Source organism: Nannobrachium achirus, assembly GCF_963921795.1.
Source record: "Nannobrachium achirus genome assembly, chromosome: 9".
In the NCBI taxonomy this organism is placed as follows: Eukaryota; Metazoa; Chordata; class Actinopteri; order Myctophiformes; family Myctophidae; genus Nannobrachium; species Nannobrachium achirus.
The window spans coordinates 10,356,470-10,423,831 of record NC_137818.1 but is presented as its reverse complement, the minus strand read 5'-3'; the positions used below and the strand labels follow the sequence as shown (position 1 = coordinate 10,423,831).

At 42.9% G+C, this 67,362-nt stretch overlaps 2 protein-coding genes across 2 annotated transcripts in view; one reads left to right on the top strand and one right to left on the bottom strand.

Moving 5' to 3' along the window:
• Positions 1-6,675: 6,675 nt before the first annotated feature.
• Positions 6,676-19,407, bottom strand: ren (renin; the record flags this gene model as incomplete). Its single annotated transcript, XM_080733862.1, has 9 exons — positions 6,676-6,837; positions 8,246-8,344; positions 8,956-9,097; positions 9,965-10,087; positions 13,036-13,232; positions 14,227-14,345; positions 14,917-15,040; positions 15,908-16,046; positions 19,328-19,407. 9 exons carry the CDS (start codon positions 19,405-19,407, stop codon positions 6,676-6,678), a joined length of 1,185 nt encoding a protein of 394 aa, XP_080589988.1.
• A 38,669-nt stretch (positions 19,408-58,076) lies between these two features.
• The window catches only part of LOC308291914 (membrane-associated guanylate kinase, WW and PDZ domain-containing protein 1-like), a gene marked incomplete at its 3' end in the record, with an annotated part of 183,682 nt that continues 174,396 nt past the window's right edge, over positions 58,077-67,362 (top strand). Inside the window, exons 1-2 of the mRNA XM_080734060.1 lie at positions 58,077-58,788; positions 65,973-66,147. Coding sequence (XP_080590186.1) covers positions 58,651-58,788; positions 65,973-66,147 — 313 coding nt within the window. The 5' untranslated portion in view covers positions 58,077-58,650. The remainder of the gene's footprint in view (positions 58,789-65,972; positions 66,148-67,362) is intronic.

Below are 67,362 nucleotides of genomic sequence, written 5' to 3'. Positions count from 1 at the left end.
CCATGGTAGTGAATGACTTAATTCACTTGCTGTTGGTAGTCATGGCTGCCAGTTCCCACCTGATGTTGTGTGGGAGTCCAGACAGCTCCAGACCGTACTGAATAAATGCTAGCTTACATAACGTCTTCAGACTAGGACTCAAGTCTAAGACATACATCAGGTTATCAGTTGTGCTGTCTGCTCCAAAGAGGATGATACGATCTCCCACCGTGCAACAGCACGTCCTAGTCATCGCACGTGGGCCTTTCCCCTTGGGCTCAAGCTTCTTCCAGCAGAAGGTCTCTGGACTGAATTTCCACAGAGCAACTGAGTACCATTGACAGACATGTAATATGTAGAGCTCTCCATTGTAGACAAAAGCTGAATGATTGCCGAGCCATCTTGGGCAAAGCTGGTTAGGTGTGTTCAGCCAGCAGTTGGTCTCTGTGTCAAACAATCTGAAGGCGTTGCTGTGGTATGCATGCCCACATACAAATATCTTTGTCCCGATGATGGTGGCAGAGTGATGTGATGTATCGTGTTTAGTACCTCTGGTGTTAATTAAAGACCAGACCATTGTGGTGGTTTCCAACTTGTAGATGTCAAGGTTGTAGGTGTTTGTAGACTGGGTACATCCTCCATCTATACTATAATTTTGCGAATGTCTGAGTGAGTGAGTGAGTGAGTGAGTGAGTGAGTGTCTGTCTGTCACAGCGTTTCTCCTCAGTGGCTGGAGCAATTGATCTGAAATCGCATCACCATAAGCATATGAACACACCTGACATAACTGTGAAGCCCGTTTGTCACTTTCACAAATCGTATGCTGTATATTAGCATTTTTATGGTGTATCTACTATCTATTCTGCATCTAGCATGAGGCACATCTATTCTGCATCTAGCTTGAGGCAAAATGTTTAACCAGCTCTGTGTGTGTGTGTGTGTGTGTGTGTGTGTGTGTGTGTGTGTGTGTGTGTGTGTGTGTGTGTGTGTGTGTGTGTGTGTGTGTGTGTGTGTGTGTGTGTGTGTGTGTGTGCAGGCAGGCAGGCAGGCAGGCAGGCAGGCAGGCGGGTGTGTGTGCAGGCGGGTGGGCGGGCGGGCTGGGGGGGGGGGGGGGGACAGTATCTCTGTAGCCATTAAACGAAACAGGTTTCTTACATTGATGCTCCTACATCATGCAAGCACCAGTTAAAGTTACTTTCCATCCCTCATATACTGTGTGCACAGTGCACATCCCATAACCCACACACTGCACATCATTTTGGAGCTCATATCTTTGAACGGGTAAGGGCTAGTAAATATAAATGACCTTCTCCAAGACACAGGCTGAGTGGTTGTACCTCCCCTCTGGAACAGTCCCAGAAACCATGGGTTTAAACCATCTGTGGGTGTCGACACCAAACGCATAAATAACGTTGCACCAAGGACGCCCTCCCCAGACATAAACGGTATCTTCTATTAGCACGGCCGTGTGGCCCCTACGCCTGGAGGGAACCTCAAGGTGACGTTCTCCTCTATTAGAGGTCACTGGGGTCAACTTCCTCCAGAGCAAAGACACTGTGTTGAAGACGCGCACATCAATCTGATCCTCATTGCCAGAACAGTCACCTCCAAAGGAGTACAAGTAGTGTCTCACTGTCACAGCAGTTTGATTGGCTGTCTCTGATCTTCTCAGATGCACCACCCAGCTTAACATTACTGGAGGGCAGCAAGGCAGCACCTTACAGCCCAAAGCAACAGTTATGGACAAAAAGACCGACTTATATGAGGTTTCCCAGAGACCATAGTATACGGTGTGGAGTCTCCAGCTTTCCCAAAGCACAGTCGTACCGCGGGAAACCGATTCGCCGTCGTACCGGAGCCCTTCGTAGTGTCCTACGAAGGGCTCCGGTACGACAACGAAACCGACTCTCCTTGAATGGCTCTGGGTCCCCCCAACTCATATGTCTGGGTCCCGGTCTATGGATTGATTGATTCCCACAACCAGCTGAGCTCGCAGATGAATTTCAGCTGTTGATGTGTGATTGTACTCGGCCCATCAAAAATGAAGAAGAAAACAATGCTGAAAATTAATTAACTTTAAGCACTGTTGGTAGGCTAACTGACTAATTTTAGGCCTATAACTCTACTTGCAAGCTTTAAGGGCTGCACAAAATACTTGTTTTAATTTTAAAAGGATTTGGCCCCAACTTTGGTTCTCAAAGTGGGTCCAGGGACCCCAAGAGGTCCTTAGTGTGTGGCGATGCGCTGAAACAGGAGTCGATCCCGAGGCTTTGACTTGTCAGTTCAACATACAGTCCGCCATGCCAACAGGGCTAAGCAATATGTGAGGCTGTTGTGTAGTGTGTCTTGGCTGTAATAACTATGGGGGCTACAATTATTTAATGGGTTAAAATGGCACAAAAACATAAAGGCCTGAACACATTATTACGGAATATTTTATGCTTTAAATATTAAAAAATAGCAGATATACAAGCTCACAGCACGGCACCGAGTGCCGCGCTGCGAGCTTGTAGATCTGCTATTTTTGAAAAATCATGAGAATTTGTGCAAATCTTTGAATATTTTGACGCGATTCTATAAGTGTCTTCTAAATCCTTATAAGGTTTTTTTTTAAACTATGTTTCTGTCAGTGGTTCTCAAAATGTTTCATGCCAAGGACCCCCAAAACTACATGTATTTGGCCACGGACCCCCCCCCCCCCCCCCCCCCCCCATCTCAAAATATTGTATCAGGGACCCCCCAGAAGCAAATATTTGAGTTACAAATGTTCACTTTCAAAAAGATATATTCAAAGACTTGCCAAAAGAAATTATATATATATATATATATATATATATATTATATATATATATATATATATATATATATATATATTATATATTATATATCACGGTTTTTCAAAAATAGCAGATCTACAAGCTCGCAGCGCGGCACCGTGAGCTTGTATATCTGCTATTTTTCAATAGCTAAACCATTCAATAATTCTAGGCCTAAATGGGTTTTAAAATGCCATTCATAAAATAGTAAAATGTCATTGTCCTCGCAAGTAGTCATTGTCCGTGCATGCGTGCGTGCGTGCGTGCCTGCGTGCCTGCGTGCCTGCGTGCGATGCGTGCGATAAGATGATGAATTGCATCCATGCTCTCCTGTGTGATGTGAGTGAATCGCTCTGAACCAGAGGTCGTATAACAACTGAAGCGTGACTCACTGCGTCACTTTGATGATGAAGACACGTCAAATGTGTTTTCACTTTTCACTGCAGTGTAGACGGGTCCCATCATGTTAGGAACAGTGCTGCACGGGGTTATGGGACACGGCTGTGTGTCGCCACGTCACCCTGGGAAGATTTCACTCGAAGGGGAAGAACTAAGAAGTCCTGGTGTTACTGTTAACCTTGACAGCAAAATTGGGAGTTAATTTTAGAATAAACGTAATTCATTTTCATTTAGTTTTTAGTCATATATTAGTCATCTGAAAGGTTTTAGGTTTGGTCTAGTTTTAGTCAACTAAATATATATATAATATGTTGGCGCACCTTGATGGCGTAATGGCGGATTTTATACCTAGTTGTAGCCTGAAAATTGCCGATCTACAAGCTCACGTGTTGTGAGCTTGTAAATCTGCTATTTTCAGCTTAAAACCAAACATAAAAGGACTTGTCTTTTTGTTCTATTTGATTGATTGATTGATTGATTGAAGACTTTATTAGAAGTTTGCATAGGCCTGCTGTAGGAAAAAGTACAGTTTCATGACGGTATAGTTCACTGGTACAAGGTCTACTAAAAGGAGATCCTAGAAAAGACTAAGCTTATTTCCATTGAAGTATCTCACATAACATTGAATGACAGACGAATAGAACACAGTACTATACAGTAGATATAGTCAGGAAAAAAGGGGGGAAAAGGATATCTACTGGATCCCTTTCCACCAGACTAGTCCCTCCCCAAAATTTTAGTCTGTTTTTTATTTGTTCATGAAATTGTCAACATAATAATTGTAATTGTCTCAAACTAGTGGTTTGCATAGGTTTCCCCTTAACATCATCAAAAAAAAAGGACAGGTGTTTTCAATGAGTCTAACTTAGGTTAAAATGGAGTTTGACTTTACAATGGCTTTGTACAGGATAAAATGTCTGATAAAATGAATATTTAACGTCTAAGTACTGAATCAAGCAACCTAAAAACTGTCTGGGTAGCTCACAAAAGCCTGAGTAGACAATACAATTACCCCAATCATGTTTGAAAGTGAAATATCTCTTCTAAGTACAACAATCGGATCATTTCTTTCATCTTTCATCATCTTTACATAAACACAACGTGTTGTTTTGAGCACCATGGAGGGAAATAACGTCACACACTGGGTCCAAAAGATGTTTAAACAAGTTTATTCTTGTCACGTCAGGATTGATAACACATTATATCACATGGCCTTACAGGCTGCTATAAGAAAATATTATATTCAATAATGTGCTGAAACAATGGCGGTGGGTTTTCAAACGATTTGTGAGCAAGGCACGGCGACGGGCGAGGGGAAATGCCAACTCTGCCAAGGGAAGGCAATGATGCACTGAGAGCTTGTAGATCAGATGTTTTAGCCCCTTTTAAAAAACAATCGGGGAAGAAGTGTTAAAAAAAAGGTTGTAGGTGAAGAAAAACATTTTCACCTATAACAACATATTGTGTAAAGAAAAGTGTGTAGAATTTGTTTCTGTATTGGGAAATGAGTGTGCACAAAGTGGGTGCATCTCTCCACTCCGACATGTCTCCTTTCCGACATGTCTCCATTCCGACACTAACCCTATCTCTACCCCTACCCTAAACCTTAGGCCCATGGGGAGTGTCGCCACTCCGACAATAAGAAGTCCATTTCGGAGTGGCGACATGTCGGAATGGAGAGAGCCTCCCGCACAAAGTATTGATATAGTAATCGGGGGTCTTCAACGTTTTCAGGCCAAGGACCCCTTAGCTGAGGGAGAGATGAAGCAGGGACCCCCTCCACATATTGTATGAATGTGTGATACAGATGTCCATTGACAGCACTGTCGTCAGTCTGTTAGATTTGTGTTGATGTGTTTTTTTTGGGGGGTTTTTTCAGACTTTTTAAAAAAATCTTAAATTGTCGTTACTTACTAAACTTTGCCTTTCACTCTGTAGGCTATTTGGTCTGCTCTTTTTTTTTACCTCTACACCAAACCTATTTGCCAAAAATAGCCGATCTACAAGCTCTCAACGCCTCGCGTTGAGAGGCGTGGAGAGCTTGTAGATCTGCTATTTTTGTCTAAAGTTCTCCTCAGAATTGGTATGCGAGGGTTCAAGTTGTCAATTTAAAAGAATTATCATATCACACAAAGATTTGGCGGACCCCCTGTAGTAACCCCCTGTTGAAGACCCCTGTAGTAAATAATACAGCTGTCACGTGGAAACCTTCAGTTGTGGTTATTATTTTAGTCACAAGTTCTTGTTAATACGATTCATTGGTTTGACATTTATAAAACCCACACACAGAAACACATAACCACTTTCTTTTTCAGAAGATTGTCAAAAAAACATGTGAAAACAGCTCAGAACCCGCTGTGAGCTGGCAGATTCTTTTTATTTCTTTGCTATTGCATCACTCTTGTGAAGTACGGGGCATTAATTGTATTTATCGAGAGAGAGAGAGAGAAAAAAACAGAATATTTATTCTGCCCATTAGTGACATTATCATGCTCACAGAATAAAGACTTGAAAGGCAACGCAGCAAAGAGAAAAGTGCAACTGTACTCTTAATAGGTAAGAGTGAAACAATACAACCAATATAATCAAACATAATCGTAGCAGAGTATTTATACATGTTGATATTGATACTTTTACTTAACGCTGCACTATGTAGCTTTCATTTAATTCATATAAAATGTAATGTTAATACAATTTTATTTTGTTTCCCTGCTCTTCTATTGAGACATTTAGGTCGTGTCAAAGGTCATGTCTCACCTAGACACAGGATCTGACATGAATTTTGACCTTTTGGTTGGAATTCAATTTATCCCCTGGCTGAGCCAGCAGGTTGGCTCCATTAATTAAACAAATCAGTACTTGCACATGAAAGCAGGTTCAAATCTGGGCTAGAAGAGGAAAGTTAAAATAGTGCTGCTTTAAGTAAAAAGTACTTCTTTATACAACTGAAGGGGAGAGAGAGAGAGAGACAGAGACAGAGACAGAGACAGAGACGGAGAGAGATAAAGAGAGAGAGAGAGACAGATCAGAAAGACAGAGACAAACAGATAGACAGAGAGATAGACAGGCCAAATGGGAACCATCATATCGTCACTGTCAGGCAGAAACCTTGTATCTCCAAGTTTCAAATTTGCGTAAAGTAAAGCCCTGCTTCATCACACAAGACTGTCGCACAAAACTAGTGAAAATAGCAGATCTTCAAGCAGTGTTTGTAGATCGGCAATTTTCACCTATCCTATTCAGGATTCAAATTCTAAAATAGTAAAAAGTAACCGATCTACGAGTTGAAAAAGCGTCACTTCACATTTCGAGCTTGTGGAACTGCTACTTTTGACGCTTTTGTGTGACGCTGTAGTATGATGAAGTACGGGCGTTTGATTTACGAACAAGTTAAAGTATGGAAATAAGAGGTTTTTGCGCCGACAACAACTATGTCAGCGTAACGCCGAGTAAAAAGTGGTTGCGTCATCAGCGTCTTTCCTCACACGGCCGCAGCGAAGCCGATGCGGTTGTTCTCCCGGTCGAACTCGGTGTAGTAGCGGGCGATGAAGTTGGCTCCCAGGATCCAGATGGGGCCAGTAGGGGGCGGTATATCCAAGCCCCGGAAGGTGACGGTGCAGATGTCGTCTCCGAACTGGGACTGCTGTATGGGAGGAAAACACGAAACGCACATGCACACTATTCAGTTCAGGGAAAAATGTTTTTACACATACTGTATGCTTTCTGAAGGAACGATTTCTCTAAGGCTGCAATCTTTCTCAAACTTGTTAGTGTCAAATTGATATTCATTTAGCCGCAAAATAGTTTGTGCCAGGAACCCCCCCAGAAGAGATTATAACAAAGTTTGTGTGTTGGCACAGCAAAAGTAGTTAACATAGCATCACAATCACCACTTTATCCATAACTAGCCCTTACCCGTTCAAAGATATGAGCTCCAAAATGATGTGCAGTGTGTGGGTTATGGGATGTGCACTGTGCATACAGTATATGAGGGATGGAAAGTAACTTTAACTGGTGCTTGCATGATAATATGTAGGAGCATCAATGTAAGAAATACCCGTTTCGTTTAATGGCTACAGAGATACTGTCCCCCCCCCCCCAGCCCGCCCGCCCACCCGCCTGCACACACACCCGCCTGCCTGCACACACACACACACACACACACACACACACACACACACACACACACACACACACACACAGAGCTGGTTAAACATTTTGCCTCAAGCTAGATGCAGAATAGATGTGCCTCATGCTAGATGCAGAATAGATAGTAGATACACCATAAAAATGCTAATATACAGCATACGATTTGTGAAAGTGACAAACGGGCTTCACAGTTATGTCAGGTGTGTTCATATGCTTATGGTGATGCGATTTCAGATCAATTGCTCCAGCCACTGAGGAGAAACGCTGTTTCAGACAGACAGACACTCACTCACTCACTCACTCAGACAGACATTCGCAAAATTATAGTATAGATATAGTCTGGGTATATTCATAAAATCTGGGATCAAATTCCATATCAAGAAATGTCTTGACCAATGTGTTTGTAAAGGTGTCTACTAGTAACACATCTAAGTAACAAAGATTTAAATTCAGTTTCCCTAGGAGAGTTTTTGACAGCTGCTGAAAGTTGGGGTCCCATTAACTTTGCTAAAAAAAGAAAAAAAGATTTATCGTCTGTTATTAGCCCAAGGAGTGTTTTTTTCATGCAAAACAAATACTTGCAATGGATTCAGAAAACCCCTAGTTTGGACCCCTTACATGCTGCTTAAAGCACATTAAAGTTGTGTATTTTTTTTCCTGTTTAGTAAAGTGAATGGGACCCCAACTTTCAGCAGCTATGTTGGATGTTTGAAAATGTTTGGAAAATGTTAAATCATTTTGACATAAATCTTCTCACCTGAGGGTCCCTGGCACAAAACCTTCTCAGTCGGCAGTCCGTGGCCAAAAACGCCAATCAATTTGGGGGGGGGGGGGTCCGTGGTGCGGAAAAAGTTTCAGAACCAATGATACAGGGTTCAAGTGTTTAAGAATGATTATGTTACCCTTAAGATGTAGTCCTCCTGGTCCAGTGCATACTCCTGACCTCCCAGGTGGAAGGCGACACTGGGGAGAGCCTTCACTGTGGCACAGTTTACTTTGTACTGCAGGAGAGAAACAGAGAAACTGTTTAATTGTACTGCAGTAGAGAAAACGAGAAACGGTTTACTTTGTACGGCAGGAGAGAAACAGAGATACTGTTAAATTGTACTGAGGAGAGAAACAAAGAAACTGTTTAATTGTACTGCAGGAGAGAAACAGAAACTGTTTAATTGTACTGCAGGAGAGAGACAGAGATACTGTTTACTTTGTACTGCAGGTCAGAAAAAGAGAATCTGTTTAATTGTCCTGCAGGAGAGTCCACATGTTGAAGTGTCCTTGGGCAAGACACTGAACCCCACATTGCCTCTAATGAGTCGGTCGGTGTTAGCTTGCCACCATTGGTATGAGAATGTGGGAAGTATAAGGACGCTGGCGTCGACTGTTCGCCGTTTCATCTCCCAATGTATGAATGAATTAACCAATGTAAAGCACTTTGAGTACTTAGAAAAGCACAATACAAATGCAATTCATTGTTATTATTATTAGAAGACCTTGTATCCGATCTGTACTGTCTTGTGCTTTTCCTATATGCGCACTGCTAATAAAGTATTCAATCAATCAATCAATCAATCAATCAATCAAACTACAGTATATAGTGTTGGTTGTTGCTTACGCCACTTTCGTCCGGCACGGCTCCGATGGCTTTCATCAGCTCCGTGACAGAGGAGGCGGGGCCAGTGATGTAGGAGGAGCCAGTGTCAATCACGGCGTTGCAGCCTTCCTCGCAGAACATCATCTGCTCCCCGACCGAAACCCTGCCAGGATGGAGGAAAAATATGTGTGTTCAAAAGAGACGTGGCCATCATGTAGCCTACAAGCATGTCTTTAGACCAGCTGGGGTGGGCAACTTTGATGATGGAGAGGGCCACTATATTTTCACACTCACTCCAGAGGGCCACAATGCATATACAGTCAAAAATAGACAATCTACCTACAAGCTCAAAACGTGTCACAGTGCGCCACGATAAAAGTGTTTCGAGCTTGCAGATCTGCTATTTTTTATGCTTTTGTGTGATGCTGTACTCTGATCAAGTGGGAGGTTAATTTAAGAAAAAAACACAAAAAGTTAAGATATGGCAGAGACAAGGGGTTACTTTCTGCTGCAATATGTACAATAGTAGCAGCCCCTGCTTTATCTATCAGCTAAGGGGGTTCCTAACTCATTCACTGCTTTTTCAAAATGGCCCCCGAGTTCCTCACTGCCACGTTCCTACATTTCTAGTGCACGGATCCATTTTTAGTGCACGGATCGTGCACGCCCATGCCTAGATCATGCACCATATGTGTAGTACTTTTTCACAGCTTTCAAACAAAGAAATCCGCTTGGAAATTCGTTCAGGCATTCATGAGATAGAAGCCTTCAAAGTCAAACAAAACAAACAAACATGGCTGCTATTTTTGAAAGATGTGTTTGTTATGGGGCTAAACATGCAATTTCGCGATTGCGATCATGCCCAATACATTTTAGACATTTTTGGATTTATTTAAAAAATAAATCTAAATGGCTGCCAACTCGGGGAAACGCGGGCTGTGGCAGTCTGGGGGTACTTGGCTATGTGGCCAGAGAAAGAAAAGAAGATCCCTGCGGTATAAGGTTAGAGGGGGTGGGTTGGACGTGGTACCCTTTCATGATGACCTCCCATTTGCCCATATCCTTGGTGTCCAGGTAGTTGAAGGCTCCAGTGTAGTAGTCGGGGTCCGTGCCCCCCAGCACCAGCTCTCCTCCCGGGGAGTGGTGGGGGTCCCTGTTCAAAAAAGAACGTCATTTAAAGGACAACTTTAGTTTTTTACAACAAGGGTTCAGATTTTAGATTGTAATTAAAGAATATAAAAGATGAGTGTTAAAATGATTTAATTTACTTCTTTCTATTGTTTTAGAGATTCTTATTTCAGTGGTTGGGGGCATGTGTACAAGTACTAAATATGTCATTTTACACAGAATAAGCCCATTCCCAAGATACAACACAACCTTTCATGGTTGGATGTGACTTATGGGGGCTAGAAGTGTTACTGTAAATAGCAATTAAGAAACTGCTGGCTTATTGTGTCTAAAAAGACATTTTTAGCCACTTGTACGCATGCCCCCATGCGTACGCATGCCCCACATTTTAGCACGCTAAACGCTATAAAACAATAGAACGAAGCAAATGAAAACATTTTAACACTCACTTTTTCTTTTCTCTAATTACAATCTAAAATATGAACCCTTGTTGTAAAAAAACAAAGTTGTCCTTTAAAACATGAAACTTCATCATGCTATGAGATACAAACTCACTGCGAGCTTGTAGATCTGCTATTTTTTTAAATCATCAACATTTGTGAAAAATATATATTTTTAAAGTGAACATTTGTAACTAAAATATTTGCTTCTTGGGGGTCCCTGTCTGATACATAATATTTTGAGATGGGGGTCGGCAGCCAAATACAAATAGGTCTATAATTCTAGGGGTCCTTGACATGACAAAAGTTTGAGAACCACTGACACAGGCCTACAAACATTCGTTTTTCAAAAACCATAGAATCGGGTCAAAAATATTCAAAGACTTGCACAAATGTGAGCTTGTATGTAACCCCGTTATTATTTTAGGGGCTTTTAAGCCGTGACATCATTTTGGAGGCAGAGGAGAACTCTGCCCCCAGAGCATTTTCTGTCCCTCGCTATTTCAACAGATCCGAGACAAAAATAACGACTAAAATATAATTCTAACACTTTCCTTTCAACAACAAAGAGAAGAAAAATGTGTAAATGGTAAAAATAGTAAAAAGATTCACGGAAACTGGGGGCAGAAATTCTCCTCTGCCTACAAAATGATGTCATACTTATTTGAAATGCTGCTATTTTGGCTTACTTCGATATAATGTGACATTGTTTACTGTTCAAAAGAAATGGGTATATTCACATTTATTAATACTTATCTTTACCTACCTTGAAACTATACCTCGGAGAGTGTTATATTATACCTGTAGGTTTATTTATACTTTTTATTTTCTCTGATATTTTTGTATTTTGTCCAAGTGTACTTGCGTAGCAGAGTGGCCGACCCAATCGGGAGTTTACTAGCAGGTCATGTGATGGTATGTGAAAGAGCGCGCGTTGTCTTCAGAGATGCCAGTGATAAACAGACGTTGTGAATGGAAAAGTAAAATAGAAACAAGAAACGTGACAAACGGTTTTATTTGTAAAGTCTTACAGTCGCCCGTGTAATGGCATGTTGAGAAGATTTTGAGTAGCCTACAGTGAATGTTGCTAAGCCAGGAACTTCAGCTTCTGTTTGAGAGGAGAGAGCTAGTATCTTGTACGCCTAAGTGGAGGAAGGACGTCTTCTTCAATCCTATTATAGACTGGAGCTAAGTGTGGAACACTAGACTTCGTCTGCGGAGCGTCACGTCGGTCTTTTGAAGATCTCTATCTGTGGAACGTGTAATAAAGTAACATCTGAACAGTGAGTAAACATTACTGAATGAGGACGCCATCTAAGGGCGGGAAACAGTCCTGCAACGTGGGTGGGGTTTTGTTTTATTTTCCTTGGATGCCTGCCACAGGGTAGGTATAATTACAGTGCGCTTTGGTATAACTGATTAATTATTTGGTATGTTGGTGAACTATTTGAAGTATTTGAAGTATTTGGCCAATTTAAAGTCTTTACATACTGGTTATTTGAGTAATTCAGCATTCTATTTTGCACTACACAGTGTGATTGTATTTTGTTGTTGCACCTTATTGTGAATTTGGATAGATGCCCATTTGTATTTTATTTTCTACTTCCCTATTTCCCTAAGCTTTTCCCTAACTACGTTTCCCAAACTAAAAACCCTTATAATTGATGTCCTGGTGTCTCAATTTACTCAAGGTATGTCTAAGGTTTCTTTCCATTTAAAGAGCTTATTGGGGATTTTGGCCTCAACACATTATTACGCAATATTTTATGCTTTAAATATAAAAAAAATTGCAGATATACAAGCTCACAGCACGGCACCGAGTGCCGCGCTGCGAGCTTGTAGATCTGCTATTTTTGAAAAATCTTGAAAATTCGTGCAAATCTTTGAATATTTTGACCCGATTCTATGTGTCTTCTAAATCCTTCTAAGGTTTTTTTTTTTTTTTTTTTAACTATGTTTCTGTCAGTGGTTCTCAAAATGTTTCATGCCAAGGACCCCCAAAACTACATGTATTTGGCCACGGACCCCCATCTCAAAATATGTTGTTCCAGGGACCCCCCCCCCATCTCAAAATATTGTATCAGGGACCCCCCCCCCCCCCAGAAGCAAATATTTGAATTACAAATGTTCGCTTTCAAAAAGATATATTCAAAGACTTGCCCAAAAAGAATACATGTATATATTCAATTCAATCTTTATTTCAGACCCAGGAAGATCCATATCAGTCACACAATAAAACAATACAAGAACAAGTAATAAAACGGTATATATCACGGTTTAAAAAAAAATCTGATCTACAAGCTCGCAGCGCGGCACTCGGTGCCGTGCTGTGAGCTTGTATATCTGCTATTTTTCAATAGCTAAAACATTCAATAATTCTAGGCCTAAATGGATTAAGTATCTTGAAAACTCAAACAATAGCACTAATATAACGTGGGAACCCTTCTCCATATATTCAGTGGAAATTAGATGGGCTACATATATCTGCTATATATCTGGATTAAACAAAACCAAAAGAATTGTCCGAGTATACCTGCTGTAGTAGACGGAGAAGACGTCCTCCTTGAGGACGTGTTGGTTCATGATGCGGTCGAACACGGGCGTGATGCCGTCGATGGCCACGCCGGGGTAGCCCATGCCCAGCACGCCGTCGAACTTGGCGAAGATGAAGGGCATGGCGGACAGGGAGGTGGCCTCCGCGAACACCTGGTTCACCTCGATGCCACCGATCTGTAGGGGGACAATGAGTATGACAGTCAGTGCTTTGAAGTTCAAAGGGAACAATTAACACATTTTGCCCCCCGGCAGGTAAATAAAACGTCAGGGCAGGTGAAGATTGCTTTCAGGTTGCCCGACCGGGCAAGTGCTCATTTGAGAGGGGACACAAACGTCTATAACACAACACAAGATATCTGTCTAAACACCTGAATGTGGCCAGTGCGATCTGTCTTCTGGTCTGCGGAATGTAAAATAAGAGCACTATTTACCTATAATGTGCTGTTTTTACTGTGGCTACTGTGTGAAACCACAGACATATTCAATCGTAGCTACAGTATGTAGGTATTTGGATTTGGAGGTATTGAAGTGTGGCATTTTTTATCACACAGGCCCAGAAAGTAAAGAAATAAGTTAAATTCAGCAGTAATTCAAATCTTTACCTATCATTTTATAATGGACAATTTACTTTTCGGGCAAGTGGGCATGACCTTCGGGCAAGTAGAACATGACCTGTACTTGCCCGATGGGCAAGTGCTTCTGAGACCTTAGTGTCAACCCCTGCGTGTACTTTTAGGCCAGTTATAACCTGGTTTTAGACAGACGTCCAATAGACCACACATTTTTAGGCTGTGACCCGGCCCCCCCGAAAAAATCTTATTTGAAGTAGGGACCACCCCCATACATGTAGTTTGACTCTGCTACACAGATAAGTTGCGAGGTGTTGTTGTAGCTTGTAGATGAGCTGTTTTCACAGTGTTTGCCTCTTTATCTTTTTTTATTTTTTAATGGTAGATCTGCTATTTTCAATTCTCTCATCTTTCTTTTTTTACATTTTTAAACTTTGGAAACATTTTCAAAGTTCTTTTGCAATATTTCCGACTATATTGTGGCTATAAAGTGGTTGATTTCCACTCGACAAAGATGTCCTCCTGGCTTAGTAGTAATTATCGCCCGTTATAAACAATCAATTCAATCGATTAGTTTGACCGCTCCAATAGAAACTCACCTCAACGACGTCCTGGCTCAGGAATCCCCTGACGTTCCCAGAGGCGTACTGGATGGAGAAGCCTGTTCCGTTGTCCACGTGCGTGTTGGACTTAGAGCCATCGTACCTGTTGTGGGTGTCTGGGAAAACAAAAACATGTTTCTAAAATGTATGAATACCCAACATATACATTTATAACGTGGTTAAAATGCTTGTGATGTTATGTTAAGCTATTGTTTGTAAAAGTAGTAATACCCTAATGTAGAAGTAAATGCAAGTAAATGTCCTGCATTTACAAAAGAATGAGCGGAGCAGGCTGCTAGACAGCACCACTCGGTGGCTGCAGCTGGTGTTACCTTATAGACAAATACTGTAACACTAAAGCATTAACAATTAACAAACAAATACCAAAAAAATGCAAAGTTTTATTCTGCTGGGAAAGAATGCTTGAATGAGATTTAACAGCACTTTGAGAGCGTGCGTGCCACAGCTGACGGCTGAGTGAGCAGTGATTGAGCAGCAGAATCAGCATGACCGTGACTATCGTGACAGTGACTATCGTGACAGTGACTAGTGTGAGGGACGGACAAGTGCTGGAGGTTCTCACACTAACTGCAACCTGACAGTCGCAACTAAAGTATATGTTTGCTGTGTGCATGCGTGTGTGGGCACGCATGTTTGTGCGTGCGTACAGTATGTGAGTGCACTCACAGCAGGCAGTGGAGAAGGGGGAGCAGCTCTGCGAGGGGACCCACAGGTTAGATGATCCCGTGTCAAACACCACGTTGAACATCTGAGGAGGAGAGCCGATGCTGATCTCCCCAAAGTACTGCGTCTGTTCACAAGCACAACAAACAACAAAGTACTGCGTCTGTTCACAAGCACAACAAACAACAAAGTACTGCGTCTGTTCACAAGCACAACAAACAACAAAGTACCGCGTCTGTTCACAAGCACAACAAACAACAAAGTACTGCGTCTGTTCATAAGCACAACAAACAACAAAGTACTGCGTCTGTTCACAAGCACAACAAAAAGTACTGTGTTTGTTCACAAGCACAACAAACAACAAAGTACTGTGTCTGTTCACAAGGACAAACAAACAACAAAGTACTGCGTCTACTCTGTTCACAAGCACAACACACAGCAAAGTACTGAGTCTGTTCACAAGCACAACACACAACAAAGTACTGAGTCTGTTCACAAGCACAACAAACATTTCACTGTCAGTAATCCAACAGAGAATGGCCAAATTATGCGTTTTGTAGGGCTGTCGCAATTATTACACAATCGTCTAATCGCAATTATTTTTCATAATCGTCATAATCGTTTCCATGTTGAAAAATTTCATTTATTTTTTAAAGTAAAAAATAGTGGAATTAGCAGATCTACATGCGACACGTGAGCTTGTAGATCGGCTATTTCCACTATCAATGTTTTTTTTAAGTATAAAGTTGTCAAATATGTCATGTTTATATTTAGGTTATGTCTTATCTACCATGTGCAACTTCAAAGCCTAAAAGCCAAACAGAAATGTAATAGTCAACGACAAAAACACAATTAAATCGTTAATCGCAATTATTTGAGTGACAATTAATCATGTAAAATGTCATAATCGTGACAGCCCTAGCGTTTTGTAATAATAACCCCCAGCAAACGAATCCAACCCAGTACTCCTGGCTAGGTACAGTAAGGGTCTCACATCCAGATAGTTGGTCAGGGGAGTGGTCCCATTGGCAGGCTCATCTGAACTCTTCTGGCTGAGCTCAGCGAAGGCCTCCACAGACACCCCCATCTCCTGCAGGGTCTCTCTGATGGACTGCATCTTGTGTAAGGCCACTCTGGAAGAAAGACACAACACACTTGTTCAATTCAGACCTGAGGCTATACTGTACTTCTAAATAAGTGGGTTCTCTGATTTTGTTGTGCCAAGGACCGCCCAAAATGATGTGTGTTTGCCCGAGGACCCCCCTTCTGGAATTATGTTGGGCCAACGACCCCAGAAGAGAAGATTAACGTTAAAATGTCAAAATGATTCTTCAAAATCTTTTCAAACACTTTAATGACTTTTTCGTGCAAGTGAAAAAAGTGGCATGAAATGAAAGGGATATTCCACTTTCAAAAAACCTTTGGTTATTTTATTGTCTAATCAGGCTTTTATGAACACCCTTAACAGTTTTAATTTGCTTGATTGAATATTTAGATATTTGATGTAAATGTTATCAGGCCCTCCAGGGCCTCTCCCCACACACACCCATTGTAACTTAAAACTTCATTTTAACCATGATAATATATTCATTAAAAACACCCATTATCTTTTCTGGTGACCCATATTACCCTCCTAATACGTGAGCAGGCCGTGTTTTTTCAATAACATTTTTCATTTATTTTTAATAATTATTTTTTGTATTCAAGTTTTTTCCATTTTCCCAAATAATTATTACAAATAAATGAAAAAAGTTATTGAAAAAACACGGCCTGCTCACGTATTAGGAGGGTAATATGAGTCACTAGAAAAAAATAATGGGTGTTTTTAATGAATCTATCATGGTTAAAATGGAGTTTGAAGTTACAATGTGTGTGCGTGGGGAGAGAAGCCCTTCCCCTGTTTCCCTGTTGAAAGTGGAATATCCCTTGAAGCGCTGTGAGAATATGTAGAGCTTTGATGTTTGAGAACCACTGTTCTAAATCCTAAGAGTTTTCTGAAAAACCTGTTGCTGTATATATGTACTGTATACCAGTATACATATATTGTTAAAATCTAAATGAACACAGATCCTTTCCCGGTTTAAGGCCACTCTGGAAGCAGTCCGGGAAAATCCAACTTCAAATAAAAGTACAGAAATACAGTGGATATCAGATCAAAACATCAGATCAAAGGTGCTGTACTGTAAGTCTTCAACAGAGTGTCCGGGACCCCAAGGGGGTCCCCAGAGTTACTACAAGGGGTCCTCCAAATCTTTGTGTGATAGAAATTTGTTCTCCATATTCTGAGAACTTTTGCCAAACATAGCCGATCTACAAGCTCACAACACTTGCGCTGCGCTTGTAGATCAGCTATTTTTGGCAAAGAGCTTTGGTGTAGAGGGGAAAAAGAGCAGACTAAGTACAGTAGTAGTAGTAGTAAAGGTCAACTTTATTAAGTATTGACGGTTCAAGTGGTTAAATATCTGAAAACACAAATTGACATGAATCCAAAATAAACTGATGATTGTGCTGTCAAACGATGAAACTACAGTATATGGAATCTACAGTATGAACAGGTTGTGGGGGTCCCTGCTTCATCTCTCGACTAAGGGGCCCTTGGCCTGAAAACTTTGAAGACCCCTGCTGTAAGAGATATAGGCCTACTGGTTAAATAAGGGTTAAATAGCTCTATATTCTGGAAGTAATCTTAGGACAGTAACGGTGAACTTATTTCTTTCACCAGGAAATAAATCATATTTTCAGGTTGGGATAGCAGTTTTAATTATCGGAGGGATTATAGGGAACTCCGGGTCTTAACACTTAAAAAGCGTATTGTTTATTTGCTGTCAAACTAAACTAAACTAAACTAAACTAAACTAAACTAAACTCTCTGTCGGGTGGAAACCTCATATTATGTCCTCAACTGTTACTTTTCAGGATTCAAATTCAAAAATAGCAGATCGACAAGCGAAGCAGGGCATTCATAAAAATAAAAATAAATAGAAAGGACACAGTCCTTAATATACCGGCATGCGCTGTGTCACACCAAATTCTGGGCCCTGGGTACAAGGATTCACTGCGGGCCCCCCATGAATGTTAACTATTGAAAAATAGCAGATATACAAGCTCACAGCGTGGCACCGAGTGCCGCGCTGCGAGCTTGTAGATCTGCTTTTTTTGAAAAATCGTGAAAATGTGTGCAAGAAACCTATGTCAAGGACCCCCAAGATGATATGTATTTGGCCACGGACCCCGATCTCAAAATATTTAGTTCCAGGGACCCCCAGAAGCAAAATTTGAGTTAGAAATGTTCGCTTAAAAAATACATATATTCAAAGATTTTCACACATCTTCACAACTTTTCAAAAATAGCAGATCTACAAGCTCGCAGCGCGGCACTCGGTGCCCGCTGTGAGCTTGTATATCTGCTATTTTTCAATAGCTAAAGTTACTAGGGCCCCTCCACCTTGGGCCCCGGTAACTCAGTCCCACTTTCCTACCCCTTGTGACGCCCCTGGCTGTGTCTTTTATAGTTGGATGTTTTTTGTTTAAAGGTTGAAGCACTATCTGCTCTTTACAATTGACTACGACTTACAGAAGATGATTGTAGTGTGTTGTAGAGTTAAACAAAACAAAAAAAAACATGGACAATAGTTTTTGTCCAACAATGACATGTTGTCGATCATCTCTGTCATGCAAAGTCAACGCCAACACACTCAGAATCAGCTTCATTGTCAAACAATACGTTTAACAGGTGTCAAGAAGTGGGTGAAAATATAATTATTATTATTTTACAACCAGTAAAGTGCAAGGAAAGAACACATAGAAAACGGTACAGTATAATCAAATGTTCGAATTATTCACACTGATTTGTGTTTAAACACTTCCAACCACTATAACACCCAGGTTTTAATACGTTTTAATAGGTTTTCAAATGCATTCTCCTGTTATGCTGCTAAAATGTGGAACGCCCTACCGAAGGCCATAAAGGAATGTAAATCCCTACCTCCCTTTGAAACAGCAATGAAAAGCCACTTACTGTAGAAGCAGCAGCTACTCACAACTGGTAAATAAATGAAAACATAGCCTATCCTTACCTACTGTATACCTCCCCTGACCTTTCTATAGTAAATACCATTTATTTTTGCATTGTGTTTTATTTTACGTTTTCTGATGATATCCTCTGCATAGTACTATGTTCTATATGTCTGTCATTCAATGTTATGGGATATATATGTGGCGGAGAGAGTCGCAGCCCCAGCCTGAAGCCTCAAAAGTCTAGTATCTGCTCTCGTTCCATAGAGATGTCCCTTTGGGGTGATGGTTAAGATATTGGACTTTCACACGGGAGACCTATGCAAACTTCAAAATACATCAGTCAATCAATCAAGTTGAGGAAATAAAACCCACTTGGATGGAGAGGTAATGTGCTTACCGTCGCAGTGCGTGGCCCTCGCCAGTCATCATCAGCCACAGTGCAACCATACACACCCAGGAGCTCAAGCTGAAAGTCATGATGATGGCTTCTCTGAAAGGCGCAAGGAAGACGATAGGCCTACAGGACCAAAACTACGTGAAGCAGACTATTCAAATAGCCGAGGTTTGCAGAAAGGCTTGCAGTCTCCCTTTTTTATACCATCTCTTCTTCCAGTGTGGTGGTGGTGGTGATGATGATGATGATGATCTGTCTGACCCATGTGCCACTTGCTTGGCCTCTGGTGGGGGCTTTTCCTAGAAGTGACCACTGAAGACAAGTTGTCTCTCCCTGACTCCTTCCCTCCCCCCCTTCTATACCCCTAGGTCTCACCACCACGACCCCTCCCCTGATAAACTGGTCCCTGTGAGAGGTTTGACTTTTGACCTGGTTGGGGGGGAATGGGCGACAGAAAGCAGGGATGGATGCGGAGTTGTTGTGGAGAGGGATGGATGGATTGGTGCCGGCCCGTCTTCTGTGGAGCAGCTAGGGCTGTCACAATTATTACATAATCGTCTAATCGTGATTATTTGACATTATCGCAATTATTTTGTCATAATCGTCATAATCGTGAATGTTGTGAGCTACAAGCTCACAACGCGTCGCATCGCAGCGCGTTGTGAGCTTGTAGATCGCTATCAATGTTATTTTTTAAGTAGTAAGTTGTCAAATATGTCAGTAATGTATTTGTATATTTAGGTTATGTGTCATATCTACCATGTGCAACTTCAAAGCCTAAAAGCCAAACAGAAATGTAATTATCAACGACAAATACACAATTAAATCGTTAATCGCCAATTATTTGAGTGACAATCGTCATGTAAAATGTCATATCGTGACAGCCCTAGGAGCAGCGAGAGAGGAGAGGCTTCACGATGAGGGCAGGAAAAGGTACCCAGATTCACCAGAGTTTAGAGGTGGACGCATAGAACCTGTGTCGTCTAAATGTCGGGTGGAAAACTCATATAATGTCCAAAAACATACATTTCAGGATTCTAATTTAAAGAACGGTAAAAATAGCAGATCTACAAGGTCAAAAGCGTCTCAAAGTGCCAGTGGATCTGCTACTTTAGATGCTTTCTTGTGACGCTGTAGTACAGGGTTTCCCAAAGTGGGTGCCGTGGCACCCTAGGGTGCTGTGATGCCAGTCCAGGGGTGCCTCAGAATACTTTGATAATGTTTGCAATTCTTCAATATCACTTCATCAATATCACTTCACTATGCTTAGTAAAAGAGACCTACAAGCTTGTAGATTGGCTATTTCTTTGGTGAACCTTCCCCCCAGAATAGGGATGCTGGGGTTCAAGTGGTTAAACGTCAAGTTTACAGTTATTTTCAGTCAGTTCTGATGGAAACGGATATTTCTCCACGACATAGCCTACCGTATCTCAGGTGTTTATGTGTTTATGTCACGTAATATGATATACCGGTATGTGAAAAGAGAAAACACAAAGTTCATATAATTATGGAGATTTTTCTGCTCGACAAAAAAGTTATGTTCCATGCACTCCACTCCTCCAGGAGTAATTATTGCTTTTCTTATTTTATTTTAATTGGCTACACATTTCTTTTTTTTCTTTTAAGATTTGTTTTGGGGATTTTATGCCTTTATTGATAGGACAGTAGACTGACAGGAAATGGGGAGTGACATACGGCAAAAGTCGTCCGGATCGGGAATCGAACCGGTGACGCCGCCAGGGATCCATGCCTATGTGGTAATGCCTAAGTGGTATGCACTCCGGACCAGTAGGTCCGCGGGCGCCCCAATTGGCTACACATTTAGATCTGGCATAAACTACAGTAAAGGAGCAATCTACACACGCCTGGATGATCTCACTACTTAGAATATAACTATAACCTTCCTTCAGGCATCTCATTCGATGATTATCGTTGGTTTTTCTCCCCTGGCTTTAGATAAAAGGGCTGATTCCGTGAGGTCAAATCATAATGTCTTGAGCCAGAAACAAGCGGAACATGTAAACAGAACTTAATTTGGGTGTATTATCGCCAGAGAGGCTTGTCTGCCTCCTCTAGTCTGCGGTCCTTGTTTTCCCACGACTATCTGTGATCTTATCTGTGGAGCAGACAAGGCTTCACACCTACAGTATATCTGTTTGCACTCTGCCAAGACTCACTCTGCTCTCCTTAGCTTACATTATAGGCCCACAGATAAGGGACAACTTCTGATATTTACACACCACTCCAGTGGGTTCTCAACCTTTTCAGGCCACAGCAAAATAATCATATTTTAACTGGAGACCTTTTAATTGGGACCACCCTCTCGCCACCACCCTGACACAAGCACTTGGTAATTGGAATTGTAGGGAGTTAAGGCATTAACATTGTTAGTTTGATTCTGTTCCAAAATATTGTGAAAATTGCTGATTTACAACAACATTTAACCGTCATCTCTTTTCTAACCTTTATTGGAAGTCGCTTTGGATTAAGTGTGTCTGCTAAATGCCTAAATTGTAAATTGTAACCTTTATGAAACAAAAACGATTTACTGTTTGGGAGTGTTAGATACATAATGACTGTGTTTCTCCCCTGTAGATCAGCTATGGGGGGGGGGAAGGAAAAATAGAGATGTACAACAACGTAAGCTGTTTAGCCAGCTCCTTTTAGAACTGAATCCAATTTGGCCAGAGAGTAATATGTACTGTAATATGTACTATTTTGTATATAGTAATATGGTATAATATTACTGTTTTGTCAGAGCAGTAACTTACACTACTCGTTACTGGCTAAAGTAATAATATTATAGTAAAATATTAAGTAATAATATTATAGTAATATATTAAGTAATACGTTAGGGCCTATTGCCCAACACTGCATATTGACTATGGGTGTCCTGGAGGTAAGAATGGAATGGTTATGCTCTATCACAAATTACAGTATTTCCCATTCACGCACGGTCAGTCATGCATAGACGGTGGGGGAAACCAAGGCAAGGGCACCGACCTGCTTATCAGGAGCGGTTACACAACAAGGTACATGGGTTTCCTGCTCTCATTGGCTTGGCCTGTCCTGTCCTGAACCCCCCCACCAGGGGCGTCACACCAAATTCTGGGCCCTGGGTACAAGGATTCACTGCGGGCCCCCCATGAATGTTAACTATTGAAAAATAGCAGATAATATACAAGCTCACAGCGCGGCACCGAGTGCCGCGCTGCGAGCTTGTATATCTGCTATTTTTGAAAAATCGTGAAAATGTGTGCAAGAAACCCATGTCAAGGACCCCCAAGATGATATGTATTTGGCCACGGACCCCGATCTCAAAATATTTAGTTCCAGGGACCCCCAGAAGCAACTTAAAAAATACATACATTCAAAGATTTTCACACATTTTCCACAACTTTTCAAAAATAGCAGATCTACAAGCTCGCAGCGCGGCACTCGGTGCCGCGCTGTGAGCTTGTATATCTGCTATTTTTCAATAGATAAAGTTATTAGGGCCCCCTCCACCTTGGGCCCCAGTAACTCAGTCCCACTTTCCTACCCTTGTGACGCCCCACGATGCAGTTAGTTAGTGAGGAGGAGGGGGTTCCCACAGTATCAGCGCTGTCAGCCGTGGTATGGTGTCCGCGGTGCTGTAGTGACCACCCCAGTGGAGCTATGAGATATGGAAGGACACACAAACACAGACAGCCCACATCAGAGGGTCGAAGGTCACCCTCCCTAAGATTATATTCTCCCACCGTGGGACACAAGCCGCCCGGGGAGCTGATAGCATGGCCCAGCCCATACAGACCTTTAAGCAAAGCCATGGAATGGTGGTGGAACCCAGTGGTGTAAAGTAATTCTGCCAATGCATTTCAGGAAGCATGAGGTCAGTCCGTAGCTTTCCCCAGGTTCGCAGTGGGAGAGTAGCGCCCATGAATTACATTAGATAATTGACACCGGGTGAAAAAATGGGTTACAAAAACCGTGGGATAAAAAAAGTATAGGAAAAAAGAATTATTTGTGTTTAAAAATAAATGGATTGAAAATGTCCCAAACATTAGCCTCGCGTAGCCAGGCTTACTCATCTGCGAAGAGAAAAGCCTGGTGACAATATCAGGCAGAGAATTTCAACGGAAGACTACAACGCATGACGTAACTTCCGTTAAACACAGCACTTCCGCCACTTCCGCTAGAACCAACCGGAAGTCATATTGTGGCCAGGGTGCCCAAACATTGATGCATTTGCGTGACGCTGTAGTGTGTGTGATTAAGTAGGGAGTTAATTAAAAAAGAAAAACACAAAAAGTATTTAAAGGACAACTTTGTTTTTTTTTACAACATGGGTTCATATTTTAGATTGTAATTAGAGAAAAGAAAATATGATTGTTAAAATGTTTTAATTTATTGCTTTCTATTGTTTAGTGATTTTAGTATTTTTATTTCAGTGGGTGGGGGCATGCGTACAAGTGGCTAAATCTGTCTTTCTAGACACAATAAGCCGGCAATTTCTTTGTTACCCCCACGGCTCCACCGAGCGCGTCGAGCGTCGCGTCAACGTCAACGTTGGGAACGCTCCCGTTTTAATCAATGAAGGGAGCTCCACTGCTGATGGTAACGTCAGCGTCAGACCGGTGACGCCGGTGACGGCGTCCAAACTCAAAAATTGCCCCGGTAAAATTTTTTGACGGCGTCCACAACGTCCAGTCATGTATAAATTATGATTAAATGTAATTGCATTCAGTGGCGAATTAAGAATCCCCGGGCCCTGGCACTTCTCCAAATCAAAGGCCCCCCCGCTCAGACACAGTCACAAAACAGCATGATGACAGATTCATGCACTCGACATGTTGTGAGCTTGTAGATCTGCTATTTTTTTCCGGCACTTAAACACAGCATAAATTATTATAATTAGGCATATATAACACTACAGTTGATAATGCGAATATCCTATGATCTTTGATTGAAATATCAACACATTCACGTTCAGTGGAGCCAGTCGGACGGCAACGTGTCTGCGTCAATGACGCCGTCAAGACGCAGAGCAACGCGACGCAGCCAGTGGAGCCCTGGGGTTAATATTTACACCAACCTCCATAAGTCACATCTGCACATGAAAGATTGCGGTGCATCTTGGGAATGGGCTTATTGTGTCTAAAAATACATATTTAGCCACTTGCATGCATGCCCCCAACCTTGGGGCATGCATGCAAATCAAAATCGTTAAAATCACTAAAACGATGGAAAGAAGTAAATGAAAACATTTTAAAACTCATCTTTTGTTCTCTCTAATGACTATCTACAATATGAACAAAGTTGTCCTTTAAAAATAATATGGGGACAAGAGGTTTCTGCCCGAAAATGAAGATATGTTTCTGTGTTCACCAGATGTTTTTCACCTACTGCTGTACAGGACAGTAGCATATGTTCAATGTCCCTAATGGCAGCGGGAAGTAACTAAGTACTCAAGTAATGGGGGTGTTAATTTACGTCAGGGCTGGTTCTAGTCTTTAGTACTAGAGGTGTGTGTGCGTGCGCACGTACGTGTCCACTGTCCACCAGATGACACACATTGCCAGTGCAACTTCCGGGAACGCATTCACCAGTCTGACCTTTGACCTGTTTGTCAAGATGGATGTCCCCATGTCGTCCCGTTCTCACACAGCCCTAGCAGGGCCCACACGTCACTCCCTTCACTGATGTAAAGTAACTAAGTACAAGTCAATTACCTAAGTACTGTACTTAAAGGGCCACTTCACCTCTGGGACAACCCAATCTTATTTTATTGTTGTTTGGGACACGATCAACACAATCCTTATTTTTTGTGTTCAATCTGTGTTTTTAGATATTTTAGTGTTTCAGCATGACTAGTGATGCATTTTGCATCATCAGTGATGCGTTTTGCATCATATGATGACCCTTGAACACAAAAAATAACTCAGGATTGTGTTGATCGTGTCCCAAACAACAATAAAATAAGATAGGGTTGTCCCAGAGGTGAAGTGGCCCTTTAAGTACAATTTTGAGGTATTTGTACTTTTCTTGAGAATTTCCAATTTTCTATACTTTTACTTCAACTCCACCATACATCTCAGAGGCAAATACAGTACTTTTACTCCACTACAATTCTTTGAAAACCTTAGTTGCTAGTTACTTTGCGGGTATAAGTTATAATATCACAAAACATACATTGACCACTTTAGCCCTATTTTATGCCTTGTTTTTTTTTTTATATAGCCGATCTACAAGCGATGCGACGCGTTGTGAGCTTGTAGATCTGCTGTTTTCTAACATTTTGTACTTTACGTTTTGCTACTTTTGATGTACATTTTGATGCCAACACTTTCATACTTTTACTCAAGTAGATTTTGAATTCCGGACTTTTATTCGTAACGCTTATTTCTACATTGCAGTATTGATACTTTTACTTAAAGGAGTAGTTCACCACTTTTCAACCTGTCTTCATATAATAGGTCCTCACTAATGTTCATGATAAAATATCACAATTCTTTTCTACTCAGTCCAAGTCTCCTAGGAGAGCTGTGGGAAGTTCAGAATCCATCGTCTTGTGACATCATCATTTTCCAAAAAAATAAATTAATCAATATATATATTTTTTTAATATTTAGATTTTTATTATCGGGTGAACAATGGCTTCCACTTTAAAATTGCAACTTTTCAGAAATAGAAAGCCTGCAGTTTCTATAAGCTGGATTGGCAATCGATGATGTCACAAGACGATGGGTTTCTGACCTGCCCACAGCCCTGCTCTAAGAAAAAGAAAGAAAGAAAAAAGCTATTTTTGAGTGAGGACCAATTTTATGAACATAGGTTGAAAAGTGGTGGAGTGCCCCTTTAAGTAAAACATGTGAGTACTTTTTCCCTCACTGACTCCCTGTGCCCTCCCTGTGCCCTAGCCAAGTCCCATACGTCACTCCCCGTGCCCTGGGGTGATCCCCATGCCACGACCACTGGCTCCACATCTGGACATGGGAAAAATAAGATTCCGTATTTATCTACTATAACTCCAAATGTTTTGAAAGCCTCTGCTCATATTTACATGACGCACGCACCATGACGCACCAACTCCGCCACTCGTGTTATGCTTTGGTTTTCACACAACCAAAGTTAAGAGACTTTTCAGACCATTACACTTTTCATTGAACACCTTTATTAATTCTCAAAAAGCACGGCAGAGGTTCCTGTCATTTCCCATGTCATCGAGATAAGGGCGTGTATAACATGCTCGTATCATGGCTAGGAGTCAAAGTCCTAAACTCTGCCAGAGAGAGAAGAATGTTTCCTAAAGCTACAGTAGCAGCATCATAAGATAATGAACATTGCAAGCTTTGTGGACTAGGCAGTCATTACAAGTCCAGGCTATCAAGGTTGGGATGTACAGTACAGCATGGGAGCTTTCACAGGATAAATATGTACCAATGGCCGGGTGTTGTTGTGCAAGGAAAGGAAAGTTAGTTTTACTAAACAGAACGTACAGTACAATTTAGTCAACAAGATAACTATTTGGCCGAAAAGGTATATGGGCTGAAGCCGAAGTTAATTTTGCCCACCTTTAAAATAAATAACAGTAGCATGGAGAAAATGTAAGAGCAAACACTACAAAAAAGAATCAACATTTCTTTTTTTCAGACTTAATTATACCAATTATATTCTAACAATAGTGGGACTGAGTTACTAGGGCCCAAGGTGGAGGGGCCTTAATTATTTTATACTTTTTAGCTATTGAAAAATAGCAGATATACAAGCTCAGAGCGCGGCACCGAGTGCCGCACTGAGTGTAGATCCGACTGTAGATCTGCTATTTTTTGAAAAGTCGTGAAAATGTGCGAACATTTGTAACTCAAATTTTGCTTCTGGGGGGGTCCCTGGAACTAAATATTTTAAGATGGGGGTCCATGGCCAAATACATATCACTATTTGGGGGTCCTTCACATGAAAACGTTTGAGTCACCACTGTCATAGAAACATAGGTTTAAAAAAGAAAACTTTGAATATTTCAAAGCACAAATTTTCACGATTTTTCAAAAATAGCAGATCTACAAGCTTGCAGCTGCATAGTTAAACTATGCATTAACTGCATAGTTAAAGCACAAAATATGAAGACCATTCATGGGGGGCCCGCAGTGAATCCTTGTACCCAGGGCCCAGAATTTGGGGCGACACCCCTGACTACAACCATTGAGAAGCGTCTTGACCTACTGCACATAACAGTATAAACAGAGCTGCTACCTTTTAAACACGTTTTAAATTTGAGGCTTTTTTATTTTCCATCATTTGTATGCTATTGAGATTGTAGCGAGAAAAAGTAAATGCTGCATATTTGTTCCAAAAAGCTTCCTACCCTGCCTGTATACATTACGACAAAATGTGACATCGCTCCGTTTACACAATGCTGTACCCCCTCCCAACTGTATATATGTCCCCCTTTTTCATCCGTTTTTATTATGTTTTGCAAATGCAAACTTGCTTTGGCAATGTAAATATGCCAACAAAGCTCCTTTGAATTGAATTGAATTGAGTTCTACAGAGTTACCACTATGCCAGATATACATCTCCCCTAGCCTTATCTTACAGGACACATGTTGTCAGTGACATACATCTGAGGAGTGAGAACAGAGTGACAGACCATGTCCAGGAACCTTAACCACTTGTGGTTTTCCCAGGGCCCCCGAGGGTAACGGCGGGGGCCGATGGGCAAGGAGGGTTCGTGAGCTCCCTACATCACATCCGATAAAGGAAATCGTTAAATGGAAAAAACATTATGAAACTTCTGAAAAGGCTTCTAGGCCTACACTAGCCTACTAGTAAAACTAGTGGAACCGCGATCTTGCCACACGTGTGAATAATTGTGGTTGTAAACAAAAACACAGACAATATAAATCCTTATTAAAGGTCCATGAAACACAAAATCACTTTTTCTATAAATATATATTATATCAATGAGTCACTTGTGATAGGGAGCAGTGATATGGTTCAGTTTGCCTATAGCCTTGTGGATTCAGAGCTTTCTGCTGGTCTTTGCAGCTATTTCTGTTTATTTCCGGTTTCTAGAAGAAAAGAAAACTTTGGCGCCACTCATTAAATATTAGCTGTCATTGTTCTAGAGTGCAATGTGACGTAGGCATATCTAATTAATATTAACGTTTGTTTAATATAGAGTTGTATCAAGGGGGGGGCGTTGTTTCATTCTGCCCTTGTTGTGGCGTCTCGTTGTGTTGTTCAGAGCATAGACTGTAGGGCTGTCGCAGTGGGGCACTTGTTGATTAGATTCGGCAACTCCATGTTCTATAACCAGTTAAAATGGGCAAGTATTTTACAAACAAGCTGTCTGAGCTTTTTTCCATGGACACACTTTCTCCAGCTTTGGACTGTTTACCACGGAACCGAAGAAGAAGGGACGCTAAGCTATCGCCGATAGCTATTTTCTGTGTAGTGTGTGTGTGTGTGTGTGTGTGTGTGTGTGTGTGTGCGCGCGTGCGTCGTGACAGCGCGCACACACACACACAACGTCCACACACGAAAAATAGCAGATCTACAAGCTCACAACGCGTCGCGAAAGTGACTCGTTGTGAGCTTGTATGTCAGCTACGTAGCTATGTAGCCGAGCTAAATAGCCGTACGGCTATTATCTTTCTGAGGTTAAGATTAGGAATAGGGTTAGGTCTTGGCACCGTTTTACTGAGCTATGTTAGGAATAAGGTTAGGTTTAACAGTTTAGGTATAGTTTACAGAGGTATATAACAAGGATATTTAGGATCTCAATGGAAAATAACAAATAAGCCTTGCCTTACCCGAGTTTCATTTTAGTTGACATTGTATCAGTGAACTGTACCGTCATGAAACTGTACCTTTTCCTATCCAAAACTTTTAATAAATACCTCTGGCGACTCTTCTGGTATTCACTGAGACTGACTTGGACTGACTGAGCTCTGGCTGACTAACTGACCAAGTGCACCCGGGTCTTCCAAGTTACAGCATTGGTTGGCCTAACAACAACGGACTAGTCAATTAGCAGTCAAAGGTAATCATCACCAAAAGAAAGAATTGTGCGACCTTGCAGATCGGCTATTTTCCAATAGCCAGCTACAGTATATACGGTTAAAGAGGTTCAACTGCTTTTCATGCTATATATTGTGAAGTCGTTTTGCTGTGGATCCCCCTGTATGTGTGAGATCATGGAACATAGTCTAGACGCTTCTTCTGGTTTGGCTTGTTTTTTTATACACGCCTGTCTGCTTGTTTCTCCCACAGAATCTGGCAACGCTGTAGTGCAAAGAAAGTACCAATTCTACAAATCCCTTGCCAAGGACCCCCAAAATGATATATGTATTTGGCCCAACTGAAAATGTTTTGTGCCAGGGACCCCAAGAAGAGAATTTCGCGTGTGAGTGTGTGTTACTTGAGTATTTCCAATTTCCAATAGGCCTGCAGTTACTGCCTTGTCAAACACCAGTAAACGTCGTTACTTGCGTTACCATCATCATTAATTTATCATCATCACTTGTCTTTTAGATTAGAATGTTGGAACTGCTTTATTTTCAACCGTCAAACATTTTTGAAAATAGATCAAAAGCTCACAACATGACACCTTGTGGGCTTGTGGATTAGCTATTTTCTAATAGCCAAAGAATAAAACAGTGTGTTTTGTGATAATAAAGTGATAAATAAGTCTACAAAGGTACTAAACTAAAAGTTTTCAAATAATTATAGTGGGATAAAAAATTAAAAGTATTGACACCACACACGCACGCACATACGCTTCCCATAAGTTAGAATGATTCAGGTGTAAACCTGGCTCCCAATGCTAAAGCTTGATGGTGTGAGAAGGAATCTATGATGTTGTCCAATGCTTCCCCCTGGTGGCCAAGTAGAATACATACAGCATAAGTTATAACCTCACTTCATATACTTTCCAGACTGTGGAGGCGAGGCAACAGCATGCAGGGGTGTCACACCAAATCCTGGGCCCTGGGTACAAGGATTCACTGCGGGCCCCCATGAATATTCTGGGAACGCATTATTTTGTGCTTTAACTATTGAAAAATAGCAGATCTACAAGCTCAAGCTGCGAGCTTGTAGATCTGCTATTTTTTTTTTTTTAATCGTGAACATTTATGCAAGTCTTTGAATATTTCAAGTTTTGAAGAAAAAAAAAGAAAAACTGTGTTTCTGTCAGTGGTGCTCAAACGTTTTCATGTCAAGGACCCCCAAAATGACATGTATTTGGCCACGGACCCCCATATCAAAATATTTAGTTCCAGGGACCCCCAGATGCATAATTTGAGTTACAAAAATACATACTGTATATTCAAAGATTTGCACGCATTTTCACGACCTTTCAAAAATAGAAGATCTACAAGCTCACAGCGCGGCCGCTTGTATATCTGCTATTTTTCAATAGCTAAAGAGCCCCTCCATCTTGGGCCCTATACCTAGTAACTCAGTTTTCCCCCCCTTGTGACGCCCCTGACAACATGTCAACTCCAGCTAAACTTCAAAAAATGTTTCCTAGATGTTTTTATATAGATATGACATAAATGATTGATGTCACAGTCTGATCACATGCAGCCTGAGATCCACACAGCCATGCTGTTCTCATGTGAATCCCAAGATCAAAAACATACTAAATGTATTTTCGTGAAGTTCACCACAATTTAAGAATTTGCAATGCGATGCATTATGAGAATGACTGCTATAGATTTATGCAATTTTACCTAGTTTTTGAGTTTGTTTGTTTTTTGCACATTCTGTGTTGGAATTCCTTTCTATTGTGTGTTACGAGAAATACACATACATCTTTTTGTTTTCCTTAATTTTTTCACCTAATCCTGGGCTCTGCTCTCCCTCTGCCACACCTGGGGAGATAACGGATTGACCTCTATGCATGAGTAGTCCAAGTTGTTTCTTTTCACCTGACAGGGGGGATTTCCCCCGGTTATGCACGTATTCCAACCAGTTCCTTTCCCCTCCATCAGGCGCCCCGGCTGGCCAGGGGGAGGCAGTATAGAGACCAGGATTACTGTATGTTTTTGTGAGAGTATCTATCTACCCTAGGAGAGACAGGGAGAACATGCAAACTCCACACAGAAAGGCCCTTTTGCCAAGAAATACACATACATCTTTAAAGAATATGAATATGAATGGGAATTCATTCTATCACAGGTTGAAGTAGCACATACTTGCAGAAAAACAATGTAACAGATTGTGTAAAACTGAATATTTAATAACATTCAACAACAACAGTATTTCTGCTCTAGAAGTAAACATCACAGAGGAGGAAATTGTAGGCTGAGTTTATATTATATTGGCAGATAGTATTCCAGTCTGTTCTCACGATGGAGTGGCAGTGAGAGGTCTTCAACACAAGGTGGCAGTGTTGTTCCATTATAAGGTTCAGGAGGGAATGGAATTGACCATTAGCCTGGAAAGCCAGCCTCATACTGTGCATTCAGACATCAGGGCTTGCCAGGCTAATTGACCATTGCTTTGTCATACTGTGTGTGTGTGTGTGTGTGTGTGTGTGTGTGTGTGTGTGTGTGTGTGTGTGTGTGTGTGTGTGTGTGTGTGTGTGTGTGTGTGTGTGTGTGTGTGTGTGTGTGTGTGTGTGTGTGTGTGTGTGTGTGTGTGTGGGTATCTACAACTTTATGAAACAGTGGAGGTGGATGTTGTGATTGTGGGCTCGCCTGAAAGGCAAGAACACTATGTTATCTTCATTATTTATATATTGAGTTCCGCCGCAGACGGTACAAAGGCAGGGCCCTTAGCCAATGAGGTGTAATTGGCGGAAAAACATTTGGGAGTGGTGTTAGCTGGAGTATTGGTTGAGCTTCACATGACATTTAACATGCTGCAGAATATAGTCACGTTGGCAAACTTAAGAAATGAAGGAAAAACAACAATGTATTTGATTAAGAGTTTTTATTTTAGTTATTTTTTGTATTATTTTTTTATGAGCGAGCCCACACTGTTTCCTAGGAACAGTACTTCTAGTTTCAAATGGTATTACCAAGGGCAAGCATGTGAAGAGAAAACTGGAATTGATCCTGGATGGATGGATGGATGGATGATGATGGATGATGGATGGATATTCCATTAGACATTCTATATAATTACGTCATCACACAATGACATCACAAATGTCATCACAACATTGTCATCACAAGTGTAAATGTCCTTTAAAAGTAATTGTCCATATTAACAAAGTGTCAGCTAGTTTTTACAGCTAGTAAAACTGTTGTTTAACAACTTTGCCTGTAATTTTGTTGCGCTGTTTCAAGGTGGTGCTGCTGTGTGAAATGATTCACTGGACGATACATCTGGAAGGAGGACCTAAGACTTACTACCATGTTGCTGTCGTAGTCGGACACAAGCTGTACTCATTTGGAGGATACATGTATAGTAAGCAGATTGTCCACATCTTCAACACACTGTCCTTGTGTTGGGAGAAGTTGCCCCCAGTGACAAATGGAAGAGGACAAAGTCCCTTTGAGTCTCCCTTCAGGCGCTATCAGCGCTATGGCCACACAGCTGTGCTGGTAGAGGAAATTGTCTACATGTGGGGAGGAGGGTATCCTATATGCAATGTGCTTCATGCCTTTGATGTCAACACCCACAGCTGGTTCAAACCCGATATGTCTGGTACTATTCCAAAAGGAAGGGTGGATCAATCCGCCTGTGTCCTGGAGAAGGTCATTTATGTGTATGGAGGACGCACATCGTCGACTAGATTTATTAATGACACGCACAAGTTGGACACCACCATAATGGTCTGGTCTTTAATTAACACCAGAGGAACCACACCCCCTGGTTCCTTCCGTCACTCTGCCACCATCATCGGGACAAAGATGTTTGTATTCGGGGGCAGTGGGGACCACCAGATGGACAACAGCATCAGAGTGTTTGACACAGAGACCAACTGCTGGCTGAGCATGCCACCTGGACACCTTATTCCAGAAGGACGCTGGTCTCATTCAGCCTTTCCCTACAATGGCGAGCTGTATGTATTTGGTGGCGAGAACAGGAGCCAGTTATTCAATGATCTGTGGAAATTCAGTCCGGAGACCTTTTCCTGGAAGCAGGTTGAGCCCAAGGGGAAAGACCCATGTAAGAGGTTTGGGATGTTCTGTTGCATGGTGGGAGATCGTATCATCATCCATGGAGGACACAAAGGAAACCTCCAAATTTCTGGTGACCTGTACATCCTAGACCTAAATCCTAGCCTGAAGATGTTATGCAAGCTAGCAGTCACTCAGCATGGTCTGGAGCGGTCTGAACTCCCACATAACATCAGGTGGGAAATGGCAACCATGACAGCAACAGAAAAGAAAAAGTGACAGAGACCACCATGCACGCGCGGTCGCGCACACACGCGCGCACCCACAAGTGGCAATGTCTTTGCCATATTTGGCGGCTACCAATAATGGAAGAGATTGCACAGAACCTTGCTAGCTTCTTTTTTGGCACTTACTTACTAAGCTCACTGTGTTATTGCTCATTTCACTTGGTATGTTATTATGCTGGATGTGAACATTGGAGTAGTGTTGTACTTTAGACAGTGCTATTGGTCTAATGGCCTCTATCTTCATTGTTAAAGGTAGGGAGCATCTGTCTATAAAGTCTAACCTAGAAGTTGGACAGGATGATGTTCACCTGTTCCTTCCCTGCAATGTTGAATTTATTCCCAAGATAGGTGTATGTCTCATGCAAGGAGAACACACACATGGGTTTTGTGGATATTCTGAAATCAGGGCATGTATCAGTTCTTGAGTTGTACCGCCTATTTCCGCTGCACCTTCTCTCATACAAAACAGCACATTTTATGTCTTTAACTTCTAGGCCTGACCACTCTAGAAATAAATCTGTCCTGGTGAGCAGGTTTTTTAATAAAAAATACATTAAAAAAAAGAAACTGAAAACTCCACTCTGTTTTGTGGCCTTTTGAGTAGCAAAGATAATATACCTAGTCACCAGAGATGGCGTAGTTCAGAGACTTTGTCTGTCTCATGTCAATCATCACCTCTGTTCATCGATGCACGTCCCACTGGGAGGTGACCTTGTGGGTTGTGGCAGACCAAAGACCAGATGGACGGATTATAACTCCAAACTGGCCTGGGAACGCCTCTGTATACTCCCAGAGGGAGTGGAGGAAGTTGCTCCGGATAAATCTCAGTTGGAACTTTTACCCCCGCGACCCGATTCCAGATAAGCGGTTGAAGATGGATGGATGGATGTCATATGAACTTAAATGCCTGTCTGGAGTTGAAAAGGTTGAGTCAGCTGTTTTCTGTAAATGACCCTGGATGAAGGACTCACTGTAAATATGTTTCACTATGTCAATGTACACTTGGTCATTTTATTTCCTCAAGTGACCTGAGCATGACATCATGTGAAAGGGTCCCAAATGCGTCTCTAAAATCAAGGAAGACTGCGTACAGTCTACATGACTGAAATCATATCCCTGTTTCCAGGCTCATCCATTCCTCGGCTGTTAACTCTTTTACCGCCAAACGAACACTTGTTTCACGCCGCCGAGCGAGCGTTCATTCTTTCCCTCGGCAGAGCCTGTCTGAGCAGATTTTTTTCTTTTTTTTTCACGCCTGGATCTACTTTCACTAATTCTATGTCTACAACTGGGTGCAAGCGAGGGACATACTTCAGCCTTGTTCATTGGATCTGCTGCGCCCGGTCGACTTTTTTTTTTTTCACGACTCGATGAGCGATACGCCTGTCTTTTACAAAAGATTGCGGTTGGAAATAATGGATGAATATTCTTCCATAAAATCACAAACTTAAGCTGCTTTGATGGCAGTATAAGACTGTATAAAATCCTTAAAGTAGGACTGTCATCTAAAGGGGTACTGTCACTTTAAAAAGTAATCTTAAAATATGAGTTAATATGTTCATGATGTCATTGTGAGCAATTATAAGCCAACCAATTAATTGTACTGTACTTAGACTACTTACTGTACTGGTCAGCTGTTGTTGGGGGGCGAGGGGCAGATTACACTGTGACATGAGTTTCAGACGATTTCAGACCGTTTTCAGAGAGACTACGTGACCGCCTTGTCAGCGGGCCTTTAATTAAGCCACATATCAGCATCTACCAACCACGGAAGAATTCTAGCTATAGCATGCATTTAATAAAAACCTTGTAAGTTGTTGGGAGGAAGGATATGTCTCTCCATGTAGGAGGTGAATCTTCAGGGATATTGTCCTTCTTGGGAATACGATGGATCCGTGCTCCTTTCCATGCATCTGCCACTCACTCTCCTATTCTCCAGACAGACATTAAAAATTATTGTTAAAATCTCACATGACTTTGAATGTCATGGTTTTCAATGTCTCATATGTCACCCCATCCGCATGTGTGTGCGTGATTGCGTGCGTGCGTGCGTGCGTGCGTGCATGTGTGTGTGCGTGCACGCACACCCGTGTACAGGATATCCCCATGTAAAAACAAGACGTATGTCTCTTAATTACTCCGCTCTGTGTCTTCCTGGACAGAAGACCCTCCATATCCTCTGCTCCTCCAAACATCCTCTCGTCTCAAGACGTCAGACTCATCATCCCCCATGACACACAATGGACGTGTGTAACACAGTCTTAGCCATCACACCCAGGGACGCGCAGAGAATGTTAGAGAGGCAGGGGGCCGAAATCTCTAAAAGGGCCCTTTTGGTGAAAATATCGGAAATAGCAGACCTCCTGATCTCCAACGCGTCGCGCTGCGACGTGTTGTGAGCTTGGAGGACGGCTGTTTTTGATGCTTGATTTTTACACAAAGAGGACAATTCTTTGATTGATTGATTGAGTATTTTATTTAAAAAAATGGAGAACAGTACAAGTATAGTCAAAACAATAAAACATGTAGTATGTTACAAGTACAGTTAAACACCCTGCCTAAAAGGAGCATCCCCAAAAAGTCATTTTACGGTCTTTTTTGCGTCGTTTTATATTCTTTCAATATAAGATGCTGCATTCAAGCTCAGGATAGTTTGCACAAGGCAATTCTCTTGCATGCTTTCTTCAGGTTTGGCATGGAAAGAGGGCATTTGCATTTCTTTCACCATAGTGAAACTGCATTCATGGTCTGGAGAGAGGGCACTTTTTAGAGATGGATAAGAGGCCAGGGGCTCAAGTCCCCTTTGATGTCTAAGCCTGATCACTAGAGTTCCCAGTGGACACGACTGGGAACTCTTCCATGGAAGCATGTTGCGCACTGAAAATAGCCGATCTACAAGCTCACAACGCCTCGCACTGCCTGGTCCCAACGAAGTGAACGGAGATGCCACGACTCTCCTACTAGCCGGGGAGCCACAGGCCCAAAAGCTCAAAGAATAGGGTTTTACCTGTTGTTCCTAATATACGTGAACGACATGGCATCTGCTTGTGACTGCAACCTGTTCCTGTTCGCGGATGACTCGGCTCTCCTAGTCTCGGGCAAGGACCACTTGCAGGTTGAGAAGACACTTAACTCTGAACTAAGTAAGATCTGCACATGGCTTAACGACAACAAATTATCAATTCACCTGGGTAAAACAGAGTCCATCCTCTTTGGATCAAATCATAACCTCAAAAAAGTTGATAACTTCACAATCAAAGTGGGTGACAAGGTCATAACACGAAAAAACGAAATCTCTTACTTAGGATGTATCCTTGAAGCTAATCTTTCCAGTGAAAAGATGACTTCTAAAGTAATAAATAAAATCAACCAACGAACTCGTTTCCTACAGAGGATCGCCCCGATGGTCAATTCCAACACACTGAAGACCATAGCTGGTGCAATAATCCAGCCCCTCTTTGACTACGGAGTCCACGTATGGTATTGTGACGCCCCACAAGCCCTGAAAACTAAACTACAAACAGCCCAAAATAAACTAATTAGGGTCCTGCTTAGACTTCCCTATCAGACTCACCTCACCGCTACTCACCAGTTAAGAGTGGGGTGGCTCAGAGTAGTTGACAGAGTACAGCAACTTGCAATGGGCCTGGTGTACAAGATACACTACACCACTATGATACCCAAGTACCTGTCAAAATACTTTATAAACATTAAGGATGTCCATAATTACAACACCAGAGGCAGCGCCACAGATCACTTTCAACCCAGAGTCAAAACCAACAAAGGGTCAAACTCTTTTTTCTGCTATACCACCAAAATGTGGAAAGCCTTACCGAAGGCCACAAAGGAGTGTGGATCACTAGCATCCTTTAAAATTGCCCTGAAAAACCACTTACAGGCAGCAGCCGTTCGCAACTGGTAAAAAAGAATCTAGCCCAACCCTACCCTCCCCTGCCCCTTCTTTGTATATACTGTTTGTTTTGACTTACTGTCTTCTATTTTGTTTTTCTTTACATATCTACTGCATAGTACTGTGTTCTATTTGTCTGTCATTCAATGTTATATGAGATACTTCAATGGTTTCCAGTGGAAATAAGCTTAGTCTTTTCATGGATCTCCTTTTAGTAGACCTTGTACCAGTGAACTGTACCGTCATGAAACTGTACCTTTTCCTATGCAAACTTCTAATAAAGTCTTCAATCAAAAAAACGTCATGACATACTTTTTATTTTTGTTTTTTCTATTCATTTGGTCATTAAGGTACACAGAATGAGAGGCCTGCTCTGACGGAAACTCTGCGAAAAAAAGTTATGGCCATTTGTATATTCACTCCATCGACTTCAATATACAGGAAAGAAACACACCAAAAAAATGAGGGGTCAAACTAGGGGTTCTTGATGATTCTGAATCCATTGCAAGCATTTGTTTTGCATGAAAAACATTCCTTGGGCTAAAAAACGGACCAAAATAACAGTGAAAAGTGATGACTCATCACTTTTCACAGGTTTGAGAGGCTGAAATCTAGCCCAAGGAATGTTTTTCATGCAAAACAAATGCTTGCAATGGATTCAGAATAATGAAGAACCTGTAGTTTGACCCCTTACATGCTACTTTTTTTGGTGTTTTTTTCCAGTATAGTGAAGTCAATGGGAAACTTTTTTTCGCAGTGTTTCTGGCAGAGCAGGCCTCTCATTCTGTGTACCTTATTGACCAAATTAATAGGAAAAACAAAAATTTGGAGTATGTCATGACATCACAGGTCTTCTCTCATTTTGGCACAGCGGCTCCCCGGCTATACTGCACCTCCTCCCGCTGGGGGCTCCTCACTGGCAGTGGGACTTAACAGCAGTGATCAGGGACGTGCAGAGAATGCTGGAGAGGCAGGGGCTGACATTTCTAAAAGGGCCTTTTGGTGGAAATATTGAAAATAGCAGACATCCAAGCTCACAGCGCGTCACAGTGCGACACGTTGTGAGCTTGGAGGTCGGCTATTTTCGGTGACTGATACCACACTGAACTAAGCATAATCAAGTCAGTACTGGAGATGTGGCATAACAGCATGGATTGGCTTATTGTCAAGGACAGAATGATTCTCTCCTTTTCCAACTGTGTTTTTTCAATGGATGAACAGACAGTCATGTATTGGATCCAACATTATGTAGGAATTGCAATGGAAACTATAATATTACAATCAAAACAAAAGCTGTATTAAGGGAGAAAGGATATAGCTTTAAGGCTGTTCTATGAAGTCCAGAGGTAAGTAATTACCTTAATGTGATGACGTCATCAAACAATAAAGTCGACTTAAACTATTTTTTTTAATGAGTCGAGTCGACCCGCCAAAAAAAATCACAGGTCGTTAATGGCCTAGAGAGTGTGCACGTGTGTGTGTGTGTGTGTGTGTGTGTGTGCGCGTGTGTGTGTGCATGTGTGTGACAGCACTCCAAACACACCCACAAACACTATTAAATAAGTAACTGTTCAAACATATTAAGAGCAAACAGCAAACAGAGCTCCAATATAAACACGTGTGAGATATCCCTGTGAACAGAACAAAAACTACCTTCACAATACATGTTTGCTCAAGGGCTGGCACTGTTTCACACTATAGAAGCACACTGACGTTCATTCTGAATGAACTTGTATGATGTGTCAATGGGAGAACGGGATAAGATGAGACTCTAAATCTGAGATACTCTCTCACATTTACTGGTTAAGAGGTAAACGTGTGACAAACCTCCCACTAAGACTAATTGGCATACGTTAGTTATGGAGTGTTTTACACTCGAATACCTGACATGTATGCTTCACTCTTCACCTGGACAGTTCATGAAGATCTGGGCTCCATATCTTAGGTTTTCTCATAATACAATTGTGTCAACGCTTGCAAGCGTTTTCTCAGACTAGTTGTGTCAACTTCTCTGCCTTGTTTAGGGTAATGTATCTACTCCTCTGTCTTTATGCCCTCTCCGCTCCCCTCTCCTCCCTTCTGTCCTGAGCCATAATTGTAATTATGATGATATTCATGTCTTTAATTTACCATTTTATTTTATTTAATTTTTGGAGCTGTGTGCAGCTCCCTATACGTGGCTGTGTGGGTCTGTCTGTGTGTCTGTCTGTGTGTCTGTCTGTCTGTCTGTGTGTGTGTATGTAGCCTGAACTTCCTAAACTTCGGCACGCCACTAGTCCCACAGTTTTGCCACCACACACTCGCGCCATATGTCAAATCGACCGGCTTACTCGGGAATCGTGTGCTATTACTTTTCTAAGAGAAAAGTTGTATCGTTTAATTGATATTAATTTATTAGTGAATTAATTTTCCCCATTGACTTATAATGGGAATCGCAAAAACTCACATTCAATTATTTGTCTCTCGCAAACCATAGGGGCTAGAGTTTCAAGACTTGGAGAGGAGGTTCATAATGATTTCAAGGATTAAATAAAAAATAATTGTGTCATTTGGCCGCATGGTGGCGCCATAACACCCCACTTTACGTTTTGGCCTGTAACTCTTGAACCGTAGGTCAGAAAATTAAAAAAAAAAAATTCCCTGGATTTCTTGGGTCATGACGCATCTCCCCATATAGGCCACACCCATTTGCGCCATGATAGATTTTCCGCCATCTTGAATTTTCTCCAAAACACACTTTTTGCTCCTTTTCCAACATATTTTCTTCAAATGTCACAAAAATCGGTACACATGATCCACACACACACACACACACACACACACACACACACACACAGCATGATCCACACACACACACACACACACACACACACACACACACACACAGCTCCACTTCACACGGGTGTGATTTTTTTATTGTGAATATGTGTATATGTCACGGTTTTTTTGCGTCTCAGAGAATTAGAGAAACGGAGCGCTTGCCGTGCCGCACAGGGCGGAACAAGCGGTCGCCACAACAACGTCCTCCAGGCGGAGCCACTCGATTGTCCACGACATTGCAAGCGGCGCGAAGGCCAGCGGCCAGGGCCGCGCGGCCGGCGGAGCGCCGCGCGAGCTACGAAGCCGTGGTGAATGCAATCGTTATATTTATGCCCAGGCCGTAAGGCCTGGGCAAGCCCACGATAAACGCCCTGTCCAAGTGACTACAATGGAGCTAATGGCTAAGCTAGGCTAGGCTAGGCTAGGCTAGGCTAGGCTAGGCTAGTAAATAAAGAAAGAGAGTCGCAAACGAGTGACGTCAGCGCCTTCACTATTGAATGGCTGCGTCGCCATCTGGTGGTGATTAGTGTGTGGTGAACTACAAAACGAGCGCTCTTACCACAGTCTCCCTGAGTTACCCAGTTACCCTGTAACATATATATGCATACAGCATTATGTGTAGATATGCATACAGCATATACATTATTTTACCTGTCTTAAAAATAATCTATCTGTCAATTGTGAAGACCTGTTTGTTTGTTTGTTTTTTGCTGAGCTGTCTTTGTAAAAAAAAAGAAGAAAACTCAATAAACATATTTGAGAAAAAAAATACTTAAATATTGTGAAAATAGCAGATATTTTCACAATGTTTGCCTCTTTCTTATATAATTTGACAATTTCACCAACGTTTGACCAGTTTGTATTGTATACTTTGCTGATTACTTTTGTTGATTACCTTTGATGCAGTAATGGCCTTTTTAGGTATTACAATGCGGCTATAGTGAATTGTCTTTTTTAGGTATTAAATAGCTCTTTAAAAATCCTTAAAATTTACGGATTTTTAAGAGCTATTTAATACCTAAAAATGATTATTATTAATTTAAGTGACCATTTAATGGTCACTTAAATTAATAATAATCATGGGGGGTTCGCGACCCTCAGGTTGAGAAGCGCTGATGTGAAGTGATCTTGTGAGTTGTGACACGAGGAAAGGAAGGAGAACGACTCTGTGGAAACAAAGTGGCTCTTTTGGAAGAGCTTCCTCCTCCAAATAGAAACGGGAGTGTATTGGTCCTATTAGTGGCTCTGCTCTGTGCTCTGTGTTGCCTGAATAATTCAATATGTCTTCCCAGTGGCTGGCCCTGTTGTGCTGCTGTGTGCTGTGTGCTGCCGCATGCCTTTGGACTCAGTGAAGGGGAAAAGGCTGACTGAATGCGCGGGGACACAAGACCTGGTTTCCTGCGCCCACAGCCATGGCACGTGGCTCATATACGAGAGAGAGTGGACATGCAGCATCCTCCTACGCTGCATGACAAGACTGCCAGCGCTTTGTCGTTTAAGTAGACGCGCGCACGCACGCACGCACGCACACACGAATACTTTAGGTCAGGGGTCTTCAACGTTTTCAGGCCAAGGACCCCTTAGTTGAGAGAGAGATGAAGCACCTCCACACAACCTTTTCATAGATTTCTATATAGTTTAATTGTTTGACAGCACACTCGTCAGTGTATTTTGGATTCAAGTCAATTTGTGTTTTCAGATATTTAACCACTTGAACCGTCAATACTTAATAAACTTGACCTTTCACTCTGTACTTGGTCGGCTCTTTTTCTCCTCTACACCAAAGCTGCGAGGCGTTGTAGAGCTTGTAGATCTGCTATTTTGAGAACCCCCTGTAGTAACTCTGAGGACCCTCTATAGCAGGGGTGGGCAACTTTGATGATGGAGAGGGCCACTATATTTTCACATTCACTCCAGAGGGCCACAATGTATACAGTCAAAAATAGCCGATCTACAAGCTCAAAACGCGTCGCAGTGCGATGCGTTTTGAGATTGTAGCGCTGCTATTTTTGCCATTTTTGAATTGGAATCCGTAATTCTTTTTATCAATTTTTGTATTGGAATCCTGAAAAGTAACATTCCTATTTAATTTCAAATGCATTTATATATTCTTATTCTGTTAACTTTATGAACTTAAATACAAATACATTGGACATAAAAAAATACTAGTGCTAAGTCATTACATACTAATAGACTGAAGTAACTAAAGCAGGTCATGTTTGCATGTTTGGAATTGTAACAGCTGAAATCAATAATATATCAGTATTCCGATATTAACCTGCGGGCCGCATTAAGTGAAGGTGGGGGCCGCATGTGGCCCTCGGACCGCCAGTTGCCCATGTATGCTCTATAGGGGTCCCGTATCCCCTGTTGAAGACCCCTGCTTTAGATCTCTTGTGCACTCGCGCAAGTGCCCTCCGCCGTTTGAATCAGTAAGCGGAATAGTCATGTGTGCACTAAAAGTTTGACTCTGTCGCCTCAGTTTTCCTTTTCTCTGTCTCTGTTTTGTTATTTTTGAGCGGTGGTTACACCGTCTCCTATACGTGGCCGTGTGTGTATGCGTGTGTGTGTGCGTGTGTGTCTGTATGTAGCCTTTTATGTACCTTTTATGACCACACATGTTAAGGGAGGGGCGCTGTTGTTCAGGCCAGGCCAGACCAGGCACACACACACACACGCACACACACACACACACACACACAGGGGGGAAGGGGGGGGGGGGGGGGGTAAACCACCGCTCAGTTCACACGGGTGTGATTTTTTCTGTCTGCATGGCGGCCTTCAAATCTAGTCATTTAAAAAGACTGACTTCAGTCATTTGGATTCCAATGGCCAACATGTTTCCTTTGGAAGCATGTTGCGCAGCGAAACTAGCGCTGCGACGTGTTGTGAGCTTGTAGATCAGCTATATTTAGATTGGTTATTCCGGTAGTTTTTTTAAGATGAAAGTATTAAGTGTTCAAACTAGCAATGGAATACATGTCCAGAAGCATGTTCCATAGAACAGGAATGGCCTCGGACCATTTCATCAAAGGAAAGGTTAATGCTTCAATCTGTGATTTTCTTCAACCGGATGGCTGTATGTGGAACAGCAGCAACATTAGAATGATAATACTAAACATCATCATTAAATTTTTCAGTCATGAGATTTCATTTGGCCCAGGATTCAAACTCAGGTCTCCTGAATTAAAGTCCAATATCTTAACCATTGATCCAAAGGGACATCCCTGAGAGACAGCCGCTGATACGAACGACCTACGGCCTGGTCGCGACCTAGGCCACGACCTGGAGGTCGTAGGTCCCGGTTCTGGAGGTCGTAGTTCGCGGTACATACTTGTTAGGTCGCGGCCGGTCTAGTTTCGCGACCCCCGGCCGTGGTTGCGCCACCTCGGTCGTCCCCGGGCCGTTGTTGCGCGATCGGGCCGTTGTTCAGCGACCTGGGAAGTCCGCGGTCGTATTTAAAAGGTCTTTTTGCAGAATATTCTAGAGCAGCAGCGCTATTCAACCTTTTGAAGCTTGTGATTGGCTGAACCGGAGGTAGGAAGCGCTCCATTGTAGTCACTTGGACCGCGCGAGGTGCACCAAAACCTATCCTTAACCCTAACCCCAACTCTAACTCTAACCCTAACCTTAACCCTAACCCCAACTCTAACCCTAACCCTAACCCCAACCCTAACCCTAACCCTAACCCTAACCCTAACCTGCCGACACTGAGTAGCTAACCTGCCGACGCTGTTGAAAACGAGCGCTCCTTCCCTTAGCAAGCGTAGAGTTTCTAAACTCGCGTCCCTTCCCTTAGCAAGCGTAGAGTTTCGATCGCGGCGCTCCTTCCCTTAGCAAGCGTAGAGTTTCTAAACTCGCGTCCCTTCCCTTAGCAAGCGTAGAGTTTCGATTGCGGACTTCCCAGGTCGCTGAATTACGACCGAGATCGCGCAAAACCTCCAGAACCGGGACCTACGACCTCCAAGTCGTGGCCTAAGTCGCGACCAGGCCGTAGGTCGTTTGTATCAGCGGCTCTTGCTGCCCTATGGACTGAGGGAGATACTAGACTTTTGAGGCCATCAGGCTGAGGCAGTGAGTCACTCTGCTACTGTACATACGGAGATAACCAGGAACGCCCCACAAATATCACATCCGGTTTAGCCGCGGGGGAAAGCAAATGATCTGCCTATACAGCATACATCGTACACTATCGTTTGAATCACGTTCAGGGTGTTTTATTTCTTTCGGACCATAGAAAAGTCCATCAGAAGGATCTGGAACGCAATCTTTCACTCACCTTTGGAAAGTTGACTTATTATACGAGACGATTATGCAAGCCTAGCAGTAGCATGCAAGCCTAGCAGTAGCTGCAGGCTACCTCCGTTGGCTATTCTATGAGCCTACTACAACCATCCTGCGTCCATAAAACCCTCTGGACTAAAACGGAACGCAAGTTTACTCTGTCATTTGACCACTTTTTCAGTCTACACCAAATCTCCCTGGCCAAAAAATGCCAATCTATGGGTGCATGAACTACAAACTCACAACGCCTTGCAACTCGACGCAAAGTGACCTTGTAGATGTTTGGCTTGTGTTACCCCTAGCCTAGAATATACTGTAGAAGCTGGGGCTTAAGTGGTTTATAATCAGAGTCAGAATATCCTTATGTCTTTAATGCATGCGTAAAAGTTGCACAAGCAGCAGTGAAATCTGTCCCTCTCCCTCGATGTTACAAAACATGTTTACATTATGCACTTTAATCACCTGATTGAGACACAATTCAATAATGTTTATAGAACGCGTTGTAGTGAATTCAAGTAGTTTAAAGACCAGAGTTTTGAGTATGGCAGATCAACGCCATGTCAAATGTGTCCATGGCAAATACTTGGCCTTGTCTGTGGAAATGTTTGGTTTTACACACAACATTAAATGTTCCTATTTTTATCATAATACCCAATTACTGATTGTCAAGTCTCCAGGCTTTCTTCAGACTATGTATGACACCACGACACTATGGCATACTATGAGTCCGAAGTAGGGTTTCTACTGGTTCTACCAAGTGAAGACGCACCCTGGCTGAAGTTTCAGCCAACAGCATTCATTTACGTTTGCATTTCGGACGGGATATCAACCGGATATAGAAAGATGGCAGATTTGAAAAGGCTTCATTTACAGTTTGTGATGGCGTGGCCCTGTCCATATCTTGTCTATGCTCTATGGTCCTGACCCACTGTTTGGGAACCAGTGCTACAGACAGCGAACAGCCAGGGCAGGGTGTGGTGCATCTACAGTACAGTACACACAGGAGACCAGCCTGGCTGAATACCACTGACCAGCTGTCAGAGCAGAGAAGTACCCGAGTAAATTTACTACTACTGCACTTAATCCAAAGGTTTTCTAAAGGTTTTCTGAAAAAAAGGAAATTGGGAGAGAAACCCAGCTGGATTTGAACCAATGACAAGATGTCATGCACCAGAGTCTATTTGGTATGCATTTTTACCACTAGGCCAGCGGGCACCACTGAATTGTATATATTCTTTGTGCAGGTCTATATGAATGTATATATAATATATATGTCTTGTTTATGATCAGGTTGTACTATATGGGCTGCTGGCTCAGAATACACTGGAATGTTTATGTTTTTGTTTTAATTATGTTTTTGTCTGATAATCCCATGTGGGATGGGTCAAGACATTCATTCATTCCAGCACTGAGCAGCTGTTTGATGACTAATCTGTCTCACATGCACAATAAGATGAGCACAAGACACAAGACACAGCCCTGGTGAACCGTGGGAAACATACCTCACTTTTAGTATTGAACTGTTTTGGGGAATATTAATATGTTAGTTATTACATATAGTACTCCTTAAAAATGTAGATTGATAAGAAAGAAAGAAAGAAAGAAAGAAAGAAAGAAAGAAAGAAAGAAAATGTTTGTACATTTTTGAATAATTTCAAGATTAATCTTCTCTTCTGGGGCATTTTCAGACCACCTAATCAAATGCATATCAATTTGGGGACCCTTGACATGAAAATGATTGAGAGTCACTATTGTTTCACACAATACTTAGTGCGGCTCATGATTTCACCACAGCCTTCGTCTCCCTGTGTCTCCCCACGTCACACACAATTCTTTACAAACTGACTGTTCAAACACTGTCTACTTTGTGTTCCTTTGGTTCTGAGTGATGAGGCTGGTTTCATGTCAGTAAATGGTAAATGGTGCATTTATATAGCCTTTATCCAAGGTGCTTTACAATGATTGTGCATTACATTCACACATTCACACACAGATGACGAAGGAAACCATGCAAGGCACCAACCTGCTCACCAGGAGCAACTAGGGGTTCAGTGTCTTGCTCAAGGACTCTTCCACACTAACTCTGGGGGAGCCCAGGATCAAACTCTGTTCCCAGGTCTCAGTCCAGCTCTCTTGTGTTTTTGCAGGCAACACCAACAATGAATAATGAACTGAGGTTCATGTTAGACGTTCTCCATCTCACGTCAAAAAGATTATTTGTTATCGTCATATTTTCTGACGGCACACTCCTCCTGCAAGATATATAACTCATAATGGACTTACCAGAAATAATAAATAAACTAGAAGCAGTGCTCTGACTTCCGAGGTCACATTGCCAGGGTTATGTGGCCTCCTGGTGGCATTCTAATAGGCCAATGAGAAAAGGGTACCATGTGTTCATGGGTGTCCTGTTGCCATGGCAATCGGACGCTGCATGCATGATCTGAGGATTTATTTTCCAAAATTGTGTTTGGCAAAAGTTGACCTGCTGTTGGCGCTACAACAGACCAATGTGAAAAGGGTGGCATTTGTTCCTTGACCTAGTGGGAATGTGCATGCAAAATGTAATGCAAATCGGAGGCTGCTTTCATTTGCGTGATTTTGAGATAAAATCTGAAGGAGTAATATCAAAGAATGTGTTTTACATAAGTCGCCTCATGTTGGCACTATAACAAGCCCACGTGAAAAAATTGGGGGCACTGTTCTGGCACCCAGAGAGTGTGCGTGCACAGTTCTGTTTCCATCGTGGCAACGGTGCCGGAGATTAGCTGTCCACAGACGGAAGGACACGCGGACGGACATACTGACACACGGACGGACGGACAGGGGCGAAAACAATGGAACACCATAAAATTGAGATGATACATGAAAGAAGAAGCTGATAAATCAGTAGGCCTAGTCGCTCCTTGATTGGATTACATTTGCAATCCGCCTAGAAATGTAAATATACTCCTTACTAATTTCAGGAGACGATCACTTGGGTTAAGATATACTTTATTGACCAGAATGAAGCAGAAAGCAAGCATCACACAGCATGGCATATTGAGCACCCTACTATAGAGACAGCATAGAATCTAAGCCTATATCTAAGCGCATAGTATTGGCAGCCTACCTTAGCTCTACTATAAGACAGCATAGAATCTATAGCCTAAGTTAGCATGGTTTGGCATGGGGTTCTGCCTCGGGCCATGGCTCGCTGAACCCACGATCCTCATGTTACCATGAGCATCGAGGGCATAATCTTATTACAGCGAGCCCTGGCCCGATACCCCCCCGAGGGGGATCTAAGGCAGAACCTGAAGGTGGCGCTGGGGTGGTGGCGGAGCAGTGCTATGCACAAGACTGAGTCCCACCATCTGACTTCCCTAAGAACTATGGGTAAGGGGGGGGGCAGGACCTAGTGACCCACCCCCCTCCGCGCGCGCGCTCCCTTGGGACCGCCCCCTGAACTCGCTTTGATCCTTACGAATCGTCGCACTATTTCAGGAGACGATCACTTGGGTTAAGATATACTTTATTGACCAGAATGAAGCAGAAAGCAAGCATCACACAGCATGGCATATTGAGCACCCTACTATAGAGACAGCATAGAATCTAAGCCTATATCTAAGCGCATAGTATTGGCAGCCTACCTTAGCTCTACTATAAGACAGCATAGAATCTATAGCCTAAGTTAGCATGGTTTGGCATGGGGTTCTGCCTCGGGCCATGGCTCGCTGAACCCACGATCCTCATGTTACCATGAGCATCGAGGGCATAATCTTATTACAGCGAGCCCTGGCCCGATACCCCCCAAAACTACAAACCCCCAAAGCACGCCAAAATCTCAGAATCCCATGCCAGTGCTAGCCAACTGCGAGGAAGGCAGCTCTGCTGTGACTCTAGCGATTAAGTTATCATTACTGCGGGGCAAACTATGAACTGCCTTTCCTGCTAACGCAAAAATAATAATTAAGCATATTAGCATCTGGCAGAGCGAATATTACTAAGGCAAAATACTAAGCAATGATATTGGCAGCTTGCCAAAAACGCTATAAGTACTGCTAAAGCAATTTAATAATTAAGAATGTTAGCAGCTGGCAGACCGAACCAACGGTGAGGAAGGTGGTACTGCTGACTATAACGATATACTGCAATCTGACTGAAGCCATACTAAAACACCCTAGAGAAAAGCGGGAGCAGCAACATGGACGTATATATATATAGACAGCAGAACCAGAAGCAGCGATGAACCTTTAATTCATATAACTACAGCGCCATACAGCTTCACATCCTACCTAACTAACACCCCAGCAACCACCTAGCTTTTGCATGATAGAATATTGGAGCGTGCAGCGATGCAATTAACCTAGAACGAGCAACCTATCAGCAACACAGTGGCCTACTATAGTGCGGCAGCACTGACATATCTAACTTGCAGCAATACTGAAACTATCTAACTTGCAGTACTGCTAAACGGCCCAAATGAATAACGGGAGCAGCATCACTGAAAACTATATAACTGACAGCAGAACCAGAAGCAGTGGTGAGCACCGTTTATTCAGAATAATAATCTTATGCCAGTGCTAGCCAACGGCGAAGGAGGCAGCTTGGCTGTAATCTAAGCAAATACCTTTTAACCTTACTGCGGAGCGGGGGGCAACTAAACTATGTACCGCCTAACCTAATGCTTTAGAGCGCTATGGAATACTAAAGGCAACAGCGAATGAATGCGCGATTACTGCTGAGCCGGAGGCAATTACACTATACCTACTGACCGACTCTAGAGCGCTATTGTATACTAGAATGAGCCAGTAAAGAAAAAGCACAGTAGTACCGAATGTATTAATACTAGCAGCTTCCCTAAAGCCAACCAGTGATAAGAAGGTAGCTCTACTTTTAGCGATGCTATAGTGGGCAGGAGCCACTAAGTATAACACTAATTTAAGACCTGTGAAGCGCAGCAGATAGGCAGCACGAAAACACACAAATATATCAGTATACGCCGAAGCAGAGCAGCAACTGTACTGGTGTAACCTTAAAGGACAACCTTGCCTTGCATTTACATACATGTGCAACACAGCAATAAACCCATACATGTGAGAGGCAGCAATAAAACACACAACCTTAACAGGTATACGCTGAAGCAGAACCGCATAATGTAACCTTCTAAACCTGTGCTAATGGTGCGGCCGCTTCAGTCCTGAGTTGCGTGGGCTTGATGCTCATTGACAGCTGGGCGTGTCGGACTTCATATGCAGCGTGTGATGAACGGACATAGCTGCCGATGGCTAAAGGATTCCATGGTTGATGACGGCACCCGGAGCACTGCTGTTGTCGCTGCACCGGTCCAGAGAGAGAGCTGTGCAAAGGTTTGGGAGACAGGCTGTCGGGCGGGGGGGCCGGCGTGCAGGCAGCCAGCTGGGTGGGCAGGCCGCAGCTCTCGGTTTTATGCCGAACCAGGTGCGTGTCATGGGTGCCCGGCGTCGGGAGCAGACATCAGGCGGATGACCAGGTGTTTCGGCATGGAAATAAAGGACGGAAAAGTGGGTTAGTTCTGCTGTAGAGTCCGCTGAAGCACATATAAGAACTCAACCCAAACCACATCTTGACTTTTAAGTCAAGCAATGCAAGAGAGCGGCTAAAACCCAACAAACAGAACGAGCGAATGTACTGCTATCTAACTATGGCTACCCATTATTTCCCAGCTTGGAGAGCTGGGAAATAACAAGCAAATGCGCCGCTATTTACCTTCTAGAGTCTGGCTCCACAATGCTTCCGGGATAGCCGTCGCTGGTGAGAGGAATGGAGTTCCCGCCGCTGGTGCTGGAACTGCTGTTCCCGGGTTCCTTCGCGGCATGATGGCGGCGTGACCGGCGTCGGCATGTTGCAGCATGACAACGCCCCCGGAAAACGGGCCTGCGCCCCGCCAGCTTCCAGCACTATGCGGCGGGCTGGCGGGCATGCCGGCAGGCGGTGGGTTGGCGGGCGTGCCGACCGCCTTGCTTGCGTTAGCTGATGCTATAGCAGCAGAGCCCTCTGCAGTGCCAATCGACTCCTGACTGGCTTCATGGTATTATACAGCCGTGGACGAAGCTATAGAGATGACATGTTAATAGAAAAAACGCAGCGGCTGCGGCATGACGCTGCAAAGACATACATGCAGCCGCTCCAGCCTGAATCTGAAAAACATGATGTTAGCAGGCATGTAGCAGCCGCAGCACGAAGCTATGAAGAAAACACACTGTTAGCGGAACATGTTGCAGCTTAGCCTGCAGCTGCCATGATAACATGATGCTGTAGTAGCGGGCCTGCCGCAGCTCCGGCATGGATCTGTAGTGACATAATAATGTTAGCAACAGACCTGTAGCACTTTAGCCTGAAGCTGCCATGATAACATGATGCTGTAGTAGTGGGCCTGCCACAGCTCCGGCATGGATCTGTAGTGACATAATAATGTTAGCAACAGACCTGTAGCACTTTAGCCTGAAGCTGCCATGATAACATGATGCTGTAGTAGCGGGCCTGCCACAGCTCCGGCATGGATCTGTAGTGATAAAGTAATGTTAGCAACAGACATGTAGCACTTTAGCCTGAAGCTGAAAAGAAAGCATGGCGTTAGCAGCCTTTATCCTGGAGCTGCAATGGTGAACATGATAGCGTGATGGTAAAGATAAACACTCGTCATTTTCACTAGCAGTAGCCTTAGCTGTAATTATTAGCTTGAGTGCCGCAGCTACGGAAACACCACAAGGACATGCAGTGCGATACGCGGTGATCCCAAACTATAACCCTAGATTGAAACAAATACGGCAGCTCGATAGTGGACAATATCCAATGACTTCACCTTTAACACTGTTACACTTGAAGCCGCCCTGATGTTAGCAACAGACGCGTGGCAGTTCCGACCTGAGCTGCAAACATAAACAGATGTTAGCGTTTTACCAAGAGTAGCATCGGCAGTAATTATCGGCTGCTATGCCCGCAGGCAGCCGCAGCTTGGGTAAAGCTAGCATTAACTGAAACCGGGCAAAATCCTCATGAACAAAACATTGGTTATAGAGCCTGTCAAACCCTAAAACTGAGAGGAAAGCCTGACGCGCTGCAGCTTGTTACATGCTGCTTAGCGAATGATTAGCAGGATGGGAGGTGGGGGTGGGCTACAAGAAGCCTTTAGAGTAGAGGATCTATGACGCAACGGGGACAACGGGGATGCTTTTAGCTGTAGCTACCCGTAACTCCCTTGAAAACAACTGCCACTCATAAGCGGATGCTATGACGGCCAGACTACAATGCGTGACTGAATGGGCTACATAAAACCACACGCACACACCCCACACAACCCGAGGAGCCGTTGTGCTCAGTATGCGCAGAACATGCGCAACCCTTCGCTTCGTGACGTTACCCTCTGCTAGCCTGTATGCTAGGTAGATGCTGACTACGGACACACGCAACTCCCATGGAGTAGACAGATTGAGAGTCATTACAGTTCGATAGCCAACGTCTTTAGCTACATGCGTCCTGCGTTGTAAGCTAGCCGACTATCAACAAACAGCTCATGGCTGGAATGAACCCTAGCTCATACAGTAGCAGAACGGACAGCATCATCGATAACAAAATATGTGGAACAAATGAGGGCAGCTAGACGTTAGGTAGATGCTGTTTACGGACACACGCAACCTACATAAAATAATCCTCCTGAATTAGGTCATTTACTGTTCATAGGGGCAACGATTTCACACGGGCCATTACTTGTACTTTGGATGTGAATAGCACGCCGTTTTACCAGCTAATAACTACTAGTAAAGAAGTTATAGCTAGCCGGCCACCAACAGCAAAAGCTATCCCCTGGCTGACTGTCTGAATGGAGAAAACGCTTACTCAACAACTAGCAGATAAGGCCACACGGCCACTGATACCAGCACAGTACCTGAGTTTACCTTAGCGAACGGTAGCAGAGCAATGGCCCACAAAGGCACCATAAAATTAGCTTAGCAACAACAACTGCCGCATTGGATCAGCAGCACTGCACTGCAGAAATCAGCTGGGAATCAGCAACATCCGCTGAGACCACAAACTTGTTGAAACAGTACTAGAACCCTTCTACAGTCTATGACTAGAACACAGCAGTGTCCACCCGAATCTACAATCCCAGTGTTTTTCCATACAACCTTGCCTTGATCCCAGCATAGACAGCAGCGAAAAACACGATCCAAGCAGAAGTCAGCAGCACAACAACCAGTAACCCCTTCGAGACAGCCATGCGTAGCAGCAGCAGCAGTGCTATGCACAAGACTGAGTCCCACCATCTGACTTCCCTAAGAACTATGGGTAAGGGGGGGGGGCAGGACCTAGTGACCCACCCCCCTCCGCGCGCGCGCTCCCTTGGGACCGCCCCCTGAACTCGCTTTGATCCTTACGAATCGTCGCACTATGAGCTGGAGAGCCATGGAGACTCCTGTTACTGAAACAAACACTCCGTTACAATGATTACTGAGCTTTAACCGTTTAACAACAAAGATCACTTGCCCCACCTTTAAGCATCTTTGCCTATACAACGTTAAAGTAACACTCCTGGTTTTACGGTGTAATAAAACTAGTGTGTGCATGCCTTTTGAGACCATTTCAGCCCTCTGTGAGCAGGTAGGCAATATAAATGTAACGCTGAAACACTTTTCCCACAGTCCAGTCTGTGTGTCCTCTCCAGTGGTGCAAAGTACCATAGGTGCCTTTACTCAATTCTTAAGTAGCCTAATAGTTGGTGGAAAAAGTACTCACATATTTTACTTACGTAAAAGTGTCAGTACTGCAATATATAAATACTCTGTTACAAGTCAAAATCCGGAATTCAAAATGTACAGTACTTTAGTCAAAGTATGAAAGTATTGGCATCAAAATATACTTAAAGTACCATGAGTTAAAGTACAAAACTTTTGAAAATAGCAGATCTGGAAGCTCACAACGCATCGCATCAGGGTATATAAAATAGAGGTACAAGTATTGGAAACTGGAAACCTTCAAGTGGAGTACAAATACCTCAATATTTCACTTAAGTACACAGTATTGAAGTCAATGTACTTAGCTACTGTACACCACTGCTATCCTAGCAGCAGCAGCAGCAGCAGCAGCAGCAGCAGCAGTGCACTCACATTGAGGTGAAATGGGATGGAAAGGTCTCTTTGATGTCATACAATCCAGGCCACTGCCCTCACACTGCTGCCATGTGCTAACAGTACAGCCAGATACTGTACAGTACTCATATACAGTATGTATGTATGTATGTATGAAAATAGCTAGTCAGCCTTTCATCCACGCCAAGATGTTGCATTTGTTAGACACCTGATCCCCACGCTCATTGCATGCTCTGTCACACCATACCAAAGCACAAATATAGATAGATAGATAGATAGATGCCTTTATTATCCCACGGGGGAAATTCAGTTGCCCAGAGGCAGCACAGCAGTTAAGGTTACAAGTTACAGAGAAGTAAGAAAAAGAAAAAGAGTACTGTAGTGTACAGTCCAAAGAGCAAGCACAATAAAAGATAAATAAAACATAAAGTGTCGAAAGCTATTGCAAAAAAAAGAAGAATATATACATAAAGTGACCACGAAACATTCAACGCTCATAAGTGACACGTCACACACACAAAAAAGCTATACTCAAAGCATAACTTAACAAACAGTGCCAAACAAAAAAAGGGCACATAACAGTCACTGCTAGTCAATGCAGTCATGCAACACAAGTATCACACCGCCATATCAACACCGCAATAGTACACAGTACAACCAACACAACCCAATAGTGCAGGGCCAGAAAATAAGTAACCAAAGTCAGTGCAAATAAGTCAAGAATATATATATATATATTTTTTCCTTTTATAAGCAATAATGGGAGCCACAGCAACCCTCAAAATATTGAAAGGTGACTTTTGTTTTGTTAGAAAAATATTCTGATATTCTCTCCCAATAACATGGCGAGGGGACAGAATATCAATTTCGTCCAATCAGGAGGAAAACAATAATGTGCCATACCCCCCCCCCCCCCCCCCCCCCCAAATGTGGACCCCCTCAAAATAATCATATTTCAACTGGGGACCCCCCATCATCCTGAATAATGTGATACTGTATTTACATTTCCTTTTAGGTCGTTGTCTCCTCCACTGATGGCCCAGACAGGGACATGTGGTTTCTTGAGGAGATGAAGAATGAAACAGTCTTCCAGAGAGAGAGGGTGTTATTGGTGACCCTAATCCTCATGAGCAGAGGTCAGTGAGCTGCCCTAAAAAAGAAAAGAGATGAAGATTCCCTCAGATTAATCAGCTGGTCTATTAGGTCAGTGCTTCTCAACCTGTGGGTCGGGATCCCATGTATGAATTATGACAATTTAAGGACTTTTAAGACCTTTTTAATACCTATGTTTTGCACCCTGTCTGTCCGTCCGTCCGTCCGTCCGTCCGTCCGTCCGTCCGCCCATCTCTTAGCAGCTAATCTCCAGTGCCTTTGGCCCAGTCGCTGGCAAACTGTGCACACACACTCCCCGGATGCCAATTCAGAACCTCTGCCCCACATATTTCACATGGGCCAGTTCTAGCGCCACCACCAATTTTAGCAAAACACAGTACTTTTGTCCAAAAATCTCACAAATTGGTATATTCCATATTCTATTCTGATCAGCTAAGATTGGCTTCCAATTAAGTTTGCAGGATTGGCCCGTTTTTTAACGAAATGAACACATCATGAACACATCATGAACACAGCGTGCAATTTGGGTGAGATTTCATTTTGCATGCACATTCCCAACTAGGTAGAGGAACAAAATGCCCCCCTTTTCACATTGGCCTGTTAGAGCGCCACCAGGTTTGTATAGGAACGGGCATGTCTGATAAAATGAATGAATATCAAATGTCTAAATACTGAATCAAGCAACTTAAAAAATGTGCTCATGAAAGCCCAAGTAGACGATGAAATTAACAAATATTTTTTAATTGAGAAATCCCTTTAATATAGCATCAAAATGTGTTTCTTCTACAAGCTTCCAAATTGAGAGCTTGTTGCTCTGCTATTTTGAAAATCTTGAATAATCTTGGATACGAAAAGGGTTTGAGAACCACATATTGACTCTATGAGACCTTTTTTTATACATATGAAGAAAATATTCATCTCTACATGAACTTTGAGGATGTAACTTGAGGATAGCCCCGATGGTCAATTTTAACACACTGAAGACCATAGCTGGTGCAATAATCCAGCCCCTCTTTGACTACGGAGTCCACGTATGGTATCGTGACGCCCCACAAGCCCTGAAAACTAAACTCCAAACAGCCCAAAATAAACTAATTAGGGTCCTGCTTAGCCTTCCCTATCAGACTCACCTCACCGCTACTCACCAATTAAGAGTGGGGTGGCTCAGAGTAGATGACAGAGTACAGCAGCTTGCAATGGGCCTGGTGTACAAGATACACTACACCACTATGATACCCAAGTACCTGTCAAAATACTTTATAAACATTAAGGATGTCCATAATTACAACACCAGAGGCAGCGCCACAGATCACTTTCAACCCAGAGTCAAAACCAACAAAGGGTCAAACTCTTTTTTCTGCTATACCACCAAAATGTGGAAAGCCTTACCGAAGGCCATAAAGGAGTGTGGATCACTTGCATCCTTTAAAATTGCCCTGAAAAGCCACTTACAGGCAGCAGCCGTTCGCAACTGGTAATAATGAACCTAGCCCCAACCCTACCCTCCCCTGCCCCTTCTTTGTATATACTGTTTGTTTAAGAATTACTGTCTTTGTTTTGTTTTTCTTTACATATCTACTGCATAGTACTGTGTTCTATCTGTCTGTCATTCAATGTTATATGAGATACTTAAATGGTTTCCAGTGGAAATAAGCTTAGTCTTTTCATGGATCTCCTTTTAGTAGACCTTGTACCAGTGAACTGTACCGTCATGAAACTGTACCTTTTCCTATGCAAACTTCTAATAAAGTCTTCAATCAATCAAAAAACTGCAAAGGCGGACACACAACTTTAAAATTGCATGAGCTCGTTCGCTCTCAAACAAGACTCCTACATTTAAAACTTTGTACAAAGAAAGACGGACAGAAAGGCAGAGTTCACTTCAGCATAGTCGTCATTATTTATGCATTATTCATTTCAATAGAACACATGAAGAAGTGAAGAGGATCGGGGGCCCTGATGATCACTGGAGGAGAAGGAGATTAAAAGGTGGATTCTGCAGGGTCCTTTATTTAATCCGGTCGGAAAGGCCAGTGATCCGGCAGATCCCTGGAGAGGAGCTTATTGAGTCGGTGGGCCCGGAAATATAGCAGATCTATAAGCTCACAGCCTGCCACAGACATGGCGCGCCGTGAGCTTGTAGATTTGCTATTTTCTGGCCACAGAGCGAATTAAAGACCGTGGTTTATAGTCTGAGTGCAGCTGTGGAAGAAAGTAGGCCTACTCTAGCCGTTTTTACTTGAGTAGAAATAAAAGTATATGCGACCGTAGCTCGCATTTAGTATGAAAACCCGCAGATCATGTCCATCCGTCACGCCTCATGTCACGCTCGATATATGTCCAAGGAGCCTGATGTCATCAATATTAAGCCCATATCTGGGAATGCCCATATGTGGACATAATTGTGTCAGTCTCATGATAACCAGTGTGGTTGTCGCAACACAAGTCACACTATTATGCCCAACATGTCCTTAGTGCCCAGATATCCAGGTGCCCACATACATCCCTATAGTGCCCAGTTAGTTAAGGTACGGTACCCACACGTCCAAGTGCCCACATGTCTCTGGTGCCCAGTGGTCAAGATTCCCACATATCCCTATTGCCCAGTTGTCCATGCAGGTGCCCACATGTGATGTCCCTAGTGACCAGAGGGTTTTGGTGCCTACTCGTCCAAGTGCCCAGTTGTCTCTAGTGCCCAGTTGTCCAGGTACACACATGTCCATAGAGCCCAGTCTTCGAGGTGCCCTCATGTCTCTGGTTTTGGTGCCTGTAATGGAGCATAGAAGTACAAGAATAGCATCAAGAAATGAAAACACTCAAGTAAAAGCACTTTAAATTTGTACTCAAGTAGCCTACATTACTTTAGTAAACGTACTTAGTTACTTTTCCACCAATGCTTTTAAACAAACAGCCAGTTGGAGAGGCAGTGCACTAGGACCCAGGAGACCAGGAAAGGGGAGGATCTGTACGGAGAGCATGATTTCTTCTCATCGTTTAACTTTCATTCCAAGCAGCAGTGAGTGCGCGCGTCTCTCTTTCTCTCTCTGTGTGTGTGTACTGTCACTGTGTGTATAGCTGTCATGTTACCTGCTTAAAGGCGCCGCTAGATCGCTGGTCGGTGAGTTTGAGAGTGTCTTTGGTGTGTGCGTGTACGTGCGTGTGTGTGGGGAAAGAAAACACACCTCAGCCTTTGAACATATATAAAGCCAGGTGAAGTCAAGACGTGTGTGTCTGGCCGCAGTGGCCGGGGTTTCATTAAAATAAACAAGTTAACGGTAAGTTCAGCTTCGATCATCAGCATCATAGATCAGATGATGGCTCAACAACTGCTGGAGATTAAGTTTGCCGTGTTGGGAAGGAGGAACGGAGACCTACAATTTACACAGGATTAGATCATTCATCTGTCTGTCTGTCCCGAATGGATCTATAACTGCCACACCGAGTGGAAAGAAGATGAAAACAACAACAACAACAATGTGACTTCACCATATGGGATGTTTACGAATCTAACGGAAAGTTAACGGAATTATTCGGGGAGATAACTGTCAATAATGTCTTGGTTCAGGAGGAAGAAAGCGAGGATGTACCGCCGACAACAAGGACAACTTGGAGGAACACTACCAATAATAATAATATTGCCCATTCATTCTTCTTTTTCGGTCCAAAGTTCAATAATCGCTGCTGCGATCATCGGCCGGTTTTGACGGTATTTTGACCACTATTATTCGGATCGGAACCGACAACCATGTCCCGGGTCATCCTCAAGAAGAACCACTGGGTCACCAAGCTCAACGAGTGCGCGCTGCTGAGGGACGCGCACGGGGAGTTCAACGTGGATGTGTGCGGCGGAGCCGAGCACGGCCAGTTCCCCTACATCGGACAGGTCAGTGACAGGCCTATGTGAAGTCAGCTGCATTAGCGTTAGCTGCAATAAGACTTCCGGTGCCGATCTCTTCAGAATAAGAGTACCCCTGAGGCAATTGAAAAATGTTGAAAAACGAGTAATTGTCCCATGATATGCACATTCAAAATATAGATTAAGCATTAAAACGAACATACACAATGCTAATTGTGTTTCTGGGTAAAAAAAAAGTTTTATTAACATTAGAAAAACATTATAAATGGATAAATGCAGTTCACTGGAGTGCATAGCCTTTACAAATTGGGCACTGGACAGGAGGCGGCTCTTTGCGTCGGCACTTTGGAGACACGCACGCGTTCGGGGAGACCTCCTCTATCACTCCACACTCTCCGCTAAGCAGGAGAGGTGTAAAATCAATTTCTGTTGGCTGTCCAGTGCAGCCACTCGCTCAAAATAGTGACATTTTCAGACATTTTCAAACTCTAGTTGGCGCTGGAGAGCAGACGGCTCTTTGCGTTGGCACTTTGGAGACACGCACGCGTTCGGGGAGACCTCCTCTATCACTCCACACTCTCCGCTAAGCAGGAGAGGTGTAAAATCAATTTCTGTTGGCTGTCCAGTGCAGCCACTCGCTCAAAATAGTGGCATTTTCAGGCATTTTCAAACTCTAGTTGGCGCTGGAGAGCAGACGGCTCTTTGCGTCGGCACTTTGGAGACACGCACGCGTTCGGGGAGACCTCCTCTATCACTCCACACTCTCCGCTAAGCAGGAGAGGTGTAAAATCAATTTCTGTTGGCTGTCCAGTGTAGCCACTCGCTCAAAATAGTGACATTTTCAGGCATTTTCAAACTCTAGTTGGCGCTGGAGAGCAGACGGCTCTTTGCGTCGGCACTTTGGAGACACGCACACGTTCAGGGAGACCTCCTCTATCACTCCACACTCTCCGCTAAGCAGGAGAGGTGTAAAATCAATTTCTGTTGGCTTTCCAGTGCAGCCACTCGCTCAAAATAGTGACATTTTCAGGCATTTTCAAACTCTAGTTGGCGCTGGAGAGCAGACGGCTCTTTGCGTCGGCACTTTGGAGACACGCACGCGTTCGGGGAGACCTCCTCTATCACTCCACACTCTCCGCTAAGCAGGAGAGGTGTAAAATCAATTTCTGTTGGTTGTCCAGTGCAGCCACTCGCTCAAAATAGTGACATTTTCAGACATTTTCAAACTCTAGTTGGCGCTGGAGAGCAGACGGCTCTTTGCGTCGGCACTTTGGAGACACGCACGCGTTCAGGGAGACCTCCTCTATCACTCCACACTCTCCGCTAAGCAGGAGAGGTGTAAAATCAATTTCTGTTGGCTTTCCAGTGCAGCCACTCGCTCAAAATAGTGACATTTTCAGGCATTTTCAAACTCTAGTTGGCGCTGGAGAGCAGACGGCTCTTTGCGTCGGCACTTTGGAGACACGCACGCGTTCAGGGAGACCTCCTCTATCACTCCACACTCTCCGCTAAGCAGGAGAGGTGTAAAATCAATTTCTGTTGGCTGTCCAGTGCAGCCACTCGCTCAAAAGTGACATTTTCAGACATTTTCAAACTCTAGTTGGCGCTGGAGAGCAGACGGCTCTTTGCGTCGGCACTTTGGAGACACGCACGCGTTCGGGGAGACCTCCTCTATCACTCCACACTCTCCGCTAAGCAGGAGAGGTGTAAAATCAATTTCTGTTGGCTGTCCAGTGCAGCCACTCGCTCAAAATAGTGACATTTTCAGATTCTAGTCATTTTTATACACCACGCTTCTTTATACGGCTTAGCAGAGAATAAACAAATACAGACGATTTAAAGTAAAAAAAAAATACCCTTTTATTACTCATTGTTAATAACAGTGTACACTTTCACTGGAAATGAAAACATAACATTTGGACTGAAAGGTTACTTTAATAGTTTAATAATCACAGTTTTGATCAATTTACTATGTGTGTGTGTGCGCGCTAATAATGGCAAACATTATTCAAACACAAATCACACAAAACTGTTCAATTAATGGTGCAACATGCAATGTACCAACAAGTGCAAACACACTCAAATGTAAAAAGCAATAAATATATGAAGTGCGACATGCTTTGTACCAAAGTGCAAACATCACTCAAATGTAAAAAGGCATAGAACATGCAATAAATGTATAAATGAAGTACAACATGCTTTGTACCAAAGTGCAAACATCACTCAAATGTAAAAAGGCATAGAACATGCAATAAATGTATAAATAAAGTACAACATGCTTTGTACCAAAGTGCAAAAATCACTCAAATGTAAAAAGGCATAGAACATGCAATAAATGTATAAATAAAGTACACACACACACAAACACACACAAATTGATCAAAAGATAGATGTACGTACAGTATATAAAGCATGCAGCTCAGTCCAAACATCGAATACATAGTCCTGTGATCTAACATTTTTTTTAGATAATCACAGTAAGCACAGTAAGACTGACAAAAATCTGACTAAAACAAACCCCAAAGGAAGAAGCTTAACTTATACTTATTTTTACTGCCGTCATGAATGGGAACTTCGATTATATCAGATGGGACTATAGGGATGTGGAGTACAAACCCTTGATTATTAACACGGGACACAGAAATAGTAATGACATCAGGTGCTTCAATCCAACATGTTTGTCTCATCATTTCTGCACCACATCTACATCTCTTTACACCTTCCATGATTGATTGTTCGAAAAGAGAAGTGAGGGATTCATCTTTCTGTGGCAGCGGTAATGAAAATGTAGTCCTTTCAGAAGTGCGTGTGCTTTCATCTTTTGAGACACATTTTTTACAGATGTCTGTATGTTCTGCATTAACAGTTACTTTGACAGAACACAAATCCAACCAGGTTAATAGGTTTTGTATCAAATCTAGTGGATCATTGTGCCTTAACAAGGACAATGCTGAGATGCTCTTGACTAATTCTTCAGTGACACCATGGATTGTTGTAGCATCAAATGTGTGCCCTGGATCTTGTAAAAACTCCTGGATGAGAATTGCTAAATTCGCAGGCATAGATGACATCTGAACCATAGAAGCAGCTGTCAAGTGTTTCAATTTATCTTGCACTACTTGCAGATGTAGGATGGATTGTAATGTAGCATTGAGCCAGCAGTTATTTTCATTATTCTCAAACCTGCATATTCTATTGCATATTTCAATGTTTGTGTCTCTGTTTTGTGCCTTTGATTTATCTGGCACACTTTCTGGGACATCATTTTGTGAGAACATCTTTGAACGTGAAAATGGCCGTACTTGAAAAGACTTTCTAAGTTGTTTCGGCACTTGTGCTGGTTTATCCCACCCCTCCTCAGGTGGTGGGGGAAGGACACGCTGTATCTGTGGTGGCCTGTGCCTTACTTACTAGTTGAGCCAACTACAGTTTGAAAATGTCTGAAAATGTCACTATTTTGAGCGAGTGGCTGCACTGGAAAGCCAACAGAAATTGATTTTACACCTCTCCTGCTTAGCGGAGAGTGTGGAGTGATAGAGGAGGTCTCCCTGAACGTGTGCGTGTCTCCAAAGTGCCGACGCAAAGAGCCGTCTGCTCTCCAGCGCCAACTAGAGTTTGAAAATGCCTGAAAATGTCACTATTTTGAGCGAGTGGCTGCACTGGAAAGCCAACAGAAATTGATTTTACACCTCTCCTGCTTAGCGGAGAGTGTGGAGTGATAGAGGAGGTCTCCCTGAACGTGTGCGTGTCTCCAAAGTGCCGACGCAAAGAGCCGTCTGCTCTCCAGCGCCAACTAGAGTTTGAAAATGTCTGAAAATGTCACTATTTTGAGCGAGTGGCTGCACTGGACAACCAACAGAAATTGATTTTACACCTCTCCTGCTTAGCGGAGAGTGTGGAGTGATAGAGGAGGTCTCCCCGAACGCGTGCGTGTCTCCAAAGTGCCGACGCAAAGAGCCGTCTGCTCTCCAGCGCCAACTAGAGTTTGAAAATGCCTGAAAATGCCACTATTTTGAGCGAGTGGCTGCACTGGACAGCCAACAGAAATTGATTTTACACCTCTCCTGCTTAGCGGAGAGTGTGGAGTGATAGAGGAGGTCTCCCCGAACGCGTGCGTGTCTCCAAAGTGCCGACGCAAAGAGCCGTCTGCTCTCCAGCGCCAACTAGAGTTTGAAAATGTCTGAAAATGTCACTATTTTGAGCGAGTGGCTGCACTGGACAACCAACAGAAATTGATTTTACACCTCTCCTGCTTAGCGGAGAGTGTGGAGTGATAGAGGAGGTCTCCCCGAACGCGTGCGTGTCTCCAAAGTGCCGACGCAAAGAGCCGTCTGCTCTCCAGCGCCAACTAGAGTTTGAAAATGTCTGAAAATGTCACTATTTTGCGTGTGTTCAAAGTGCCAACACAAAGAGCCGCCTCCTGTCTAGTGCCCACTAGAGCTTTTGGGGGCGTTTTCTTTTTTTTATACATTGAACTCCTTACATCCTTGTTCCATCTTTTACTTAGTACATTTTACCTTTCACTCTGTACTTGGTCTCCGGCTTTTTCACTTCAACACCAAACCTATTGCCAAAAATAGCAGATCTACAAGCTTGTAGATCTTCTATTTTTGGCTAAAGTTCTCCTCAGAAAAGGGATGAGAGGGTTGTCCATTTATTCTAAAAGAATGGTCCTATCACACATAGATTTGGTGCCTTTCCCTGTAGTAATTCTGAGGACCCGATAGGGGTCCTGGACCCCCTGTTGAAGACCCCTGGTGTACATGCACACACGGTGTATTTTCATTACTTACATTAATATAGCCCATATAGCCTACCATACATTACATCTGCCCAATCTAAATAAACAGATAAAGTAAAATTGATAATTAAGTAACTGGACCTCATTAGATGTAGCCTACTTGTGTCAACAACCAATTGAAGCTCTTCTATGGATTACAATAGAAAGAATGGAATTAACTTGTTAAGTGGCCTTTAATGGCTCGCATACCACGAATTTCAATCTGAAAGAACCTGGAAAATGTGTTAGGACAATTAGAAGTACACTAGTATAGAGACATACATCATACACGTACTTCTTAAATACATTTGTGTCTTTTAAATAAACATTATTTAGTTGACTTTTATTTTGAAGGCTGGAGCTTCGCTTAATGCAGCCAGCTGGCAGGCCGGAAACGCTAATGCAGCTGACTTCACGGACCTGACAGTGACGGACAGTAGGCCTATTATAGGCTAGTCTATTCAAATAGTACGATTGTTCCTCAAACTCTTTAATTTCATTTATTTCATTACTCTGAAAGTGTACAAATGTGGTTCCATTTGTACACTGTCAGAGTTAACTTAACAGAGACCTGTAAGGGTCCATTTGGTTCCATTTGTAGGCTACACTGTCAGAGTTAACAGACCTGCAAGCCAAGGGTCCATTTGGTTCCATGTGTAGGCTACTCTGATTATAAGGGTCCATATGGTTCCATTTGCAGGCTGCTCTTTCAGAGTTACAGACCTGTAGTAAGGGTCCATTTGGTTCCATTTGTACACTGTCAGAGTTAACCTGTAATGGTCCATTTGGTTCCATTTGTAGGCTAGCCTACTCTCTCAGAGTTACAGTAAAAAAAAAAGAAAGATCATGTACAACAACACAATCTGTTTAGCCAGCTCCTTTCATAACTGAATCCATGTTTTTGTAATAATAATAGGCTAATAATAATAAGTGTCACCAATCAGCCAAAAAGGCTATAAAACACCAGCAACCTCTCTTGACCTTTTAAAGAAACGTTTTCAAAAGGAAGCCAACAGAGTAAATGTAATGTTTACACTTTTTTTTACCTAGTAATATGGTATAATATTACTGCTTTGGCAGAGTAATCCCTTACACTAATCGTTACTGGGTAAAGTAATAGACTAATACCAGTAAGACGCCTAAAGGGCGACCTTAGGCGACCTCGATTTTAGCAAATCTCTGAACATATATTTTTCAAAGCAAACTTTTGTAACTCAAATCTCTGCTTCTGGGGGTCCCTGGAACAACATATTCTGAGATGGGGGGGTCCACGGCCAATTGCATGGAATTTTGAGGGTGCCGTGCTGTGAGCTTGTATATCTGCTATTTTTCAATAGTTAAAGCATAACATAATGGTTAAAGTGGTTCAAGTCTCAACGCGACACAGATGCTTTCCAGGTCTTAAAGTGATCCCTGGCTAACACGACAAATATGCCTTTATACATTATAATTGTCCTCTATAACTACAATGTAAAATTAAAAACACCTTAATTATTTTATTTCTTCTAGAAATAGCTAATCTTTCACTCAATAGGGGAAATGCCCGTCACAAGTTGATGATGTCATAAATGTCATGTGTGATCTATCCCTATGGAATTTATGGCATGCATGTGCAAATAAAAACAAACTTAATACTTACTATGGTTAATATGAGCATCAAATCAATATTTCAAATGTGTTTTTTGCACATGCATGCCATAAATTCCATAGGGATAGATCACACATGACATTTATGACATCATCAACTTGCGACGGGCATTTCCCCTGTTGAGTGAAAGATTAGCTATTTCTAGAAGAAATAAAATAATTAAGGTGTTTTTAATTTTACATTGTAGTTATAGAGGACAATTATAATGTATTAAGGCATATTTGTTGTATTAGTCAGGGATCACTTTAAAGCAGAGGTGTCCAAAGAGTGGCCTGTGGGCCAATTGCGGCCCAAGGATGAATTTTATACGGCCCGCGGCTTCATTCCTATTGTATAAACGGCCTGCCAGCACCATCAAACAGGAATATTTTCCCAGAGTATAATTTGTCAGGATTCCTTCCCTGTTCCCTGTTGTCTCATTCTGAAGGGGTCAAAGAAAGCCTATTTTATTGTACGTTTTTACCTTGCAAGTCTGGTTACATTTGCTAATAAAGGCTGAGTAATTTGCGTTTTGTTCAGAGCACACACCTGACAAAATACCTTTGATAATGTTGTTGATGATGATAGTTAAAATCATTTAAATGCTGTGCATATGTACAGTATGGGACTTTGTTATGGTCTGAAAGTACATCGACCCTTGCGTGTTTCAATATATTCTAATGTGGCCCCCTTTGAAAAAGGTTTGGACACCCCTGTCTTAAGTGCAGTACTCTGCCCTTGTTTTCCAGGTGAGGGAGGATGCGGTGGTGTACGCTAGTGACTGTGTTTGTACTTGTTTTCCAGGTGAGGGAGGATGCGGTGGTGTACGCGGGTGACGGAGGTGGAGGTAAGCTGCACCCTGGGGAGCTGGTGCTGGAGGTGGAGGGTCTGGCGGTGTCCGGCCTGCCTCTCTACGACATCCTGGCCATCTTTAACAGCTGCACCAACGAGCCCGTCCGGCTGAAGACCGTCCGCCAAGGTAAGAACAAAGACTTTTTAATTTAGGAAGATATGCGTTCTCAATTGACCCTTTGTCAGCCTTCTGGTTGGTCCCTGTCTGACCAACCAGTGGGCTCTTTCTGCCTTGTTCTGCCCTGGTTCCACCCACCCTGGACACAATATGCGATGGAATGGCATGAACCTGTAGACACCGGAAGTCTGTTTACATTCCCCAATTGGTCGTCATCGGCCTCTCCGAGCGCTCATTGGCCGGGCTGCCCGTCAATCGGGTGAACTTCCGGTGAAATTCTCCCGGCGGAAGTAGCACCGTTCTATGCCGTGTCAGCCTATGGTCGTAACCAGGCTTTTCTCTTCGCAGATGAGTAAGCCTGGCTACGCGAGGCTAGGTTCCACCTTATAGTTGTTTTTTTGGAGCCTCTAGAGGCGACATGGATGGTACACAAATCCTACAAATGGTCTCCTAAAGTGGGCGCCGGCGTCAGATGTTTACTGGTGCTAGATCCCCAGAGAGTATGTTGCTGGGAGAGAGAAAGGTCGATGAAGTCGATTTTCTCTTGATTTCTGTCTCTGAGAAAAGTACTACTATTTTAGTATGAAAACGATCAGATCCAATATTTAGTTCAGTGACCGTGGAGCTAAAGAATGGTTCAGAAGCTGTGTTCACGTTGCCTGTTTACAGACCCTGTATCGCTAGCCACACCCCTTGAAAATGTTGTTTTGGAATAATGAAATGTCAATTCAGGCTGAGTGTCAGGCTAGTGTTCACGTTCACTCTCCCTTTGGAAATGAATAGACTCCAACCTGCTTCCAGTCTTGCTATTTCTCTCTTGACCGTGAGACCTTCTTTCTAGGCTTTCTACTGGTTATACCGAGTGAAGACCCGCCCTCGCTGCGGTTGCAGCCAATAGCATTAATGTCCGTTTGCATTTCGGGTATGGAAAGATGGCAGATTTGAAATCGCTGCAAAACAGGCTTCATTTATGGTCTGTAGAAACCAATGTTGTGACGCTGTTCATATAGTTTTTGGTCTATGTGTAAGACATGTTGACATGGACCCTCTGTTTACCATAGTAACAAGCTGCTGTGTGTGTGTGTGTGTGTGTGTGTGTGTGTGTGTGTGTGTGTGTGTGTGTGTGTGTGTGTGTGTGTGTGTGTGTGTGTGTGTGCGTGTGTGCGTGCGTGTGTGTTAAATGAAGCATAGCATTAGCTCATGCAGGACATGTGAGTCTCGCCC